The sequence below is a fragment of the Azolla caroliniana genome, unplaced genomic scaffold, assembly GCF_043228905.1.
Source record: "Azolla caroliniana isolate FFs.n. ecotype wild unplaced genomic scaffold, voAzoCaro1.0.p SCAF_5, whole genome shotgun sequence".
NCBI classification, from domain to species: Eukaryota; Viridiplantae; Streptophyta; class Polypodiopsida; order Salviniales; family Salviniaceae; genus Azolla; species Azolla caroliniana.
The window spans coordinates 2,341,687-2,393,390 of record NW_028230440.1 but is presented as its reverse complement, the minus strand read 5'-3'; the positions used below and the strand labels follow the sequence as shown (position 1 = coordinate 2,393,390).

Below are 51,704 nucleotides of genomic sequence, written 5' to 3'. Positions count from 1 at the left end.
CTACCAACATTGAATATGCTATTTCACATTTTTGCAAGATGTTGACTCTACATGTTTGATGTACAATTAGCTGGTTAGGAGCATTGATCTTTATTGTGGTCACTGTTTACTATATATGCCATGTTCAGATTTAGTTTGTCATGAATAATAATCATGCATGTTGCATTCATGATCTTAGTGCTCCTGTGTAGTGAAAGACGTGATTCTCTAGTGGGAAACAAGTAAGGACACATGAATGCTTTATTTCATGGTTATCTCGTTCTACTCTATAATTCTCACAAATAATAATACGTTCTCTCTCTTGTAATTAGCTTGTTACATTACTAGCATTACGTCTTGGGTTCAAAATCCAAAATTTTCACCTTTCTATTACCCCGGATTATGTATCTCTTAATTTACTATATGTCACTATGGAATGTGTTGGGAAAATAGGTCCCTCCGGATGGGAAGAGCACGGGCCGAATCGGATGGAACCAATGGGCAATTCGGCCGAGGCTGAAATCGAAAATTGATTATATAGCTGATTCGGGAGATTATATTTGTAAATAGTCAAAATGTGCCATTAGTGGGCCATATTTGTAAATAATCCAGAATGTTGTATTAATATAAATACATCTAGGGCAATCGTTACGTTATGTAGTTGTGTCATTATAGTTGTCATATAGTTAGAGAAAGTTGTTGCCTCTATAACTGTGAAGAGAGAGAGTGTGTGTGAGTGTAATTCTGTAGTCGTCAGTTGACAAAGAAGAGTTCAAGGTTGTTGCCTTGCATCCTCTTGTTGTACTCCTCCCCTTACAGTGATATGTTTGGAGTTTGTGGACTCCACATGGTTTTTCCCGATTCAGGTTTTCCACATAAAATATCCGTGTCTCATTTCTGAGTTTTTCGTTTTCTGTTTTTGTCTGTGCATTACCTTGCTCGGTTTTTTCTTTGCACCCGAGGGCCGAACACGTATATGAGCAATCGGTTGTGGCCGGTTCCGATCCTAATAGAATGTAAGGGTTAAACCCATGACCTCCTGGTTTCCATTGGGCAAGCTTACCAACGAGCTATATTCATCCGGGTCTCCCTCTCCCTCTCTCTCTATCTTAATCACCTTATCCTAGCAGTAAGTTGTTACATTATTAGCACTACTTCTCGGGTTCAAAACCCAATTGTCGTCACTTCTCTTTCCTTGCCTCTTCATAACTACATATATTAATGTTGTTTTAATTTGCAATATTGCATATTACATTGTGTAATGGCCTCCTATAGCCTGATTCATAAACGATGGGGATTGACTTATGTGTCTATACGATGACCCATGTGGTGATTGTTGCAAATCTATAATTATTATTTTTATAACAAGTGTGCATCCCAATGATTGGTTCGATATAATATGTTTCATTGTCGTGTATAACATTTACCATTAACAATACATTTGTAAACAACATCACTACACATTTTCTCCTTTCATGTAATGTATTGTTATGTTCCAACCTTGAGATAGAAAAAATAAAAGGGGAATATTACAAGTAAAGAACCTTTGGAGATTGTTCATACTTATGTTTGGGGCCCTTCATAAGAATCAAGTCTTGGAGGCTCATGGTATTTTATTCCATTTAGTAATGATATATTCTAGAGTGGTATGTACATATTTTATACATTGTAACGATTAAGTTTGCAATTTTTGTGAATTTAAATGCATGTTTGAAATCAATGCAATAGGAAAACCATAATGTCAACATGATTTATTTCATATCTAATGCAAAATTGTATAACAAAGGCCATGGTGCTTGACGTGAATGAACATGCTTGCCATTATTTGATCACATTAATAAATCAAATGCCCACATATGTGTTTGGTAATTATATATAACATATGAAATATTTTTGGGTAAGAGACCAAATGCAAATAGTTTGAGATGTTATGGTTGCATTCGATATTCATGTACTAAGTGAGAAGTAAGCTTGATGAAAAATTTACAAAATGAATACATTTGGGTATTGATGTTATCGATAGTGGTTATAGACTTTATGGTCCTCAAGGTAATAAGTTTTATGCGTAAGAGATGTTAAATTTGATGAATCACATGGTTGGACGATTTTGATTGCAAAACAAGCATGCCCATCGATAATGTTAGGGTCAGTGAGAAAGATGAGTTCCAAGATGTTAAATCAAATGAAAGTGAAGTGGAAAGTGATAATCAAATCAATGATGATATTAACCATGGAATAGTTTTGAGCCTAGAAGCTCTACAAGCGAAAGAATTTGCCCAACACTAGAAAGATTAACATATGAATCTCTATTTGGTAATCATTGTTTATTCACATTGAGAATTAGAAAAAGGAAATAATCTAATTAGTAATTCATACGAAGAAGCAAGTAAAACGGAGGATAGGGTAATTACAATAAAGGAAGAAATTGATGCATTGCTTAAAAAAGATGTTGCAACGGTACATACACCTATTGGTAAGAAGGTATCGATTTGAAGTGGGGTTACAAGGTAAAGTATAATGTTGGTGGAACGGTGAAAATGTTTAAAGCAAGGTTAGTGGCAAAATGTTTGACTGTTACAAGGCTTGATGTTTCTTATGTTCATGTTGGTTGTAAATATATGCTTACATGGTTGTAATGAAGAGGATACTCAATATGTCAAAGGTGATTATTAATTTATATGCATGTGATTTGATTATCACTAGAATTATGATAATTTAGTATATGGTAATAAAAGGAGTCCTTCAAATGAATTTGAGATGAAAGATAAGAGTGAATTTAAATATTTTTAGGTTAGAAAAGTACATGATTTAATTGTTACAAGTCTTGATGTTTCTTATGTTCATGTTGGTTGTAAATATATGCTTACATGGTTGTAATGAAGAGGATAATCAATATGTCAAAAGGTATAAGTTATAACTGATTATGGACATATGTACATATGCTAATTAATTATAATAATTTATGACTTTAGATTTATAGTTATGCAGATTGAGCATGTGATCACGAGGAGACATGAAGAAGTACAAGTGGTCATCTTTGCTTTGTTTTAAGTTTTAACATGATTGTCAAAAAAACATCAAATGAATTCATTAAGACAACAAAAGGAGAATTTAGAGCTACTACTCAAGTAACATGTGAAGGTACATGAATGGAAAGAGTTCTTTAATATATTGGAATTGAAGATCCAAGGACAATGATAATTTGCTCCTGTATTATTAGCTTAACCATGTTGGTAAAGAATCCGAATTTTCATGCTTGCACCAAACATATAAAAGTACATTATCACGATGTACGAGAGAGGATAATTGAAGGTGTTGTCAATCATGTTGCAATGACTCCAATGTTTCATAATTGCACCAAACATACGGAAGTACATTACCATTATGCACGAGAGAAGATAACTTGCAACATTGTTGATTTAAAACACATGAAGCTTGAATATCAAATAACTAATATCTTCACCAAGGCATTGCCTTAGTTTATTTACTCATCTACTTCATAGTTGTGTTGGCCTACTTCTATTGGACTACAATTTTCCTTGATTACATATAATTGCTATGCAATATCTTTGTGAACAAAGAGATTTACAAGTTTTCAACATAGATACATGGGGAATGGATAACAATATGTGAGTTGAGGTTAAGACCATTACGAGGATTGAAGTTGAGTTGAGCAAGAGAGAGTCACAACAATAATCAAGTATATTAGCAACGTGATCATGAATACCTAGCTTCACGATATCAATACAAAATTCTACTATGCTACAAATGGTGACAACAACAAGATTGTCCTTACAAACAGTACAAATAAATAACAACTTCAATTAAACTTTTGTGGTCGATAAATGAATAGAACCACTTTATTATCATGTGAAAAAGACAAAATTAGATTTGCTTAATTCATGGAATTATTATTGTGTGATTAAGGGGGTTAGAGCCATTACAACAATGGCATAGTTTGCACGAGGAACAACATAACATTATTATTCAAGAATGCTTGATCAAGCTGGTGTAGGTGAAGTTGTAGGAGAGGGTGTAGGTGAAGACATAAGAGCGGAAGGCGAAGGAGCAGGGGAGGTGCTTGTGGTAGAGCAAGTGGAGCTACAGGGAGAGTTGCAAAAGCACCACAATCCAATGCAGTAACCAGAGGTACAATTTGTGCAGAAGATACAATCATTGCTAGTACACAAAATACCAAAGCGTGGGTGACACGACTTACAATAGGCATCACATGCGCTAGAGTTGCCTCCATACACACACAAATTGCTAACATAAGGCCCACATGTTGCTTGTACTGGTTCAATCTCAGCCATGAATGCAATTGATGCAACCAATACAACCATCACAACACCAATAGAACAAGATACCACATGCAAACACTCGTGCTTCGTCATTGTTATATTATAAGCAATGCCTCTCCTATCTTCAATTCCTACTATATTCGATTTAGAAGCCTTATTGACACTATATATAGTACTCCTATGATTCTCTTTTGTATCCGTAACATTTGACTTTACCATCTTGTCATTAATATTGTTGCACTCTCAAATCATTGACTCATAATCAAACATCCCATATATTGTAAATTTGTATCTAATATGCTTATATACATTGTCATGTAACTAATGTAACCCTGAGATTGGTTGTAACTTATATTTATCATACCACTTCCTCGTGATGCAACATCTATTGATGAATTTGCAATTAGCTATTTTTCATGCATCCCCAACAATCATACTTTTCTCTTCATTTTGTTCACACTATAATTCAAATGTTATTGCCTTTATAAAAAAAATTGACATCTAGATATGATTTTATAGTCCACATTATAGTTTGGTTCCATTTGTATGTAATTTTCACACCCCATCATGCATTCAACATCTCATATAGAAACTCCACCTCCATCTTGACCAACAATTGCATGTGCCTATTGATTTTACGTAATACTATTTATAGAGTTCAAGCACAATATGGTATGGCTTGCCCAACCAATCTCATTAACATGTCATGGATGACTAATTACAACAATCATGCATTTTTAATTCTTTTTACAACAATGTTGTTGAAATATATTACCATATCAATGTTATGATTACATTAAATGACTTTTAACATGGAGGTCACACGCAATTTATTTGGCAAACCATCCAACTTAATGACCAACTTAATGAGGTAACATGATTTTTATGTTCCAAAACTCGTGGTTTTGAACATACTAGGGCATCAACAACTTGAGACATGAACAATTATATTGTTCATATTCATATTATGCCAAAAAGAATATGAGATGTTTTATTGTATGAATAAGGAAGCTCTCTAAACTCTTAGTTGACATAAATAAGGGTGACATTGATTACCTACAAACCTCTTGGTTGGCATAATGGAATGCATAATTGAATAACCATAACTCCAAAATAATTTATGCTTAGATTAAAAACATGCAAATGTAACCAATACTAGAAAATCGACAATTGATTTCAATGTAATATGAATATATCTATTGCAAGTCACTTGTTTCTTTTCCAATTTTAGGCACAATTCTCATGGGAAACATTTACATTATGAGAAAAACATTTCACGATGGTTTATTGTAGGAGTAAGGAAGTCATAGACTTTGTAGGATCAATGACAACCAAGGCGCCACTTGCAAAGAAACCTCTACAAAAATCATATACATATTGACATATAAGTTCATAACCATAGCACTAAAAACATTTAAAGGGCCAAAACACCCTTGCATAAATTTGAAGTGTATAGAATGTAACCATATCTAATGAAATTGCAACCAATGTCAAATGTAACATGGATACGCCTACTCTAGATCAATTGGTTCCATTCCAAACATAGGTATAGTTCTCATGATTGGGCAATATCTCATCCCATTATTTAACCTCCTTCCTTTTTTTATGGCGAGGTACTACTAGACGAGTTAGGATACAATGAAAGATAATGTATTCGGTAAGTGGTCTTGATCTATGAGAGAATGAACCCCTCCAACATTTTCCTTGTGCATACAAGCTCGTCACTAGTCCCATGACTCACGAAACACCTAGCCAAAGTGATACTTTTTAGGTATGGGATATTGATTTTTAAGCCCACTTTAAGAGATTTTTAAAATGTCCCCATTGTTATTCAACGAGCTTCTTCAAGTTGCTACACAAACACCATATGTTTCTTAACATTTCACGCTAGATAACCTATTATTGAGATCATAGGCATGATGAGCTTTTAAGGTTTAAAACAAAACCTCATATTGACTTCCTAGATTTGCATGGGAGCAGATAAACATTTCAAAATATGCATAAAGCAAAAGTTTGAGTTCCTTGTGGATGCAACATATGAAGAAATAGTTAAGAAGATGGGGCGCGTCAAACTCACTTTTTTCTCAACAACAATGTATCACCACTAACAAGAGATGTGAGCCTTGCTTTAGAGATGATCACATTTGTTGCACCAAACTCAACCACCTTCATCTCTGCACATGTTAACCACATGACACTCGTAAAATGTTAAACCTCATATTTATTCATCCCTTGTGCTTTCGTGTGAATGATCTCACACCTCATTCAATTAGAGATATGATAGTTAGGCACAATCCCATAGATTGTGTGATGGGTGTGAAAAGGTAGAGTGGCCGCGATGTATAAAAATATGAAAAGTAAATATGCTTTAAGTTTTAGGACTAATTTAGAACAATAAGTGATAAACAAATAAGTTTTTAAATCTAAATGATCGGATAAAAAACATGTTGAGCATTGTATAAAAGTTGTAGGAAGGGCACAATGAGAGAGAGAGAACTCTACAAGGTCACATATCATCATATTCGCCATTTGAATTGGTGTGTAGGGTGGCATTGAGTTTGGTGTCGTAGTAGTCTTTAGATCCCTAGATAGAAGGGTTCTATACTTTGTAGTAAGTTAGTCATGGTAGTGTTTTTTCTTTCATAATGAACACCATTATTTACGAGAGAGAGAGAGAGAGAGAGAGAGAGAGAGAATTCAAATTTTTATCGTCCATAAAGAGGCCAATTCTGACCTATGGGAAAAGAGTGTGTTCTTGATATGTGTCGCCTTCCTAAAAACGGGTATTCATGCATTGAAGCACAAAGGCTCTATGCGTGAATAAGGCATACACATATGAGCTCAACCTTCTACGTGGTGTCTTAAATATGGCACTTAAGTTATCACTCCCCCTTAATATGTCATCATATCTTGAACAAATTGCACTATATGCCAAGCATGTGAAGAGCAAGTGACATTCATCCTCTACCATGCCTTCGTTGCATACTTTACATGCCCTTAATTTTTGTTACATTTTGATACCATGATGCAACTTCATACCTAACTTGTGAGCTCTGGTGCGAAGTAGTGTGAGGGCTCTATGAGCATTACTACTCATATTGGTAATGAGATCATGTTTGATATGATCAATAAGCATTCTTGCATTATATGGAGACCAACATCCAGGGTTGACATTTGCAATGTAGTATTCTACCTTTGTCCTCTTAGCATCTTCCCATTTCATCCTTAATGATTCCACCAGCCTTTCTTCGATCATTATATAAAGCATAACATTGCTCGAAATCTCTAAAAGATCATCCACACCCCATCTTTTGAACCATTTTCATATATCAACAACCTAACCGGATGAGAGAAATTTACTCTGATGATTTGTTTGTTGCTTACATCCAGCATTCCAAGGAAGATGTGATAATCAATGATTCAGCATATTCTCGACTTTTGTAATGTATCTATATACTCTTTGGAGTGCCAATATCTCTATGGGCTGAACACTTGTTTCCAAGAGCATAACCTAGTAAGAGGTAGTGCATTTAACTCCTAATTGCCTCCTTAAAAACATCTTTTGAATTTTCTCAATCTCATTCCATGCATCAAGAGAGATGGCGCTACCCTATATTTCTACTCCATAAAGCACAAGTATCACTTTGGTTGCATTGGTTCTTCAAAAGCTAACATGATTTCCAATTGACTTGAAGCCTAGAATCAAAGCATGCACTCCGTTTATTTGTGGTGGGTTAATAAATACCAAGATATTTAGAAAGAGAGAGAGAGAGAGAGACAAGCATAAGTGGATGGAATAAAGGGTTATGAAGATACGAGGTTTTCGTAAGTCCATTACCTGGTGCTTTCATGCGATCAAGGCAGGTTGGTGACACGATGTTCACGATTGATGCTACGAGCTTAGGTATTCATTTGGAGAGTTATGGTTAGAGCTTTACCATTATGGTTGCATTAAAAAAAGGAAATATTGCTAGAGGAACATGCTTCTTTTGTTAAGTGGAATTGGAACATAGTAGGCATCAATTTCTTTCATGCTTGATGGCTAGGATGGTTTGGAGGTGTATCAATTTAGTGTGGATGTCTCTAACTGGACTAAGCCTATCTTATGTAGTTCGATTTTTGCACATATGGAGAACAATGAAGCGATGCCTCGTTTCCAAATTATTTTTGAGTTCTTGAGGTATTGGGGCTATGGTCAATTGGAATATGTGGAATGTCTTCCCTTTTGATTCGCAAGTTGGGGTGAGAAATATGTTGTAAGTTAAAAGGACTTCTTTTGTGGCAATTGACAATGCGAAGTCACGAAATCTTAACCTTGCTAAGAGAGAAATCTGCAAGGTCACATATAATCATATTCATAATTTAAATTGGTGTGTAGGATGTCATCGATTTTGGAGTCGTAGTAGAGTAATATTTAGATCCCTAGATAGAAGTTTCTATACTTTAGAGTAAGTTAGTCATGGTGGTGTTTTTTTCTTTCGTAATGAAAACCATTAGTTACGAGAGAGAGAGAGAGAGAGAGAGAGAGAGAGAGACGCACACACACACTTGGGCAATCCATTAGGAATGAATGTTACAAATGGTCAATTGACTGAATGGATGTCTAGTAAGTTGAGGGATAAGTTCATGTATCGGAAGTCACAATCTTGGTCATTTCATGTACACTTGAAGGTTGTACAATGTATTATGGAACCCATGATATTATATTACTTTCCATTATTGTCATGGACAAAGAAGGCTTTGCATCTTATTTTGCAACCTCTTCGATATTTGTTGTGGAAGAAGAGGGATAAGATGGGAATCACATGGGTTGCGTGGAATCATCTAGCAATACGTAAGCGCTTGAGAGGAGCTGGAATATTGAACTTATCTATGCATATGATGGCTTGTAGATTTTCATTATTACAAGACGTGTTCAAACTCACAACCATGGATATCTATTGTTCAATATTTCATTGAGAACAAGGGTTTAATACATGGGAGGACAATGATTAAGGCTTCATGGTGGCAATTACTGAATGGATATATTTCACTTAGGATTCAGGGCTCTTCATGTGTTCCCCTTACCTCTGGAAACAGGAGAACAATCGTGGATTGATTGGTGTTTTATGGGGTCAAACGTTGTTGTTACAAGTGACTACTAATCATTTGTATCATTGCTCTGTTGAGCATCTTGGATGGCTATCATCTAAGGCTGAAGAAGAATGGAAAATACACAAATCTAATCATGGGTGGTGGTAGATCTTACAACGTAGTTGGTATTTTAAATTGCCACTCGTCGCAAAGGTCTTCATTCGAAGAATTGTTCTAAAGCACCGTGGACCAACAACGGGTAATTGCTACTTTTGCATTGTTCAAATGGAAGATAATACTCATAGATTTATACAATGTCTGATTTCTTGTTAGATTTGGAGTTACATTTCTCAAAATTGGCAAGTTTTATCACGGTGTTATTTGACACCTAGACAATGGGTGTTTGCACAAATTACACTGGTTGACCCAAAATCAGAGATGGAGATTGTTTTCCTATTTTTTGAGATATTGGGGATTCCATCATAATTGGGACATGCACAACACTTTTGTATTCGATGGTAGATAGGGAGTGAAAGCATATATACGAAAGTTGAAGGGAATACTAATGTGACAGATTTCTTTATTGGAGCAAGTAGAAAGTCTTTACTCAGTGGAGTGTTTGTCTTGCCTATTGACAATTCAGCATGTTCCATTACCCATGTAGTGTAGTTAGTGGGTGACCATACACCATTGTCACACCCATTGTAAGTAGTGTGTTTTTACACACATTTATTAATATAATTTTGTGTTTTCACTTGAGAGAGAGAGAAAGAGATACACCATTGTCACACCCATTGTAATTAGTGTGTTTTTACACACATTTATTAATATAATTTTGTGTGAGAGAGAGAGAGAGAGAGATACACCATTGTCACACCCATTGTAAGTAGTGTGTTTTTACACACATTTATTAATATAATTTTGTGTTTTCACGAGAGAGAGAGAGAGAGAGAGAGAGAGAGAGAGAGAGAGAGAGAGAGATGGATGGATGTAGCTCAGTTGGTAAGGTTGCCAATGGAGACCGGGAAGTCATGGGTTCAACCCCTACATTCCACAATGGCATCTAGTTAATTAAAAGAGATATGTATGAAGTATGTAATAGAGAGGTGAGCTAATTGGTTTCAAACCAAGACATAGTGCTTGTAGTGTAACAATTGTTGTTCCTTCCTGGATCGAATACATTCGATTACTCCTCTTGAGTAATCGGGTCAAGGAATTATGGTGCGTAAGAGACTAGGAACCCGAGTAGGGGTTGAATCGTTACACCCGTTAATGGACACACCTCGAATAGATCACTACTTATTCGTAATCACGTTTTACATACCGCCGGCAATAAGTAACAATATATTTAGAATGAGACAGACACAAAGATTGACCCACAACTATAAGTATTCGATTTCTAACATATAATAATGATAGTACAAAAGACCGAGTAGAATCGGTAATGATCACTCACTCAATACAATTCTAGACCTAGCTTCTGTCACTCGGGGTATATTCAGTCTCTAGCGATCCCCCCTTTTTGTGTTTGTCCCTTCTTGATTATATAGCTTTCACCTAACTCGGCGTGTTCCAACTACTTCCTCATGATATTTGGCTTTTGTCTTCGGTTGCTTGTAATCAATTACTTCCCTCGACTGTTAGTGCTCGTCTTCTTTTCTTGCTTTTATACTTGTCTGAGAAAGAGATGTAGCTCAGTTGGTTGCCAATGGAGACTAAGAGGTCATGAATTCAATCTCTACATTCCACAATGTCATCCGTGGCATCTAGTAAATTAAGAGATATGTATGAAGTAATAACGAGGTGAGAAAATTGGGTTTGAATCGGAGTAAGCTAATTATGATAACAGAGAGAGAGAGAGAGAGAGAGAGAGAGAGAGAGAGAGAGAGAGATTATACATTATCAAGAAGGGAATACAATAATTTACATCTTTGTTCTTGACACTTGTCTCGGTCTTAATGTATGAATGATCTAACTCGTGTAAGCAACAATAAGTTATTGTTGTTTGAGTAGTATAATTCCATTTTATGATAAAACATCGATTAGTTGAAGGGTGTGTTAGTGAGGCTATAGGGAAGAGGATTGTGCAAGGGCTTTCAATATACATGTTAGCCGATTGGCTAGCTGAATTACACTAATCGGAGTTGGAGTTGGGGTCGGAGTCGGAGGTGTACAAGTTAGTGTGAAAAGGAAGTAATGAAACAATAATTTTTGCCAAGTAGGAAATAGAATATTTAAGAAAATAGAACAATTAAGGTTCTTGTAGGTTCTTGTCGGGTACGCAAGTGTATTATCTTGGAAAATTCTCTCAGGTTGCCTATAAAAAGGGGCCGAAAGCATTGTATCAACATCAGTATGTTTTTAGTTATATTAATATAATTTTGGTAGTTAGAGTACTTGCTTTGTTGGTTGTTCTGTTCATATGTCACAATCATTGTAATTAAGTAGGGTGAATTTTGGTAAGGTGGAGTGGTTCTACTCAACACCAAAGTGTTTATTCAAGCCAATGGTTAGACTTTAGAAAAATATAGGGGATCGGTATAGCTTGTATGTTTAGCCTTATGGCGGTTTTCTAATACTAATGTAGTATCTTTTTTTGGCAAAAAAAAAAAAAGTAGGGTGAATTACTATATGTGTAATGTTTTGAGTGAGTAATTGTCAAGGTATCACATCTCCAACCATAATCTTCTTGACATAACGACTTACTGATTAAGACGTTCAATCCTTTGTGTCGGTCAACAGAGATAACACAATAATTTGGCACACCCGGTAGGATTTGTTATGAGCAAAGAACAAGGTGAATGAATGTCGTCTAGTCGACTTAGTACAGACCAACCTGCAGGAAGCAAAGGACCACACACGAGATCGGAGAGCCGACGTGCCAAACAAGGTAATTCTACTAATTTGGATTTTGTCGAACAAATTCAATAGGAAGCTGAAGAGGAATTAAAAGAGGTTCCCCAGTTATACACTGACAATAGCTCAGACAAGGGGTCATCCGACCATTTCAGTTGCTTCAGAAAATTAGGAGAATTTTTTGAGGAGGATACAATGTCATATCCCTATTTTGAGTACAATGATGAAGCCGATGTGGAAGCGCACGTACACGCAACTTGAGGGTAAAAATTTAAGAGACCAAGGGGTACAAAACATAAAACTCGACTCACATGACGCAACCGAATAATACACATACACGCAACGTGATTTTACGACCCATACCACAATGAACGAGTCGATTGGTGTGTGATCCAATTGTGAGATGTGTTGACCGGACAAGAAGGTTCGGGTCAAGGAAGCTCTGATCGCAGTTATCGATCATAGAGTTGTGATCCGGTCGAGGGATTTTCGACCGATGCAATTCCGGTTGATAAGAGTTGCCATTGCAAGTGGGTTCACTGTGTGATGCATTTGTCTCACAGGCATGCATGTGTTACCCGTAGGACTGTATAGGGCGGTATAAGGGTAAAACATGATAAAGGGGTTGTTGTATATGTGTAATGTATACGAGTTTGAATGAAGATAAATATGTGTACAATAATGTAAAGGTCATATTATGTAACCGCAATATGATGTACTATATAAACCCCCCTATGGGGCATGTAATATAGAAGAAATTTCCTTCTAATTTTGTGTCATTCTTTGTTTCTCTCTCCTTCTCTCTGTCCCTCATGCGTAACCCCCTTGGGAGGGGGTTGGAGCCGTTCTTGGCTCCACCCCCCACCCATAAACAATACAAGATCACCTAGCGTGCCCTTATGCTCCTCTCAGGTGATGTGGAAACCACCAACACATTTGGGTAACAACTCCACATGGAGGTTGGGGTATCTAGGGAGGATCGGTCGTAAGTAAAGATCCCAAATGTTAATCGTTCGTGCATATATATTCAGGGGTGGTGTCTAATAACAATTGTTTTGCAAGATGTGCAATTTGGGAGTTACTTTATCGTGGCATGCCAAAGTTATAGCCAACAATGTTCGTAGATAAAGGCTGACAATAATTATCGTAGCACATGGTATTATATATACTTGAACTATCACCCATGCATCTTTATTTCTCCAAATACCCCTACGTATTTGGGGTTTCCATAGAAGCCGTTGATCAATCCTCAAAATAGACTATAAAAAGGGGATTAATTGATGAAATAATTGCTAAGTAGCACATAGTGACAAAAAGGATAGGAAGAATAAGGGAAACTTTGGGGCACGAGGAAAATGTGAAAAATATTTCGGCATGTTGGTTTTATTCCTACATATAATGTTTAAGCATTACGTAGAGAAACTAGTACAAATTAAAAAGAGGGAAGATGGCATGATTAAGAGATAACTTGAACCAAACAAGGTAATAACCATATTGCCTCATGTCAAGTCCTCGTGAGCTATTTCACAAATTGCAAGTGATTACAACAAAGGTAAGTGGATAGTTATTTGCCTATGTATGTATGTAAAAAAGAGAAAATAAATATAGGTGCCAAGTGCATTGTGTACGGTGCAAGATACATATATCCACAAAAAGTGGCATAAGATCTACCAAAGCCATAACTAGAACTTGTATTGGTCGCAAAAGGCTATGTCACAACAGAGAACCCACCCCCCGAACTTGTTACGAAAATTTACCAAAACTAGAACACCTTCATGGTTGAAGAACAACTTTTTTCTATGATAAAGAAACCTTTGAGAGCATCACGAACATTCTCTACAATTTAGACACTCTCGAAAGTGTTCCAAATGGCTACTGCAAGCAGAACACATTTCGGAGACAAAGGGCTAAAGTTAGAGCAACAGAGATACCCCCAAAAATGTTAGGAAAAAATTGACGCGATGTAGTGCCGAGAAGAACAAGAACCAAAAGATAGGCAGCCCCTCGAGAAGCAGAAGGAGAAGAAGAAGAAGTGCACTCACTATGCAACACACTTGTTGTGTGGGGGGGTTCGGCCGATGTTTATATATGTATGTAATTTTGTTGGGATGGATGGGGTGGCTAAAGTCTTGGCATAAACTGTAAAAACATAAAACCTAAAACAGAAGCTCCTTTCCTCCCCGAAACAAACCTTCTGCTTCCTTCCTTTCCCTCCAAAAAAGGCTCGATTTTCTTGTAAAGCAGAAGTCTCGTCGCGATCGTTGCAGAGAAGAAGAAGGCGGAGGAGCAGAAATCATCCGCTCTTCAGCGTTTGGTCTCTCTGCCGTCATGCCTTTCGCGTTTCAACCTTATGGCGTCCAATCCATGCTCAAGGAAGGGCACAAGCATCTCTCTGGCCTCGATGAAGCTGTGCTCAAGAACATCGATGCTTGCAAGGAGCTCTCTCTCATCACTCGATCTTCTCTCGGTCCTAACGGTATGCTGCCCCTGTCTTACATATCTGCATTTCGCGAACAGAATCTGATAGATCTTACCATTGTAAGAATAGTATGGCTTTTTCATTTGGAACTTGTATGTTTTTTCTGGTTTGCGCTTCTTTCCTTTGAAATGCTATATCTTGTTTCATCGCGTATACTCTATTATTTGTTTCCTTCCGAATATGGTATGGCGTTCCAAGATATATTTTATTTTAAATTGTAAGTTTTTCCCCTCTGAAGTGCTACGTTTACTTCTGGTTTGAATTTTTTTCCTTCTCACAATGATTACGTTGTTCGGATTTCTTTTTGTTCCCCTCTCAAATGTTATATTGTTTACTTTGAAATGGAATGCTTTCTGATTCCCTCTAATATTTAATAATATTTAATATACTGGAGTTATTTCCCTCTAATATTTAATAATAGGAATGGATTATAAGTGAATAAATCGTCCAAAATTAGGTTCTCATACTATGAAAATAGGATATGAAAGCGAAAAGTGGATAAATTAACGAATATCTACTTTATCTCACAAAAGAAATATTTTTTGACTGGCTTGGTTCATGTGAAATTATTATTTCTCATTCAAATCCAAGTTTCAAGAACCGATCAAGGAATTTATTAGTAACTTGTTAACTTCATTAGAAATTTTAAGCAAATGGATGTAATGGTTGCAGATGTGTTTATAATTCTCTATGAGACCATTTTCAGTTTCTTGCAACAACTATTAATTTTTGTATCTAAGGAAGTATTTTTTTTATCCTATCTCTTAGTCTCTTTCATACTAGTTTGCAACTTATTTTAGCAATTACTGCCCCAACAAGTCTTATCTACAGTTAATTCTGCCTGATTTTGTCAAATTCTACAAAAACTGTAAAATAGATCTGTTTTTGTCGATTTTTCTAGAAATGGGTATTATATCGTTAAAACATTTTCGAAAAATGTAGTGCATATGTGTGGGTTGTAAGTTAATTTTCTGAAGAATAGTTTACTAGTATGTTTGATGTGTGTGAATGTAAATGGGCATATTGATTTTAATGTGTTTAAAGTTGATCTAATATATTACTTGAGAGTACATAAGCTTTGTGGGTTTCTTAAATTGGTCATGTTTTCTTCATGTATTAATATTTATTTTGGCAGGGATGAATAAGATGGTTATCAATCATCTTGATAAACTTTTTGTGACCAATGATGCTGCGACAATTGTGAATGAACTAGAAGTTCAACATCCTGCAGCAAAGCTTTTGGTACTTGCAGGTAAAGGACAACAAGAAGAAATAGGAGATGGTGCAAATTTAGTTATCTCTCTTGGTGGAGAGCTATTGCAGGGCGCGGAAGAGCTTATTAAACTCGGGTTGCATCCCAGTGAAATCATTATTGGTTACACTAAGGCAATTACAAAAGTAAGATGGCGGATCAACTGTTTTGGTATCTAAAACTGAACTTCCCATACAAGGATGATGATTCTTTTGAATTATGAACCAGGTAATGGAGCTCCTTGAGGAGTTAGTTGAACCAGGTTCAGAGAAAATGGATGTTAGGAATACAGAGCAAGTAATTCAGAGGATGATATCTGCAGTTGGTAGCAAACAGTGGGGACAAGAAGGCATTTTATGCCCTCTTATTGCGGATGTAAGTTAATATCAAGCATTCTAATGCTGAAAACGAAAGAAAGGAGTTTTGTAAGTTGGATTTCGGATTTAGTGTAGGGATTCTCCATGCTACTTATTTTTCCCTGTACTAAGGGAAGTGCCCATCAACATTTGTCTCCCTTGAAGTCTGAAGCTTGTTCCATTTTTTCCTATCAAAAGGTCCAACTTCCTACAATGACATGCTTCTAGTTTATAGAGTAGCTAGTCTTCAAGCCTTTTGAGGCTCCACCGTTTTCCATCCATTCAGAAGCTATTTATATTATAGATGTGGGCATGCTTCATCAAATGTTACCAAGCTTCTTTTTCGAGTTCCATTCCAATAAAGGATTTTTAGTTGCATCTAACATATCAGACATTTGTACCTTTCAAATTTGGTTCTTTTAAGAATCCATTTTCTTTGCTTTTGGTTCATTTGAGTCGCAAACAAACATTCATGGATTGAAATAAAGAGTATTTCTTTCTCAATTTGTCGCACATTTCAACATCTTTATTGCTATTAAAAATTTGCAGGCATGTATACAAGTGTGCCCCACTAATCCTGCAAACTTCAACATTGATAACGTTAGAGTTGCAAAAATAGTAGGAGGGGGGATAAATGATTGCTGTGTGGTTCGTGGAATGGTCTTAAAGTGTGATGCAGTTGGAACTATTAAACATGCAAAAAAAGCCAAGGTGAATTTTATATCAATCAAAGTTAAACTGTTTACCATTCTGTATCAAAATTAACATTACATTGACTGTTTTTTCATTGTTGTATTAATAGATTGCTGTATTTGGTGCTGGAGTGGACAGCTCATCAACTGAAACTAAAGGAACCGTTTTGATTAAATCAGCTGATGAGGTAGGTTACTTCAACTCTGGAAAATTTGGTTCAAGTACATACATTTTGAATTTCTTCCCTCCCCTTTCATCCCAGGGATTTATTGCAAAAGTCAGATTGCGTATACATGTTTTTATGTTTTTCAATGTGGATAATCATAAATTTGAATGTGGATAGTACCAGTTGAAAGTTTTATGCAGGTGCTATCGGTAGAATTCATGAAATATTGTTTGATTCTAAGAATCTCTATGAGAGTATTAGGGGAGATCCATCTAATGGTTTTATTTAATGCTTCAATTTATATAGCTGGAAAATTATGCAAAGTCAGAAGAGGCAAAGATTGAGGAATTAATCAAAGGTGTAGCTGACTCGGGAGCTACTGTTATTGTCAGTGGGGGTACTGTTGGTGAAATGGCTTTGCACTTCTGTGAGCGATACAAGTATGTATTTGTTACTTTTCAAGCGGTTTTCTATCATTTGGCCATATTTCTTTGTTTGTATGAGGCAGGAGGTATCCACAGCTTATTGTCCATGTATCTTAAAAAATGTAAGAGTTAATATAAAGCCATGTTATTTGAATGAAAAGAAGCACTCACCCATAGGGTATTAGCATTTACCATTCCATCAATATGTGGTCACCCTTGGATATTTTATGAGCCAGGTTACAACTGAACTTGATGAAAAAAGAATTTCCTGCTATTAACCCTAAATATGTTGGGCTTAGTATGTGCAATAAATTTAAAGTTTCACTTGCTTTCTGTTGCCATCTAATATCAGCCAAGGTGGTTTAACCTTATCCAACATCATCCAATTTGGAGTAGTTATTAGGTTTCCAACTTGAGCTTAAGATCGATTGGTTTCTATTTCTCAATCACTCTGGACTGTGATTTGTGACACTCTTGGGTTCTTAAGTAATATGTATGTCATGATGAGTTTCTTATGCAGCTTAGACTTATGATCATAGAAACTTGTAAAATAGCCCATGTGAAGCATTCTAGTCAACAATGATGTCACTTCCTCCATCCAAAGAGCTTAGAATATTTTGTTCTTCAACTTTTAGTCCTTGTATATGTTAAGGGAAAAATCATTGAAGATAGTGTGTGTATGTCTTAATAGAGCTTCTCTAGGGATGTAACAATCGTTTAGACAGTACTGATCTGCCTTCTGCGGTATCTCTGTTGCAGACTGATGGTCCTGAAGATTAGTTCCAAATTCGAGCTTAGAAGATTTTGCAGGACAACTGGTGCTATATCTTTGGTAAGTCATTTTCCTAGTTTGAGATTTATATTCACCACCCTTCCATATAAAATAACAAAGGACATTGCAGATAAAACTAGGCACACCTAGTCTCGATGAACTTGGATATGCGGATTCTGTATCTGTGGATGAAATTGGTGGTTCTCGGGTAAGAGATTCCTGTCATCTTAAGTGCATCATAAAATAACAAGATTTGGATTTCCACTTGACTTGATTATAGGAAACCTTCATGTTCCATGTAGGTAACGATAGTGAAGAATGAAGAAGGTGGCAACAAAATTGCTACTGTGGTTTTACGAGGTAGCACTGACAGTATCTTGGATGATATTGAAAGAGCAGTTGATGATGGTGTTAATACCTATAAGGTATTTGCATACATGAAGAATCTCCCTGATCATCATTTTAATGATTGAATATATTAAATTATATATTATGATATATAACCTTCACGTACATCTATAATCACAGGCCATGTGCAGAGATTCTCGAATTGTTCCGGGAGCAGGGGCAACTGAAATTGAAATAGCAAGAAAGCTCAAGGAAATTGCTTCCAAAGAAACCGGGTAAGCTTAGTGTTGTAGGGTTGTTCACGATGGTGACTTACTTTCAAACTAAGAATATACTGGAGACAATCTGATAGGAATATACAAATTACCTGGCAAATGCTTCAAGGTTTTGGCATTTTGTTGATCTGATGCTCGGAAAAAACCATTTCCATAACTGTAAATTGTTGCTGTTGCCCGATGAACTTTTTATAGTCTAATTAGCTGACGTTTTCAAATAATTAATCCGGAAAATTATGTCATTGCAGGCTTGATCAATATGCAATTGCAAAATTTGGGGAGTGTTTTGAAGTTGTTCCCCGAATGCTTGCTGAGAATGCAGGTCTGAATGCAACAGAAGTCATATCGTCTTTGTATGCATCACATGCCTCTGGGAATGTGAAGATTGGCGTGGACATAGAACAGGGCACATGCAAAGATATGACTGCAGACTCGGTCTGGGACTTGTATCTCACCAAGTATGCAAAATCTTGTTTATTGCTCTTGATTACACCGAGTCTTGGTTCTGTTAATTATGTCTTTATTAATCCAAAGCTATCTTGATTTTGTCCCTTTTTATTGTTCTCGATACATAGGTTTTTTGCCATCAAGCTTGCTGGTGATGCTGTATGCACCGTCTTACGAGTAGACCAAGTGAGCTCTATGATTTTGATATTTTTACTTTTTAATTGCATCTTAACATGGCATATGTACTAACTAGTCATTCCATAAATAGATTATAATGGCCAAAGTAGCTGGTGGACCAAAGCCCCCGAAACAAGGTGATCCAGATGAGGATTAGGTTATTGTACCTTCCCAGCCTGGATTGTATTTTGGGATTGTTATTTTATATCAAAATTACTTCCTTCCTTAGAAACAACTCAAGATGATGGGGATGTGATATGCGAGGAAGAATGAGTGCAATACTAGAGAATTTTGAAATCATTATGAAATCTTTCCCATGCTAATATTGAAATTTGATTCTACAGTTATAAGGGCATATACTTTTAGTCATGCTGCGTTTTATGAATCTGAAGTCTCTGGTTCATCGTTTATATGATACTTGGATTTTATAATGCTAAATTTCATTTAGGTCATTTTCCATTTTTCAGATGCATTTGACAAGTGCATAGGCCGACAATGCAAGAATTAAAATCAAATTGATCACATTTGTGAAATGTTTTGTTCATGTACTTGTACCTTGGTGTGTGGCCGGAAAAGCTTTGACTATTCTTGCTGTAGTTCTTTGGAATTTTGTCTTCTTGTACCTAGTGAACCTTTGTTCTCCTAGTTGGTTCCTTCTCAAACCTCGGCCCTTTTAACTAGGTATTCCTACACAAACCTTAGGTAGTTGACATTATAAATGAATGATCGATTTGCATGTTAATGATGACATTATCTTCCATTATATCTATTCTATGGTTCATACCTGATATATCATGTTCTGGTTTTATTGGCATCTCTCATCATAGGATCAAAGTCATTAAATTTGGAGAATCTTTATCTATATTGAAGTAGTATATCATGGTATACTATTTTAACAAAAATGATTATATCTTGACAAATGTATACATGGCTTCAAGCAAGGGCCCAAAAATTGTCAATGTAGTCTAACATAACCCACCTCATCAAGGCATAAACATCTTGCATAAGAGTGTTTCAAATAGATTCCTGTTTATCTAGACTCAGCAGTGTCACAACTGTTTTGCTTATGATTTTAGTGAGCCTGAATGTCCAAGGTATTGAAACCTTTCATGTTAAGTGGGTAATTTAATTACTTTGTATAAGGTATGGTTTATCCCTGACGAGTTCCTTACTTATGTAACCATTAATTTGGATTTCTTCACACTCGATTTGCTATGCGACCTTTGCATAATTACAGAAATTAGCACATCTATTATATATTAAAGGGTAACCTCACAATGGCTTCTTGTTGTTATATAACATGAGTGAATAATCATTCTCATTGTAGGTGTAAACTTATTGAATAAATGAATCATAAATTCCAAGTGAAGCTTGGTTATGTTTAAATGTTTCATTTTGGCTCAATAGGTCATATTTGACATCTAGCGAAAACTTCAAATAACCACTACAATCTACGAATAAGTGGCATAACTGTCAACCATCTCAACTATGGCTCTATTAGTAATAGCTATTGTATAGGCCACATTGGGCACGTTGTTAGTGATTAGATAAAATCCCTTGCATAGTTAAAATTTAGTGTTGATAATTTAAGTGTTGTTATATAACATGAGTGAATAATCATTCTCATTGTAGGTGTAGACTTATTGAATAAATGAATCATAAATTCCAAGTGTTGATGATTTTTGAACACCAAATGTTATATAACATGAGTGAATAATCATTCTCATTGTAGGTGTAGACTTATTGAATAAATGAATCATAAATTCCAAGTGTTGATGATTTTTGAACTCCAAATGTTATATAACATGAGTGAATAATCATTCTCATTGTAGGTGTAGACTTATTGAATAAATGAATCATAAATTCCAAGTGTTGATGATTTTTGAACTCCAAATGTTATATAACATGAGTGAATAATCATTCTCATTGTAGGTGTAGACTTATTGAATAAATGAATCATAAATTCCAAGTGTTGATGATTTTTGAACTCCAAATGTTATTGGTGTATATTTGTAAGGCTTTAATTTGCAAGGGATTGTCGCTGGAAGAACAGGCTCATTCAATTGGGTCTTCTATTGAGTTGTTTCTACAGCCAATTAATCATAAGGGGGTAGTGCAAGCATGCTTGTGAGGATTCCAAAGGGCCGGGAGTAGAAATTTCCGACCACGGACGCCGTAAGTGTTGAAACTTGCCTTGGTGGTGTTGTCGCGGAGAAGGCGGCCAGGGTAGCCCGGGTATGCGTTAGGGCCAAAGGCTCCAGCACAAGTAGTGGCAGCTTCTAAGGGGATGGTGGGGTCACCTTGGTAGTAGCCCGTGCCAAAGGGGTTAGTGGCAGCACCAGCCAAGATACTAGCTAAGTTAATGATCATACCATCAATGCCAACATCCCCATTGGGCGGCCGAAGTGGGGAACCGGGGGGTCCAAATTGTGGGATTGCAAATGGCCATGCACATGCACCCGGACATTGGAAGCGAGGGTTCCCTACCCATGCAAACGGGATTTTCATATACTTGGTGGCCTTGGAAGAAGGGATGAAGTCATGGTACCCACAAGAACTTGTACAAAATCGTTCGACGACCACATTGTGGCCTGTGAGAAGAATGTAGAGTCGCTTATCCACCGCACTTGTGGGCCAAGGGAGATGCTTGGACTTGAGTTTGGACAAAACATAGGAATGGATATCAGCACGAGAAAGGGATGTGCCACGTGAGGAGCCATAGTCGAGGAATTGGATGCCATGTTGGATGGATTTGGGCACACTTGCATTGCGTTTGTCAGCATAATTAGATGCCACGATCTTCCACCATGTGTCCCGAACAGACGGCTTCGATTGGGGGATGCCCGAGGTGTTCAATGAGTCAAGGAAGCCATTAATGATTGATTCTTGAGATGTTGAAAATAACCCATACAAGATAAAGTGGACTTTGAGTGTTCCTGTCAGGAGTGCCCCATTGTGGTAAGTGAATATGGCACTTGACATGGCAGAGCTTTCATCGTTTATCGGAAACATGGGGTAAACATTCCCCAATGAATAAACATCACCAAGTTGCCCAATAAGCCACACCATCACTAACTCCCACACGATCCCGCCCTTTAGCCCCATCAATGAATTAAGTTTGATAATATAATGATCCCACACCTTAGCAATTCAAATTTGAACCTTATGATTGTGATTAAGCTCTTCGACCTTATTAGAGAACTTTGAAACCTCTCCACACCCTTAGTATTTTGCTTACCTTATAGATTAGAAAACAATCTTAGGATTTGTTTGCTATAGAGAAACTTGAATCTCTCAGGAAGGTATTTGATCAACCTCTCAAACCTTATTGGTCGGCCTTAACTTTTAGACCATGGGATTTTGGATACATTTCTTAGTTTCTTTTCTTCCCTCGCCCATTCCTTTGGCTTTACATAATGTCTACCCCCTCATTTCCTCATACATGTTTTTGAAGTATGCTACCTTAGTTGGCCTCATGTACACACACGATCTATTCTATATAAACACACCACCTTCCATAAATTATATGATTTTTCATGTGGACAAAAGTCTTCTTTTTTGGGTCTAGGAATAAGCCATTTCCAAGGAATATTCAGCATAATGCTCCTTATGTTGTTGTCAAGTTGAAACTCTTATTCAACACGATCTCGATGGAAGATTCTATTCTATATAAACACACCACCTTCCATAAATCATATGATTTTTCATGTCGACACAAGTCTTCTTTTTTTGGTCTAGAATAAGCCATTTCCTAGGAATATTTAGCATAATGCTCCTTATGTTGTCATCAAGTTGAAACTCTTATTCAACACTCTTAGTTGGCAAAGTTTTGCATTAGCCCATTGTATGTATGTTAAACACATCGGCATTGATGACATCTTGGTACCACCTTGAGGCTTGACTTTCCACACGATCAATAGTGCACGAGAAGGTTTCCTCTATAAATTATTTATCCAATTTTTTCTGAAGGCTATTGACAATTTAGTTTCCAAGTAAACATGTTGTGGGAATAAAGAATTGCCACTTTTAATTGTCAATAAACTTTGACGGGAAATAGATGTTAACTCTTCTTTGAAAAAGCACAAAATTAAACCTTCATTTTGTTTTTTGATGTGCGATTCTAGTAGTTTCATTTGACTTAAGAACAAACAATAAATACTCTAAAATTTGTTACATTTTGACTACAAAAACCACATTATTGTACTAATAAAAGGATATTGTGTTATGTGTTAGTAGAAAATAAATTCTAATGGATATACATATGTACATAGTGTGTATATATGGCTGTATATATATGTAGGGAATGCCTCAAAAGAGGACTTGAAGAAATGAAAGATTGCAATAGTCAAATGGCCACAAGTTATCCGATTCCGATTTATCCTTATGCTACATAATGCTCCATGATTTTTTCAAATTTGAGTGGCCTCAATGTTTTTTCTTTGTATATACACTTGCATCAGTGACACCAATGTCAATGTAATTGCACTACGTGATGAGCACAATAGGTTCTTAGTGAGAAGGTATATAAAACTTGGTAAACACAGTTTTGAATGCAGGATATACTTCTATGGCAGTAAAATAATATTTTACATATGTAGAGTGTGCTCCAAAGGAGCCTCATGTTGAAACATAATAAAAAAATGATGCATTAAGTCCACAAAAAAGGGCAAATATGCAGACAATTCATCATTGAGTTTCATATTCCAAACACTCATCCACCTAGATATATAGTTTTGGTTTTGGTTTTGTTTCAAGTTTCAACTATTTTCTATTTGTACCCCCTATATAATTGTAGAAGGAGATTGCTCTCTAAGTTCTTTTCATCCCACAATCATGTTTCTCACCTCTCATTCGCTTTTGGAAGCTCATTTATTGTCGCATGTGTCATTTTGAAACTTCAAGAATGATAATAGGCTTTGAATCCCATGATTGTATTAGTATAGTGGCAAAGGCTATGTTTGTTAGATCATGACAATGAGTTCAAGCATAGAGAAATGGTTTTTGTTTATGTTGAGAACATGCATATCAACACCTTGTGCTTAAAAAAAGACACATTTGCTCAATACAACAAGCAAAAACAATAGAGTAGGACTTTAGAAGTGCATATATATGCACGATTTGTTAAAATTGAGTGTAAATACACCATCACATGTCAGTGGTAGCAATGGATTTGTGCAACGATAGGATGTGTTAGTATATGTCAATGTCAAGTTGTTGGATTGGATAATACTAAAAGCATGGTAGGGCTCATTCCTCAATAATAGAACTCAAAAGAAAAATGATTGTAAAGATGAAGAAGAGTACAAGCAAAGAGTGAGAAAGAGAAAGAAAACAAAATCAAATTTCTATCATCCACAAAGAGGCAAAGCTTGAACTCTGGGAACAAATAAGGTGGTTAAAACTCTCTAAGAACGCACAATTGTGATCATTCATCTTGGTGGAGAATTGAGTATGATCTACGATGCATGTCTAACAATTTATTTGCAATATATAAATTCCAAATTTAACATTTTTGCATCTTACTTCTTCATCCTTTGTCACATACTTCATGGTCACATACTTCATGGCATCACATGAATAGATATTTTACTCTCCATCTTTTAAAACATTGCATGATGTTTATGACCCGGTGAGATGAGAGGATTTTGCTCTTATTAGTTATTTGTACCTTGCATCCTATGTGCTAAGCTTGTTTTCGAAATTTTTTATCGTGAATATTTGTAACATTTATGATATAGTAGTGTACTCTTTGCATGACTAACACCTCTATGGACTGAACACATGTGTCTAATAGCATAATAACATTACATGATATGATGTTGAGGATTTAGCTCTCAATTGTTTATGTAAGAACAATTTTCTAATTTTCTCTACTTCATCCATGCATTAAGTGAGATAGTGCAATCTAAGTTACACTTCCACTCCACAAAGCGACTTGAATCACTATAACATTGAATAACATCAACCTCAATTCCCATCCTCAAGTATCAATGTGGTTGTGGTGATTCTCAAACATACAATAATTGTGGAGGTGTAGGTAGGTAGATTCATAGCAAACATTCTAGTTGAGGTGTAGGTAGATTCATAGCAAACGTTCCAAATATGAGTTGATGGGATATTAATACCAATATGTTGGAAGCTTTGTGCCACTCATAATGATTCTCCCTTCCATGTAAAAGTGATGTAGTCCCTCAGCCACGTAAGCCTCTGTTGCCATCATTCTTGTTTTGTTCACTTGAATAGTTAGTTTGTGTAATCTGACGCAAAATTTCCAATACACCAAGCAAGTGTTCAACATAATCACAAGGATAACAGGATGACACGTCATCGACACATGGGAAAGAGAAAAAAAGGAAGAGATGCTGTAAGGACAAAAAAGCCCAACTTTACCAAATGAACGTAGCGTAGTGGCAAAAAACTTTATGATTAATTTCTCAAAGACTGGGTCCCAGGTTCGATCCCGAGACAACCCGATCACATCTTTTTACCCAACTCTCTCTGTCTGTCTGTCTGTGACTTTGGCTATGGCGTCCAGTACCTTCTTCTGGGGAGAGAGCCCCGAAGAAGAATACTATGCTTCACAAGGCGTGAGAAACACCAAATCATTCTTCCCAACCCCTTACGGCCGCCTCTTCACACAGTCGTGGATCCCTTCTTCAGCTTCTTCCTCCTCTGCCACTCGAGGTCTCGTCTTCTGCACCCACGGCTATGGGAGCGACAGCAGCTGGATGTTCCAGAAGGTTTGTATCCCGTTCGCTCAATGGGGATTCTCAGTGTACGCGGCTGATGTGATCGGCCATGGCCAATCTGATGGCATCCGGGGATACATCGCCGATGTGGAGTCGACTGCAGCCGCATCTCTCCTTTTCTACCAATCAGTCCGAGACATGCCGTCGCACCATCATCTCAAGAAATTCCTGTTGGGGGAATCCATGGGCGGGGGTCTCACTTTCCTGATGACCCTGCAGGATCCAAAAGGTTGGGATGGTGCGATCTTCTGCGCTCCTCTATTTGTCATGCCCAAGGAAATGACGCCCTCTCCGTGGAGACTCTTCGGGTACTCGCTGCTCCTAGGGTTTGCTGAGACATGGGCAGTTATGCCACAGAACAACGTCAGAGGGAACGCCTTCAAAGATCCAGAGAAAGCAAAGATTGTGCTGGCGAATCCGAGGAGGTATAAAATGCCTGCGAGAGTGGGCACAATGAGGCAGCTCCGGAAGATGTGTGGCATTTTCGAGAAGAGATGCGGCGAGGTCGAGGTCCCGTTCTTGGTGGTTCATGGCACTGGCGATAACATCGCGGCCCATGAAGGTGGTCAAATCTTGTGCGATCGAGCACGCAGCTCGGACAAAACCGTAAAGATCTATGATGATCTCTACCATTCCCTCATTCAAGCTGAGAATGATGAGAATATCGCCCTCGTCCTCTCGGACATCAAGGCTTGGATCGATGCTCGCACTCCCATTCCCCACACACAAGATCCTTAGATTATGTTATGCATTTCGTTGAGAAATCAGGGTTCATGTTGCATGTTTTCCCCCCATGGGCATTGTAATCTCTCTTATTATGAGGGGGAGAGATACTAACCTTGGCCAATTGTTTTTGGTCCTATGGATGTTACTTCTCTCTCTCTATCTCTCTCTATTGTGTTCTTTCGTCCGTGGGTCACCCAAGGATGGTATAATATGTCTATGTATCAACCTAGATTCTACATTGCTCTATCCTAATCACTGTTTCAATACCAATGTTCTTTGTAGGTTTAGTAAGTAACCTTAAGCACATGGGTTTAAATCTCAGGAATTGCACTGATTTACTGGATGCCAATGTGGAACCCATGACCTTGACCTTTTGGGTTACATTCGGCGGCAGACAGTACTAACTGAGCTAAGTTCTTTTGGAATATGGACATAGTGGAGACCAAAAAGAACATTTTGTGGTTCTTTGCCTAATAATATGCTGGAAAGTATGGATCTATGTTGAGAAATTAGGCTCAAGTGCTCTTTCTAGCTTGACGTAAATGGTATGTAGTGATTATTCCCAATGGATAGAGTGACCAACCACTCTGTTAGTTGGAAATATGGGATGCAGGGACAAGTTTTGAACCCTCAGTACTTAAATTGGCAATAAACAATGTTGTAGGTGTGTGTTGCTAAACAAGACGAGTCTAGATACATGCCTAGCTAGACGACAAGAATTAGAGAGGGGTGTATTACACTTGTGATTTGTAACAGCATTGGCAAGATTTAAGGAGGTTATGCCCCTCAAGATTGTAAACAATTTTCTTTCTCTTTCTTTTATTATGCACTTGTTGCTTTAATGAGAACATCAAATGTTGCTTTCAGAGAGCTGCCTGTTCATTGGGATGTTCACATGGAAATCTAGGACTACAATTGCTAGGAATGGGTAGAAAATGCAAGAGCTTTCTAGAGCCCATAGTAGAAAGTTTGAACCCAATGGTAAAAAACATAACTTTTGATAGGTTTTCACGTTAGAATCAAACAATAGGCCCAAAAAACTCAAATGCGTCATGTTATTGATGAGTTGTGTCTCTTTCAAATCACTTGTCGTTGAGCTTCTCATGTTGACAAGAAGAAATCACATTTGAAGTACATTGTTAACCAACATCTTCCTTCCACTTGTACTTGAGCTTCTCATGTTGACACAAAGAGAGCACATTTGAAGTACATTGTAGATCATCATCTCTCCTCACACGTGGACAAAAAGAGATGAAGTTTGAAGTACATGATAAACAAACACCTCTCTTCGAATTTCAAAGCTACCTTAATTGTATTGGTCACTAGGCAATCCCCACCGATTCCTATTGCATTGTTGTTGGAAAAAACTTTGTTTTCTTCTACAACTCATTGAGCCATGAGACCTCGATGGTTTCTAAGCAACCCTTGGCAACCTTTGGCCGATTGACTTAGGATGTAGAGTTTCCTTAAGCAAGCGCCCAAAGGTTTGAGCCTTGTGTCTGTCCAGCCTCTGAGCTGCCTTGATGAGGTTGGAAAGACACTGGAGGTGGACCAATTATCTGGACACAATGTGTTAGGGGTCGAGCGAGAGATGTAAAGTGTGGGATAAGATAGATAGCATGGGTTGAGATGCAATGTGAGTGTTTGAGTGTGTGTGTGCGCATGTGTGTCTGTGCCCTTGCTCACGCAAACGCTTCCATGTGTGTACAGGCGGGCGGACTTGGCACGTCATGCCCAGATCCTTGCCCCCTCAAAGAGCGAGAGCACATTATGTACATGTGTGTGTGTGTGTGTCTTGTTTCTATGTACGCACTGGTCTTGTGCTAACTAAGGCTTTCAGCTATATGGAGGTGAACCGAGAAATCGTGCAGGAATTGCAGAGGTTGCGCCTGCAGAATGCTGAGCTTCACGCAGAAGTCCAATACCTTCGATCATCTTCTTCTCTTTCATCTTCAACTTATTTAACATCATCATCATCATCTTCTTCTTCTTCTGTGTTAGATGCTCACTCCATTCGTCGGTACAGCCGGCAGCTTCTCGTGCCTCAGTTTGGTGTCACAGGTACTTTGATTACACAAAACAGTTCTGTCTTTTTATCTTTGTACGTAAGTAAAAAACACGAGAAAATATGTTTAGTTACATGCCAGTTTATTATCTTTCTATGCTCATAATGAATTGACATATGTAAGAGAAAGTGAAAAAGGTTTGGCTTCATTGCACATGCAAAGTTCCAATTTTCAGGTTGCTTCTTTAGGTAGACCCAGTTCTATTCTTTTTAGCTTGCAAAGTCTGATGGAAATGAAGCAAATGAAAATCATGCTTCGTTTCATATATGTAGTTCAAAATTATATTTTTAAGCTTCGATACAAGTCCATAAGAAGTGGAAAAAAGGTGAATAAACGCAAAATTTGAAATCTTTTTGAAGTCTAGAGTCTACACATGCAAATTTCAATTTCTAGCTTTAATAAGTTGAGAAGGAGTAAAAGAAGTGAAAAAGCATCCAAATTATCAATTCCTTTTTGGAGTCTAGAGTTTTAAAGAAACATGCCGAAAATCTACATCATTACATATCCAAATTCTCAATTTCTAGCTTTCATAAGTCAAGGAGTAAAAGCAGTGAAGGAAGCATGTGAAAAATTGTCCAGCATTGTGAAGAAACAAATATTCACTTCTAAATCAATAAGAAATGCAAAACATGGGAATTTTGCCCCATGCCATATAGAGTTCCCATTCAAAATTAATAAGTCAAGGAACTACAAAACATGGGAAAACCTGCATATTTGTTATAACAAAGGTATACATTTATGGATTTATTGTAATAAAAGATATGTTTACAGATTTCTATGATGTAGAGAATTGCTTTATCTTGATTTAAAAGCATATAAAAACTTAAGAAATTTACACTGTAACAAAGCTGTACATTTGTGGTTACAGATTCAAACATGTAAAGATGAATTATATCAAATGTAATGCTCATGGTATTGCTTGAATTTTCATTTGTGCAGGGCAGCAGAACCTTCTTAAGTCATCTATTTTGGTAGTTGGTGCTGGTGGTCTTGGTTCTCCGGTAGCGCTATATTTGGCAGCTGCTGGCATTGGTAAAAGAATATGTTTTGTTTTTGTACTGTATTTGATATCCATTCAAACTCCATAAATGACGCAATCTTCGAATCGCTGTGCATAGAAAGAAAGTAAGATGTATTCATGCCTTCTAAAGGACAAATGGCATATTAGACAGCATTTTTTAAGAGTATTTACAATCGATATCTCAACATAACAGAACAAATAATAAAGTATTTTGCCGCAACATTTGAAGTTTAAAAACTGATGTTTCCCCTCAAAATATCTGCATGTATGTGCTCATCTTATAAAGTTTTGAATATCTGTATATGTAGGATGTCTGGGTATCATTGATCATGATAAAGTGGAGCTAAACAATTTGCATCGCCAAGTATGTTCTCAGCTTCAGATTCTCAACAATTTCATCAAAACTTTACTTGATAAATGTGTTGTTTATATATATATTCACAGTTAACAATGTTTCATAACTTTATGACTGATTACTAAGTTATAAATCAAGAGGTGAACTGTGAAATTGTGAACAATGGATACATGATATACTATGTTCGCAATGTTCAAATCTGCCGGTTAAATGCACATATTAGATCTGCTATGCCTTCTAAATTACTATTGGAATAGACCTATAGATTTTCTAGTCTCAATTGCACATTTCTTGTTGTGAATCAAACTCACAAATAGATGTTGTCTATAATGAATGAAGAGTAATCTCAGATATGTATTCTTTAAAGAATGCTCTGAATTCTGTGGATTTAAGCTGTGTTATGGTGATGGGTTTAAGCCCCAATTCAACTTACATGTTAATTTTATACAGGTTATCCATTCAGAGTCTTCGGTTGGTAATTCAAAGGTTCAATCTGCAGCAAGAGCTTGTCATGCGTAAGAGAAAACTAACAGGTTCTATGTTTATACATCTGAAGTATTATATAATTTATAAAGGAAGAAATTTACAATGCAGAATCAATTCAAAACTGAAAGTTGTGGAACATGATGCTTTGTTGGATTCATCTAATTCAGTTGACATATTCAAGCTGTATCCTCACTATCATATTTGAATTCTGTAAACAAGGGATCTAAAGACTTGGGGAATGTAAGACTGAGTTGGTTTTCTAAACACTAAAGATATGATGTAATTGTTGATGCCACTGACAATGTGCCTACCCGGTATCTTATAAGTGACACATGTGTTGCTTTAGGTAAGGTATGAGATGAAAGCTAGCCTCTGAAGGAACAATAATATTGAAAACTTTGCAAACAGATTTAGTTCTAATAGATTGTCCAATTTTACAGCCATTGGTATCTGGTGCAGCCCTGGGAATGGATGGTCAGGTATCCAACGGTTCTGGTTTTTAACTAAATATAAACTGTGAAAATGCAAAAAAACATCTGAACCTTATAATAGCTAGGATTTTCTCTCCTTATGGCTAAATTAAGTAATCTAAGGATCATTTTATTGTACTCTATTTCATTTTCCTCTGAATCTATAATAATATTTCAATATACATGGGACAAGTTTTGATCCCCAAGCATTTAGTACTAATAGGCACACCCTAGGTTATTCATACGGAAAACATGAGGATGTTTAATACATGTCTGGATATTTACTATCTGAAGAATATGAGGATGTTAGATGCTGTGTAATGAAATTTATGAATCACCAATAAGAATTCTGCTGTACGGATGCCTAGGCTGTACCATCAGATGACTCTATTTCTGTTATGAGGTAGCATCACAAGAAGTAAACCATCAAAGATTGGAAAAAGAATTGTTATTGTTAGCTGAGGTAGTTTACTAATCATTTAAGGGAAGGAGTAGGGATTTACTAATCTTGAAAGAGAAAGATCTTGTAGAGATTGACTGTGTGAACTGCACATTTCGACCCATACTCAGCCTTGCCTATCACAAAACTTCGAGTATGAGCCAAAAAAGAATGAGGACTAAATTTGATCAACATTATTTCCTTATTTTACCCTATCTTTCATTTAACTAGTAAGCCAGACCCATACAGGTAGTTCCAGTGCCCAGATAGATGCATATACTCAGAAAATCTGTCAGACAAGCAGACTCGCACATCTTACAACCTACACAATCCTCTGTTCTAGGAGAAACTATTTGATTGGCTTCCTAGAAAGAATTATCTTGGTTTATCAAGTTTTCTGCCTTTTCCCCATTGAAGAAACAATAGCTTCCATGACTTGGTAAAACCATCGCCCTAAATACTTCTGCTTTTCAGAAATAAAGAACGAAGTAACCGGAAGAAAACAAATACCAGATTCCATAACTGTATCTTTGTTTGGACTAAAAGTAATAATCTTACCAGCAGGATCAACTAGATGGATACTTTTATTTGCGGTAATGCCATAAAAGAAAAAGAGGCTCTTTGAGAATAAGAGGTTCAATGGATAAAAGAAGTTTGCTAGCAGTGATCTATTTTGCAACTTTGGTATGTTTATACAGTTGACAATCTATAACTACGGTGGAGGTCCATGCTATCGTTGTCTTTTCCCTGTTCCTCCACCACAAGGAGCATGCCAACGATGTTCTGATAGTGGAGTTTTAGGGGTCGGTACGTGTGTGATCAACTCTTGTTTTCCTACATCAAAGGATCTCTGAGTGATGTTTCCATTCCTAATGATGTTATTGTAATGCCAGTTCCTGGTATTGTTGGATGTCTTCAAGCATTGGAGGCTATCAAAATCGCAAGTGGTATTGGCGAGCCTTTGATTAAAAGGATGCTTATTCTAGATGCCTATTCAACAAACATTCGAGTGGTATGGACCTCTTAATATAACTTCTTGTATGTAGATGAACCACATACAAGAAGTCATTCCCCACTTAAATTTTTATTTGTGATCCACAGTGGATCGCAAATAAAGTGCTAAGTGGGGAATGACCTCAACTGTTTTAACTATGTTGTCTGAATATATCTCTAATTTCTCTACCAAACACCATCTTAAATGAGCTATGAATTTCTGCTCATTGTAGAACTTCGATTTTTTTTACCTTGTATATTCAGGCCATATTAGCCTTACCAAGAACTATGATGAATCTGTTGGTGGATTTCATTCTAGGTCAACTTTGGTCATTCTTCTACGGTCAATGTTTGTTCAACTTTACTGTCTACCACGATTGCTTGTGGTTTAGTGGTTGATCAATGCTAACACATATCTACAGTGCATTATCCATTTGTGCCTCTTCTCAAGATAACCTCATGATTGCATACATCTAAAGAAGTAATAGAAGCCTATTATGCTATATAGTGTGAACTGAGGACTATTTTCACTGCTAGGTTACCATAACTTTGCAGATGTATGTAGCCAAAGAACCATATAATAAAATTGAAATTTGCAGAAGGATTATGAAAGCTACTTCAAGGTATTAGAATGAATGTTTCAGGTGAAACTAAGAGCGAGGAATCCAGATTGCAGTGTTTGTGGAGATGCTTCTCACATAAAAAAAGAAGATATCTGTGGCATCAATTATGAAGAATTCACAGGCTCACTTTCTTGCGACAAGGTTGGAATAGTTGTATAGCTGTTTGACAATAACACCATAATACCATTGGTTTTCCTTATTTTTCCAAATGCCCTATATCCCTCAGTTTTGGGAGTTGAGCAACAGCATTTGGATAGCAAATCAAAAACTTTCCACTGGCCATTTTTCCTTTCAATGATTCAATTCTATCGTTTTGTTTACAGGCTCCAAATGCTCTGGCCATACTTCCTAGTATGCACAGGATCAGTGCTAAAGAGTATTCTTCTTACTTGGAGAAAAGCCAACCTCATCTACTGCTTGATGTCAGAGAACCACATCAATATTTGATTAGTGCTCTTCCTCATTCAGTTAATGTGCCATTATCTATTCTGAAAGATAAGTTGCATGAAATTATACCTTCACAAAAGACACCAATTACTGTAGTTTGTAGAAGAGGAAATGACTCACAATTAGCTGTGGAGCTCTTAAGAGAGAACGGTTATATGGATTCTTTTGATATTACAGGAGGTTTAGAGTCATGGACACAAGATGTCGATCCCGAATTTCCAATTTACTAGATATAAACTGAAATTATGTTGATCCTGAATGTCCAAATTACTGGTATTAACTTGAGCATTGTTGATCCTGAATTTCCCAATTTACTTGTAAATTTTATTCTTGATCCTTGAGCATGGAAGTCCCATTTCAGCATATTTAACTAATAATCAATTGAATTATATGAATATTGTTGATATTCCTGGAATGTTGGCCAAAAGGGCAGCCCCCCACTCCGAACTATCTAGCAGTTTTGGATGTGTTTTAAAGTGTATATCAAACCCCTAGCTTATAGGGTTGATTGGAACGACCCACTGAGATATGTATTGGAGTACTTTGCGGTGTTTTCTTGATATCGGGATTCAGATTTCTAGAAACAAGCTGAAAGAGTCAAGCTCATTTTTGCCAGTGGTGGCTTCATTAAGAAACTGGAACTATACAGGTTTGCATTAATAACATCCAATAAATTCTACGAGGATGAGTTGAATTTGGAATTTTCTCCACTGACTATCAATAAATTGAAGGTATGAAGAGTTTGGGGAAGAAACTCATGGTTAGATGATATTGGGAATCCCTGTGCCACTTTGTAGCATAGAGGAAGATTAAAATGAATATCAAAATTGCAGCAATAAAAGTTTCTTTTGGGTAGCTTGCTTTCAAACACTGGAACACGAATTGGAGGAATGGAAAGACACTATTTATACAATGGTGGCAGAGTATGGATATATTTGAACACTGAGGTGGAACAATCACTACTGTCATTTATTTAGATGAATATCAATGAATTGGAGGTATGAAGAGTGAGGAAGAAAACTCATGGTGAGATGATATTGGGGATGCCTGTGCTGCTGTGTAGCAAACAGGAAGATTGAAGTGAATATTAAATTCGCAGTAATAAAAGTTTCTTTTGGCTAGTTTGCTTTCAAACACTGGAACACGCAAATTACAAAAGACAAATTGAAGGCATGGAAGACATTATTTCCCCAATGGTGGTATGGATATGACAGCACTGAGATGGAACAAAAACGACTGTCATTGATTTAGAGTGTAGTATGTTGTTAGTGACTATTGTTTAATTGTAACAGTGGTTTGATAGGTGGCTTGTCTGTATAAAAAGTTGTCCTCGATGAGACTTCCCTGCCTACTAGCTTTATAATTCCTATCCAACGAATCATAGGAAATTTCTAATAATATGGCCTTTGTCACTTCCACTTCAAAAGGAATCCAGGAGGCAGAGTATGAATTCAATCAATCTTTGTTAGTTTAACATAAAATCATGCCATTAATTTAATATGAAATCAAACTAATGAAAGTCATATAAACTCTTACCAGTAAAGCCCTATTGAAATATTGATAAGATTCTCTACATTAATCAAGTACACAGTAATTGAATGCTCAGGTTTGGACGTATGCTACACAAGGGCATTGCACAAAGGAAACTTGTTGCACCAGAATTTAAGCCCAATAGCGTTTTGGAATTCTCCTCACAATATCTACTCAGGTCTAAAATATTGTAATTTGTAATCAATTGAATGAACATGGATATGAAGGAAAGATGTAAGATATGATGATACTTGTATGTCCCATTGAATGGAGTCGATGCATGCTCAAAACAGCAATCGTCATCTAAAACAACCTTTGGAGTTGGATCGTGGTGCAACCAAATCAAGTAATCCATTCTCGAATAAAGCTAAGATGATAATATTTACATGCTCACTCACTTTGCATAAACCTCCTTTCATGAAAAATACATAATACAGGACAATGAACCTCTTCATATTTTGATACCCATTTCAACTTCATAAAATTAAATACAACTCCAAAACTTTATTCTCAATGACTCAAGACAAAATGTTGGTCGGAATTGACAATTTTTTTTCGACCACAGTTTTTTCTTCGGGTCGGGATTGTGAAGAGTCTTTAGCTAAAGGCATTGAATCCAACCAGACACAGAAAACCTACTAACAATATCTGTTTTCTTCATCCATCCATCCATCCATCCATTGTTATTGACTAGCACAAGCCCAAAAGAATCTGGAACTCCATTCACTCACATGCAATTCTGGTACTGGAACTTTTATTCTTTCCTCAAATGCGTGGAGCTGTGCATCCATGAGCAATTAAGACCCAAAAGAGATTTTCTATTATAATCAAATTTCAACATATATTTTCTCAAAGAAAAATTCTTCGAAGAATTCTTACACAACACATTCCTAGTACTTCAGGGTGAATAATTTACTCAATTTTCTAGATATTTTTAAATCCTCAATAAATTCCTAGCAATTTAGTAAGGATATTTTATACTCAAATTTTTATTATGTTTACCAAAGCAAGACTACGGTAGACCCATACCTCCACCCATTGTAGCTTCTGGCAATCTCTCAATCGAATATTGATGTTGTGTAATATACATGATAGGAACACCTGGTATCTGTAAAGCAACAAAAACTTACAGAGATTCCAACACAAATCTATGTGCATGTGTAGCTACTATCAGTGGTATCCCTGACTTGAAAGTAGATACAGCTTTCATCAGAATAAATTTTTTTAATTAATAAGGACTTTTACAAGCCACAGATCTATAATTCATTATTACTAAACATGGTCAGTAACAAAAACCACAAATATAATTATTACAGCACCACAAAGGATTAAGATAAACTATCGGTCACATTGTTGAAATAGAGTTTTGCTTAGAGGAATAACTAGTCCACTGGCTGTCATAGCAAAATCATTATATTGTGCTAAGAAACCAAATAAAATTTTGCAAAGAGTGACTTGTTTCGAGCTTGAATCTTCATACCTTTCTTATACGACGTTTCAGATCTCTGTCACATGTCGCAACAATATAGCATTTATGCTGTTAAATAGAACAGTGAAAGAATGAACACTTGACTGGGTAGCTACTGTCCCAATGAAACCAGAAAAAAATGAGAAATCTATGGCCATACTTGCGTAACTCGTTCAACTATACAGTCATCAGCATAAGTTCCTTTATGACTGCATGGCAATTGTTCAAACCTTGGATCCTTTGCAATCCTGCAATTGTATCCAAAGAACATAAGATCACCATATGTAATACTCTGCACAATATCAGCTATATCACCTAGTATATACACATATTAGTGCAACATTCATATTTAGTACTCAGCACACCATTCCCTGATATATATACTAATAATTTTCCATAGACAACAATTGTCACGTCATACCAGCAAATAATCAAATGAAAGGCATCATAAAATCAATTAGCCTAGACAGAATAAAGAGATGCAACTCAAAACACTTTACAGTATGTTTTAGATTACCTGAGAGCTACCCGGTATTTCTGGCCCAATTTTTCAAGCTCTGCCATGACACAATCAGTGATGCATGGAGTACCTGGACAAAAGCAGAATCAATATTGGTGATCCATACAAGAAAAATGAAATGTTTCCTTTACCCATTGCCTATGGTAGGAATAAATCTGTGAAAGAAAGGAGAACCTGTCAGATGAAAGAAATCTCACATTTTGCATATAGACAATCCATCATTGCTTTCTCCAAGTCCAACTGCAGACAGAAAATGTTGTGAGAACCTCTTCATCAAGAATTGATTCATCAAAAAAACTTTTGTGATTAATGTGAATCAAAAAGATAACGTGTTCAATTTGGACACAAACATACAAATCAAACAGGCAGTAGCAAATATAATCTGACGGGTTATCTAGTTTAAGGGATATAGAAATAGACATTCTCAACAAGGGAAATGGTAGAGAATCAAGGAACTTTCAAAGGTCACTAAACTAAAAAAAGAACCACCAATTTTTGTTAATTTTTTCATTCACTATGACTTAATTTCATATCCAAGAAGCTAGGTTGCTCCGTAAGAAGGCATTATTTGAACCAGCTCATTATTTAGTTGCTGAACATAACAAAGGGAAAAGAATGGAACGATCCAAACTGATACTATCCAATTGGATAATGGAAGAACTTGAATCAGCCCCACGACATCACTCGTTGGAAAGATGAGACATTACAATGCACACTTTTCACGCACATCAAAGGATGGATTTATAATCAGGCCCTCGTAATTGCAGCTCCAGTGGTAGAGATTGAGGATGGATTCATCAGATAGAGATTGAGTAGGAAAATATGCACACATCTCTGGAAGAGAGAACCTGTCAAGCAGTGGAATCTGAAGAATTCTATGTTTACCATTGCACGGTTGTCTATGAAATAAGAGGGAGATACCAATGCCTCTTTAACCTAGGCTTTAGCCCACTATGCAAGGTAATAGAATATGAGGACTAATGGTGCTCAGGATTGTTCTTGCTAGATATCAAGATACATGAGAAGTTGTTGAAGGACAACAATACAACCACACAAGCTCATCAACAAAGAACAATCACAACTTTCTTTAGCGTGGGCAATAACGATTTCTTTTGCATCAAGGTCCCAACCTTCTGAACCCCCATCTCGCCACCCTTGTCATTGAGAGATAGAGGCCATTCTCTTCCAACATCATAGATGTTGCTCTTGCTCCTGAGATCTCTCCATTGTGAATCGACCTATCCGAGAGATTCTTCGAAGACAAAAAATGTACAACCCATCCACCTTGAGAGTGTTACATGAACACATTTAAGTTTATTTACTTATTCATTTAGTACATTTGTTTTGGTTTGTTGTTCTCAATAAATGAGATATCATTTTATAAAATTCATCTCTAATTTGGTCTTATAGGCCATTTTGGCCTCTTAAAAGACCCCTCTCTCTCTCTCTCTTTGATTTGTTATTCTCAATAAATGAGGTATCATCTTATAAAATTCATCTCTAGTTTGTCCTTATAGGACATTTTCGCCTCTTAAAAGACCTGACCCTGTATATGGCATGTCTCCCTCGCTATTTCCTACTCCATTCAGTCTATGATTGACCAACTAGAAGTATACATCAAAGAAGGCTTAGTAGAACATGATGTACAACCAGTGATTTATGCAGTCATTGTCATACTTTTAGCAATTTCTAGGTTGAGACTGTGAAAGCTTTTAGAAGCATAATAGAAGTAATCAACATGGCTAAGACTAAAGTCACAGTGATAATCACTCTGAATTTTGAAATCAGCAGTCACTAATTTACTATGAAGAAAAGACAATTAAAGAGGTTTGAAGATACAACCATCTTCAAATAATACAATTGGAAAAGGTCTCACTGGGACGATGGAGGCAGCTAATAATATGAATTTGGAACCATATGTCAATTGAGAAAAACTCACGAAGATATATAAGAGCAATAGCATTTGACGCGTGCGTGGTGCAAAATCTGCTACATGGAACTGAGGTTGGAGGAGGTAGTAACTCAACAAGATCATGGAATGAAATGGAGAAAATATAAAAGCAATTCCTACATTACTAAGTAGGGTTAACAACCCAGCCCCATACTCCATAATGCTTCTACAAATTGGAATTTCAATAGGATTTTATGCCCTTCAAAGAGTTTACAAGTACATATTGAAAGCAAGAACAATGCCTTGAAATGGCTCATTGATGCCACATGAGAAATAGGATTTTACAATGAAAAGCTACAGAAGTAAATTATTTTCATCCAGCTTGGTTGAAGAAATCTGGAAATTGTTTGCATGGCAAGTTGAAGAATTTGTGGATGTGCCGTATAATCCTAACAAAGATGGATCATTGCTGACACCATCCAATAATCATGCCCTTTGCTCATCTACTCAACCACAAAACTCATGGAATCTCAAAACAGTGAATTTCACTACCTATTGTTATATTCTTATAGCAAGAATGGAGCCATCAATGATGCCATCCAATAGTCATCCCATTCACTCATGTACTCAACCACAGAACCAAAATCTCGTGGAAGATCAGATTAGTGAATTTCAGCCACTTGCTTAGTTTTCTATTACAGCTTTTCATTTTCCTTACGTTCTACCATTTTAAAATCCACCACCTATGCAGCTATGGAGAGTGGTTTTGTAATGATTTCCGGTCCCACATGTCAGCAAGCATTATGAAAGACTCGCAATTGGCCTTGTGTGTTGTTTTAATATATCATCATGTATCTGCCTCTGTAGACACACAGGTTTTATGCCATAATGGAATTGTTTATCTGAAATATTGATTTAAGCATGAAATGCCCCTATAACACACTTAAAACAAAGACAACATGAAAGATACTTACTTTATTTTGAATGGAGAAATTGATGAAATTGGTGTCCACAAGAACTTGGTAAGGAGGACCTAAAGCTGTGTTGTATTTGAAAAACAGCGCTGAAGATACATTCGGTCTGCAGCAAACAATTCCCAAAGAAGTTCTCTGATTTATACACGTATATAGGAGATAAATATTTACATTTATGTGTGTGGATATGTGTATGTATATCTCACATGTTTCTTGGAAGCAAATCTTTCTCCGAATTCTTCTTCTTAGCATTCAAAACCTCTTCTTTGTGACTGAAAAAGAGGGGAAAAAAAACTAGTTAGAAAAACAAACTTGACACCAAATGACGATTTAAAAGTTATATCTTCCTCGAAGAGAAAATTTCCAAGTGTTGAGGAAACATGTTAACAAAAAAACATATTTTATAAGATATATATTTGTTCTCTCAAAAACCATTAGAGAAGCAATGGCTTATGAAAAGAAAAGTTGGAAACGAGAAATAATAAAATACATATTTGACAGTTATGGCTTTCTGAAGAGAGAGCCGACAGAATAACAAGATGGTGATGGTGACGGCAGAGACGGATGATAAAGAAAACGATCATAATGAAGGAGAATAAAGAAGAAGACAATGAGGAGAAATATAAAGAAGAAGCAAGAGGCAAAAAAAGGATGGAAAGAAGCTTACTTTCTGAGAGCTGCAGGAGTAAGCATTCTCTTCATCTGCGCGAATTTCCTGGTCTTTTTCGCCTTCCCCATGATGAGCAGCGACTCTCTCTAAACGGAAAAAAGAAAAACAGAGGAAAACCCGTCACTTTCTTCCCTGCTTTGCTCTGTGGAACGTATAGGGTTTTTTCATGCCTTCCAGAAATCTCATTCATATTCATTCATTCGCCCATCACACCCTCACCTCAGCTTTTCAAAATTACTCAAAATGCCCCTCTTTGTTTAGGTGTTGGGCTCGAGCCCCAACTTTAACACATCTTTCTTAGACCACATATTGTTTCCAAATGTCACTAGATGCCACTCTGGCTCGACAACCTTGCCAAAACTCGTCTTCAACAAACTAAGGTACATCTGGTTCTTTGCTTGGTGGTTTGCATCAAGGTCATAAAAATGAAAGAACTCGTGTTCGACCATTGGCTAGATATCAAACTCAACCTGTCATGGATGTTGAAATCCTTCATATGTCCTAATATACACTCACTTTAATCTCTCTCTCTCTCTCTCTCTCATCTTTTCAATGTGTTTCTCATTTCAAAGAAGCCACTCCATGGCCATTTACCCTTGCTATTACTATTGCACTAGCATATCATGCGGCGTCAGTGGAGGAGTCTCTATGGTATGGTACAATCAAATCATTGATAAATGAGTTTATATCCATGGAGAGTGTTGTTGCATATGTTGTGTCGGCTCGAAGAAAGTTGACTTTTTGTTTTTAAAAGCTCGACTCTCCTATCTGTGAATTCCGTTGTGATCTTATCCATCTCGACGTTATTTCATGCATGGTCATTGAGGATACATCCTTTAAAAGAGAGACGCATAGGTATCGAGGATACATCCTTTGCCTTAAAAAGTATGGTTACCATATCATGCATGGTCATTGTATATACATGTAGTCTTCTCGATGATTCATCAACATTATATGTGAATCTTTTTAGGTTGACACACTAGGTTCAGAAGTTGTCCATGCATTTGCCATCTTTCCCTTCATGCACGAGATTTAATGTTGGGAGGGTATGGATCCCATTTCTCTAAGATTGGGTAATGTTTGACACACATGTCTATGGACGCTTGTTAACATAAATTAATGCACTTTTATGAAATAGTTTCATTTAATTACATTGTATTTAAAGTTATTATTATCAAGTATAAACAAAGCCCTAGTTTCTTTTTACCTTGATCTCATAAACTAGGCACGTAGATGTCAAGATCGGCCAACATCCACTAGCTTGGACCCATACATTCCTCATGGGTTTTATTGCAACCATGAGCGATAGTGGCAACACTTCAATGAAAAGTACGAGAAGCTAGATAGTGTTTGTAATGGTGCAATGTTTTACAAGCGATTAGATGACCTTGTTTGATTATGTATATGTGAAACCAAACACACTAGAAGCAGTGGGGAAATCGGAATATGTTATTCGAATTTATAATGCCATGCATCCTTTGAATACGATGTAGTTGAGAATTGCCACTTGAGTTTATCATAGGGTGGCAACAATCACCACGTTCGAAGAAATAATGATTTTCCTTTGACCTTAGACATTCATGCAAACTAAAGATTAAGTGTTTATTTTACAAATTTATAAGCCAAAGTTCTATTTTTTTTTTGTTAAGAATCGATATCTAGAAATATTTCTTAATTATAAACTAAGTAACTTTAATTATGAGCTTTCAACTATAGAACATAATATTCGAATTCTTCTGCTCAAACATTTGTTTTCATACGTTTGCAAATGGTCCAATGGATGCTTATACTTATGTTTTTTTTTACGTTATTTATTTATTTTCTCACTTTTTTACCTTATCGTAGATAATGAATACAAAAGTATGGTATTTACCATACTTTGAGGGTGTTTACTATACTCGAATGATCGAAACATAGTCAAATGTGAATGCACGTATGGTATGTATGGTTCATACTATGCTTTCAACAGTACACCCTCTCACAACCATTGTAAAATTTGGATATAAGATATAACTATAAAGGCAACATACAGATATCATTCCTCCAAAACTAACCCTTATGACTATGTTGTTCACAAATATATTCATTGCACTCAAATATACATCACTCAAATATACATCATGTGTCGACAATAAAAGCATATGAAATAATGTCTTTAGGAAACTTTGTTAATCAAGTGTCTTCACAACATGGACGTGTCATCCGTGATGAATATGTTTTGCAACGAAACACCATATCCCATATCATCATAATGGATATTATCTTAACATTTATCTGAATGGAGTTGGAGGGTACTCAAGAATACCATTATTACAACCCTTTGCGAGTCCAATGATTGCACTTCAAACTAATTATTCTAAGGTTGCTTGCCTTGTGCAAGAGTATTCTAGAACTACAAGATGCATCCACGATGGAGTGAGCAACATTCTCAATTTCTTTGTATGGGAAGAACATGGAGATGTGAGACACTCAAAACACGCATTTTCACAGTCCATTAGGTTCAATTTAAAGATCATGGCTACTATCCCGAAGGGGAAAGCTTGTCATTTTTCTTTGAATTGCACAAGGATGATGATTATATGTGTTTGAAATGTTTATGTCATTACTTCCTCATAGATGTCTAACGTGTTTGTTTATGCAAGTGTTGATAATAACATTGCAATTTGTTATTCTTTGCATCCTCTTCCATTTGGTTGCGATTCATCACAAGTGTTCACCTTATCTAGAAAGATTGGTTGCACAATATTCATTGTAATGTTGGATTATCTTGTATCTTGCCTTTGGCTACTTTATCTTAATACTAATGGAGGATCATTTTTATGGAAAAAAAAATGTGTCCACCTTAAGGAGTAATCCAATATTCATCACAAGGGTATCATTAATGGATAATTCGATTAGTGAGTCCATATTCCATCTCTCATACAACTAGTGTTTGCGTGCCTAGCTAGAAGAGAGAATTTTTCTCTTTTTTCTACATCTATCGCATGCATTCCATGTTTGGATTAGTATAAGGTGTCTTCATATGTCCTTCACTTTGGGCAAATAAGTGTGGATTGTTATAAACCCCTTTGTTTGGGTGGGGTCACTTTCTTGATGTCTTTCCATCAATACAAGTATGATTTTTCCTCAAAGCACAACAAGAGCGACAATATCAATGCATTGAAGTATTTGAGCATTGTCATTCATCCTTTAACATATTGAGATTGCATACAGGGATAAGGTAGCTTGAGCAAACAACATTCAACCAATGTGTACCCCAAATATGGTTCATGGGAACATATACATCATTATCACATTCTCAATGGCATGCCATGTAGATGAGTGTTATTCTTCTCCAAAGTTTAACAAAACTTGCATTGTTAATGCACTACAAGTTTTTTATCTTTGTTTACCAACTATGACCATTTTGAGATTGCATCTATATTTGAAGATAAAGCATCTCAATCAAATGACAATCAATTGGCATGTACCCCAATTATGATTTATAGGGACGTGTAGTATTTCAAAGGGTTTGAGAGAGCTCAAGGTTTTTGTCTTAACTTCTATATATTTTGTTTTTCCAAAAATTGAGAGAGACGGAATCAGAGATGGGGGGAGAAAGATATAGACATATACCTTTTGACATCCATAATTGTCTATATATTGTGATCTATGGACTGAGATAGAGTATTTCGATGAAAATCCTTAACACTAGTAAAATGTAAAAACTTTTTAACTAACAACTTTAGAGAGAAAACTTTTTGCATTTATAAAAAATGAATTATTGTGTGAGAACAATAAAGGATATAGTTAAATTAGCAAGGTTATCCGATGGTTCAAATAAAAACGTCATAAGGCATAAATTAACTCATCACAATTCAAACATTCAAGCCCATAGTTAATAAAGTTATGTCACATTGTTAGGTAATGAATGTTTATAGCCACGACACTAGAAAAAAAATGTGACCAAAGGAAAATATTATAATCAAATTGCAAGATTCATTATATCAAATAGAAAATTTGCACTTATTCATGCAAAATGAGGTGCATGAATATTATTATCAAGATGCAACTTTAGGATTGGAGCAAGTGGAGGAGGTCATGCAGGTGAAGGTGATGCGGCGTCAGAGGTTGTTGTGGGTGGTGGAGACGATGTGGGGTCAGAGGTGGTTGTGGGTGGAGGAGGTGATGGAGGGTCAGAAGTTGAAGTGGATGGTGATGGTGATGGTGATATTGCAACTGGAGAGCTTGAGGGTGAAGTTGCAGGGGAGGTTGCATTTGTTGTCGTAGAGCAACTCGTGCTACATGTGCCAATGCATGTGCACAAGAATGCCGCACATACACCACCAGTGCAATTGGTGCATGCGACACAATTAGAACGGCTACCGCACAATATGCCAAATGTGGGGTGGCATGACTTGCAATATGCATCACACGCTGTGGAATCACTTCCTACGAAATCACACAAATTTGCAACATAAGGTCCACACACGGCATGTGCAGGTTTGAAACCCACCAACAAAGCCATTGACACAACTATCATCACTGTCATGGTGCCGAAGCAACAAGATGTTGATTGTACACTCTCTTGTTTCTTAATCACATAGAAAGCCATCTCTCTCACTCACTCACTCACTCACACACACACACACACACACTCTCTCTCTCTCTCTCTCACTCACACACACACACGTCTTACCACTTCCTATATTTTGCTCCTTCTGGTGTCTACTTCCTTTGTTACTTATATGTGTCGATGCTCCCTTCTAATGTATCTATAATGCTTGACTTCAACCTCACTTCTCAATAATACCACTTTAATACGTGAATATTGACTTACAAGCACTTCTTATGAATTATATATGTAAAATATGGTTATACATTCTCATGTTGAACATACATGCAATATTCATCCCACGATGCATTCTCCCATACGTGGTTTCTTAATAAATTTTCATGCAATTTGTGTAGTTGATCATATCATTATGGTAACAAATTAACAATAGATGGTGATGTTGCATCTAACTTAGTAGCTAACTCCCCAAAACTATGAGCGGACCATAAGGGGCATATTATGCGAATAAAAACACAAGTGACAAATGTATTTAGTTTATTATGTTAATGACAGATGCACAATACTCACTTCGCATAACTAGAGGGATGCACAAAGTGTCTACGATGATCCAACAAATAAGATTGTTCAATTGAGTAAACGTTTAATTCCAACAAATATTTATTGTGAAATAATTGTTGTACCCCATGATAGAGTCCATGTTAATTACGAAATTATCCTGTCCTCATGAACCGTTGCATGCCATATTTTGTACTCATTGACTTTCCATACGGTAACCTATAACATTCTCCTTTTAATAATGAAGTTGGATTATTTCTATTCATAACAAGTTCCCATGCCACACAAATGTCTTCATCCAATAAATGTGGTGACGGTTGCAATGCTCCTTCTATTTGCAACATTCACTATATTAGGCATTTAGTGTCTAATGCTCACTCTTGTGATATTTTTATTGGCTATTATAATACTACTGTTTTATCCTAGTGCTCCAACCTTACTTCCAAATTCATAACTAATTATAAAATTATCATGTTAATAGTGGTGCATAAGTGATGCTTAAGTGATGCCATTTGTTATTATGTTTAAGTGGCATTGGATGTGATGGTTAAGCAACGTCTTTGTTTTATTGTAATTGATATTCATCAAAAATATGTTTTTAGTTTATATGTAATCATATATTTACACTCTTTCTTCCTTTAATTCTTCCTTGTTCTCTTTCACTCACACTAGTCTCAACATTAACTATCAATCAAGAATTTAATTGGAGTAATTTGCAAGCAAGCATGTTGAAAAGTACATTTTGATGTAGAATTTAATGTTAATGTATTATAGGTTACGCGTACTTAATGATGATAATTAGCATCTTTTACAATATATGTAACGATCGAGTTAAAGTTAGAAACAAATTTATTTACATTTCTTCATATTCTCTCAAGCTCTTGTGACGATCATTATCCCATCCAACCATTCCTTCATTAATTAATTAGACACTACTACAATTGTTTGTTCTTGTTGCTCAACCTTGTCGACATTCTCCTCGCGATGTAATTGGTAACTATGCATATGCAACATATTTTTTAAAAAATATTTCTTAGAAAAGGCTTAGGCGGAGGAAGAATGAATATGAGATATTTATAGCTTGATATGTGCGTATCTATGGTTCCTCCAATGTAGGAGTTGGATCATAATTATTTTTTTTTGTCTAATATTATAACATGGAGGACATATTATATTAAATATTAATATGCCAGATAAACTTTACTAAAAGTAATATTTACAATGGGAGCAATATTTAATCACCTTTTTCCCATCTTTTTCCAAGCGAGAAACATTGCAATGACAAAATATGTCATGTTATTTGGTATGCTAATATGTATATAGATTATAATTACATATGGTAACTTAAACTTTTGCATACCTTGTGCTATGGTGAATTGAGATTTAGAAGCATTTCATGTTGATAATGTATCTAGGCATCCAAGTCCATTGATGGTAGCCTTGTATGTTAACAAATGATAACTTCTTATTAGCATTTCAAAAAACAAATATGATATTAACGTTTATGTTTGACTCTTAATTCAAAATTTGTCTTGTCCACCTTGAAACTATTCCACCTCAATGCCTATAAGGTCCTATTGTGAGACATGAAGCATCCAATAGAAATACGTATTTCTGTTCCATGAAGTCTAAAATTGATTGTGAAATGCATGGTTATCTTGACAAGAGTATAATACGTGTAGTGTTCTCAATGTAAGGTAATGATGAGTAGATCACAAATCTATATTCGTATACATGACTTTGTTAATAGTTGATCAATCAACAAACCACCTTCTAATCTACAAGATCAAGCATGTGGTCTATGTTAGGTTTTTCTATTTACCATCACATTAGAACATGTAGGCTATAGTGTGATAGTATGTGTCATCTATAGGTATGTGGCACAACTCCCATGATGGTGATGATGAAAGTCATGATGTAATCTCCATGTTTAGAGTAAAGGCTTGTGGTCTAGCTGTCATGCTCCTCTAGGAGAGTTGGAATGAGATGTCGTGAGACATTTTGTACCTCCTAGGTCAGTAATAGAGACATTAGGATATCATCACTTGCTATGACCCTATAATTCCTTGATACATGCATATGGTAAAAAAAATCTATGGAGGATAGAATGCCATGACCTCACAATGTAGAGACATTTGTAGATTGTCCAACACATATTGTCCCATATATGTTTAGAGCACAATGTGTATTATGCCCAAACCTACCCTTGTGTACTAATTTTGTGTGTGAGTCTATAAGGATAAGCATCATATCCATCATTATTTTCATCACCGTCTTCCTCATCATAATGTACCTTTACTATCATCGAGAACTACGATCTTACAATTTTAACGAAACCTACTTGTGTCTTCTTTTTTCAAAAACAAATTATCCTTCCATTAGTTATAAAGAAAGGTCATAACGGTTACATCGTATAAAGTATTTTTTCCCAAGCCCATCTTGTGTAGACAATGGTTGAGGAAACAAATCTATGTACTCCAACATAGAGAAAACAATCAAACAATTACAATCTATTCCCTAGACACATTGCACGGTATCCATATCCATAGGCAACAACGAAAGTAGCTCCATTCGGAAACAAACCCTCTTAGGTCATAGTTATGAGCCATTCAATACTTCTTCAACCTGGACATCTCGGATTTGAAGGCAATCAACTACGTTCTTTGGTTTTTCAAGAGAACCTACTTGTGTCTTATGTTGAACAATGATTGATTGTGATGAGTGATGATCTCTTAACAATACAACATATTATAGGATTTTACTTGGAGTAGAACAAGCTCACCATGAGAGGGGGAATGTGCTCTAGTATCGATGTTATAATCTAAGTGACAAATGTGCCACATGGTAAAAGCCTACATCATGCTCTAGACCTTTGGTATTGGCCCTACATTAATATGCCCAAACATGTCACCAATCAAATTTGTTACTTGTGCACTGCACACAAGAATGATCAACTAACACAATCAAGCACCTTATGATAGCTACATCTACCAAGCGTTCAAATTGTTTGATAAAAGAAGAGTTTGTGTAACGTGTTTGATGGGTTAGTTCGAGAGTGTTTTTCTATTAATTCGTCAAGGCCACAATCTCTTGCTTTGTAGCATCCCAAGGTCACAACTTGTGACAAAGCTTACAAAGTGGTCAACATTAATCTTTAAAGTATTACTTCTTGAGATGAGGTAATAATGACATTCTTAGAATGATAAGGAATAACTTGTTAAAAAGGTTTAACACATGATAATATTTTCATTCAAAAAAGTATTGAAGACAAACAAGAGTTGTGAGAGGTTTCCATTTATGAAATTTCTTTGAACATTATCACAAGAAGAAGTGCATGTTTGCTAGGACGCCTTCAAAAAAAAGGAAATGCGAAAAGAGGTCTCTATTACTGCAATTTTACTCCTTTTTGGTTTTTGAACATTTATCATGATGCATGTTTGTCAATGTGCCTTCAAAAAAGCTAGAAAGGTTAGTAATGATGCCAATGTATGATATGGCAGAAAAGTTCCCCTTGAAATCCTCAAGAAAGGAAATGCAACCTGTCTCTCTCTCTAAAATTTAGAGAAACCAAACTTAGACTCTCTCCATTGACATGACCCTATCTCATAAACCATATTCATTCTCTCATGAACGTTAGTGATTAATCTTTATTTGTCTATCTATCTGTCCGTCCACTAGTTAGTCATGTTTTTCCTTTTATATGGGCGAAAGACTCTAATTTAGTAGGTATCTTTACAGAAAGTAGGGGGTTGGGCACTTCCCTTTTTGGACATCTCTGACTCACGCATGCATACACAAAAGGAAACATTCTAGGTGCTCAAATTATAAACAAATTTGTTGTTTAATTCTAAAACATATGTGACATCAATCTTCAAGAGATACACTACAAGGTTTTGACTACAATTGTAGGAATTTGTATTGAGTCACGTGTTCTAATTCAGACACATCTATAGTGTTCATAATACAATACCATTTTCAAGAGAAAAACACGACTCATTCCCTTAGAATTGGGAATCCTTCAAGACCCTGATTTCGTATCCAAGACATTACTTTACTTGTTGAAAAGCTTTAAGAGAGAGAGACCTTATTAAAACAATACGTTTAAGAAAAATAATAGAAGAGAGTTACACTAAATTGAATAATTTATTACATGAAACACACTTATTGAAGCTTTTAAGCACCATCTAGTAAAAAGTTTGCGTGACTATTATTGCGACGATCATGATAGTATGTCGTCATTATGAATCAAAGCAATTCTAGGTGATTGGTGATAGCTAAGTAGGAGAAGGAGTAGGGGAGGACGATGAGGTTGACATAGGAGAAGAAGTAGGTGTCGTTGTAATTGAAGGAGACGGAGTAGGGGAGGATGATGAGGTTGACATAGGAGAAGAATCAGGTGTAGTTGTAATTGAAGGAGAAGGGGAAGGGGAAGTTGAATCAGTGTTGGAGCAAGAGGTACAAGGGTAGTTACAAGAACACAATATACCAATACAATAACCAGATGTACAATTGGTGCAAGAGGTACAATCAGTGCGGTCACCACACACACGAAAGCGTGGATGGCACGATTTGCAATATGCATCACACGCGCTAGAATTCCCCCCATATTCACATGTATTGCGAACGTAAGGCCCACATAGTGCATGCACATGTTCGATATCTCCCAACAACACCATTGACACGACCACTATCACCATGACTACACCCATAAAATAAGAGGATACTTGTACACTATCATATTGTTGGTTCTTCTTCATCATGTTATAAGCCATCTCTCTCTCTCTCTCTCACTAACTACTCCCTTACTATTCAACTTCTCTCTTTCCCTACATTTCCTAGGCCTCCAATGATCACTATATATATACATAAACTATCTACGATGCTTGACTTTGCTACATTTCTAAAATTTCTAAAATTACTTAATACATAGTTCTAGCAATCTATGAATATTGGTAGGCTTCATTATACCCCTTGAAGGCCAACATTAATCTCTCTCTCTCTCTCTCTCTCTCTCTCTCTCTCTCTCGATCTCATTTATTACTTTTAACCAAGTACTTAACTATATTCTCGACAATTTTTCATGCATCCGTCTTAATTCATAAGTATGAACATTTTCATGTAGTTGATGGTAGCTCATCATCCTCATCCAACCATCTTCTAGTCCATTCTCATTGAAATGCATGCACAGTAGTTACATTGTCCATTTCTACACATACTAGGAGGGAAATAGTTGAATCCATTCCCACATCCTCCATAGGAACTTTAACAATTGGCCTTAAGTGGTTGTATAGACTTTAGGGTGCAAGGACTTTTATTTATGATGTTGTTCACATTATGAGGGAGATAACATGACTTCCATGCTTGAAGTAAACTTGGTGCCATGCTTTTATGTGCACCATATGGTTTCCCCACTCCAAGACTTATCACTTATTTATTATTTGGTTTAGGTGTTGGTGCAAACCCACGATACATTAGCTAGAAGAATACTATATACTCATTTACAACCTTGACATTCCTTGTTGTGAATGGAAACTAAGTATCAAAGATTGTCAAAAGTGAAGAGCTCT

At 36.3% G+C, this 51,704-nt stretch overlaps 4 protein-coding genes and 1 pseudogene across 4 annotated transcripts; 3 read left to right on the top strand and 2 right to left on the bottom strand.

Annotated features, from left to right (window-relative positions):
• The first annotated feature begins 14,398 nt into the window (after positions 1-14,398).
• On the top strand, positions 14,399-19,942 carry LOC147863605 (TCP-1/cpn60 chaperonin family protein). The gene is made up of 13 exons (XM_087319988.1): positions 14,399-14,685; positions 15,824-16,086; positions 16,169-16,315; positions 16,846-17,007; positions 17,099-17,176; positions 17,462-17,595; positions 18,340-18,412; positions 18,483-18,560; positions 18,655-18,777; positions 18,881-18,975; positions 19,224-19,433; positions 19,551-19,608; positions 19,691-19,942. Exons 1-13 carry the CDS (start codon positions 14,538-14,540, stop codon positions 19,754-19,756), a joined length of 1,635 nt encoding a protein of 544 aa, XP_087176114.1. The 5' UTR covers positions 14,399-14,537; the 3' UTR covers positions 19,757-19,942.
• A 1,607-nt stretch (positions 19,943-21,549) lies between these two features.
• Positions 21,550-22,999, bottom strand: LOC147863604 (protein PHOSPHATE-INDUCED 1 homolog pseudogene; annotated as a pseudogene).
• A 3,098-nt stretch (positions 23,000-26,097) lies between these two features.
• Positions 26,098-27,310, top strand: LYSOPL2 (lysophospholipase 2). Its single transcript, XM_087320401.1, has one exon. It carries the CDS (start codon positions 26,124-26,126, stop codon positions 27,084-27,086), a length of 963 nt encoding a protein of 320 aa, XP_087176527.1. The 5' UTR covers positions 26,098-26,123; the 3' UTR covers positions 27,087-27,310.
• Positions 27,311-28,879: 1,569 nt separating this feature from the next.
• Positions 28,880-34,306, top strand: CNX5 (co-factor for nitrate, reductase and xanthine dehydrogenase 5). Its single transcript, XM_087319926.1, has 11 exons — positions 28,880-29,135; positions 30,080-30,172; positions 30,470-30,525; positions 30,967-31,031; positions 31,111-31,185; positions 31,275-31,353; positions 31,443-31,481; positions 32,610-32,718; positions 32,805-32,923; positions 33,549-33,668; positions 33,851-34,306. The coding sequence occupies exons 1-11, from the start codon at positions 28,919-28,921 to the stop codon at positions 34,202-34,204; spliced, it is 1,326 nt and encodes a 441-aa protein (XP_087176052.1). The 5' UTR covers positions 28,880-28,918; the 3' UTR covers positions 34,205-34,306.
• Positions 34,307-35,846: 1,540 nt separating this feature from the next.
• On the bottom strand, positions 35,847-41,186 carry LOC147863601 (PIN domain-like family protein). The gene is made up of 9 exons (XM_087320590.1): positions 41,025-41,186; positions 40,564-40,629; positions 40,358-40,463; positions 37,690-37,732; positions 37,490-37,562; positions 37,133-37,220; positions 36,985-37,041; positions 36,534-36,612; positions 35,847-36,283 (listed from the first exon to the last, which is right to left on the bottom strand). Exons 1-9 carry the CDS (start codon positions 41,093-41,095, stop codon positions 36,270-36,272), a joined length of 597 nt encoding a protein of 198 aa, XP_087176716.1. The 5' UTR covers positions 41,096-41,186; the 3' UTR covers positions 35,847-36,269.
• Between the last annotated feature and the right edge of the window lie 10,518 nt (positions 41,187-51,704).

What these genes read in the sequence shown, in the direction of transcription:
- LOC147863605 (XM_087319988.1), top strand. Translation starts at nt 14,538, where the DNA reads ATGCCTTTCGCGTTTCAACCTTATGGCGTCCAATCCATGCTCAAGGAA. An exon ending in CACTTCTGTGAGCGATACAA is followed by an intron (nt 17,596 to 18,339) that starts GTATGTATTTGT and finishes TCTCTGTTGCAG; the next exon opens with ACTGATGGTCCTGAAGATTA. An exon ending in TGGGACTTGTATCTCACCAA is followed by an intron (nt 19,434 to 19,550) that starts GTATGCAAAATC and finishes CTCGATACATAG; the next exon opens with GTTTTTTGCCATCAAGCTTG.
- LYSOPL2 (XM_087320401.1), top strand. Translation starts at nt 26,124, where the DNA reads ATGGCGTCCAGTACCTTCTTCTGGGGAGAGAGCCCCGAAGAAGAATAC.
- CNX5 (XM_087319926.1), top strand. Translation starts at nt 28,919, where the DNA reads ATGGAGGTGAACCGAGAAATCGTGCAGGAATTGCAGAGGTTGCGCCTG. An exon ending in TAGTGGAGTTTTAGGGGTCG is followed by an intron (nt 32,719 to 32,804) that starts GTACGTGTGTGA and finishes TTGTAATGCCAG; the next exon opens with TTCCTGGTATTGTTGGATGT. An exon ending in GCTCACTTTCTTGCGACAAG is followed by an intron (nt 33,669 to 33,850) that starts GTTGGAATAGTT and finishes TTTTGTTTACAG; the next exon opens with GCTCCAAATGCTCTGGCCAT.
- LOC147863601 (XM_087320590.1), bottom strand. Translation starts at nt 41,095, where the DNA reads ATGGGGAAGGCGAAAAAGACCAGGAAATTCGCGCAGATGAAGAGAATG. An exon ending in ACTCCTGCAGCTCTCAGAAA is followed by an intron (nt 40,630 to 41,024) that starts GTAAGCTTCTTT and finishes CCTCTTTTTCAG; the next exon opens with TCACAAAGAAGAGGTTTTGA. An exon ending in GATTTGCTTCCAAGAAACAT is followed by an intron (nt 40,464 to 40,563) that starts GTGAGATATACA and finishes TGTTTGCTGCAG; the next exon opens with ACCGAATGTATCTTCAGCGC.